This window comes from Phoenix dactylifera, chromosome 3, assembly GCF_051530095.1.
Source record: "Phoenix dactylifera cultivar Ajwa chromosome 3, Ajwa_hap1_PhDact_Kaust_v1.1, whole genome shotgun sequence".
Classification (NCBI taxonomy): domain Eukaryota; kingdom Viridiplantae; phylum Streptophyta; class Magnoliopsida; order Arecales; family Arecaceae; genus Phoenix; species Phoenix dactylifera.
The window spans coordinates 15,328,440-15,400,528 of record NC_143192.1 but is presented as its reverse complement, the minus strand read 5'-3'; the positions used below and the strand labels follow the sequence as shown (position 1 = coordinate 15,400,528).

Here is a 72,089-nt window from a genome sequence, read left to right as displayed (position 1 = left end):
ACTAACTTCTTCCATAGATCCACTGGTATAGGAAGAAGATGCAATCAGATCTCTTTGATTTTGGGTACCAATGGTAGAATGCTAGAAATAGAGGAGATTAAGGAAGAGATTAGTAATTGCTTCAATAGATGATGGACCCAGTCTTCTAGGGTTGAGCCACCAAATCTTCATCCTCGAGTAACTATTCTAAATGAAAGTGACATGAATATCCTTACAAACAAGGTTACAATTAAAGGGATCATTACTACCCAGCAATTGATGGCAACCAACAAGACTCTTGGTCCTAATGGATTTCCACCTAGTTTCTTCAAAAGATATTGGAATATAATTGGAGATGATATTTGTGAGGCGACCAGAGTATTTTTTCTCTATAGGTTACATGCTAGATATTTGGAAATCTACTTTTATTATTGTGATCCCAAAATGCTAGAGCCCTACCCTTTTTGGAGAGTTGGCAAACTGTGTCAGAGGAAGGAACATATCAGAGAAATTTATCTTTGCGCAAGAGATCATCCACTCCTTTCATAGGGCTCCAATGATGAATCTTTTGATGGCCATTAAGCTTGATATAGAATGAGCTTACAGTATGATGGATTGGAACTATATGCATGCTATTCTTTATCACTTCGAATTTCCAGCTCAAGTAGTAGGGTGGATCGAAGCTTGCATTAGAAACTCCTTATTTGTAGTGCTAGGGAATGGAACCCTAACAAGCTTATTCAAATCTAGTATAGGCATTCATTTGGGGTGATAGTTATCCCCTTATCTCTTTATAGTATGTGCTAAGATGCTTACTAGAGCAATTCACGTAGAGGCCCAACAAGGCTCAATCTATGGTTATCGACCAAATAGTATAAGTCCACCTATTAGCCACCTATTGTTTGTGGATGATTGCATATTGATTTCAAGGCCAGGCACAGAGATTGTAGAGCCGTTAAAAAAGTGGCTACTGCATATTGTGTATTGTCGGGTTTGGCCGTTAACCTTGAGAAATCTACAGTTCTTTTCATGCCAAAAACCCCATTACTCTTAGTAATGAATATACTGCATGTTTGGGTATTAGGGGGTTTGAAAGGATGGACCATTTTCCTGAAGTGCCACTAAGATGAACAAGATAGACTATGGAACACATGTAGGAAACTATAGATAGGATTAGCTGTTGGTTGCAGGCTTAGTTTTGAAAGGCTTTGACTATGGCTAGGGGAGTGACATTAGTAAGGTTAGTTTTATGCTCTTTACTTATTCATATCCTCTTCAAGTGGTTTAACAAAACCTTGAGGAATTTTATTTAGGGGCACAATGATACCTATAATCCTATATATTCACATAGTTGCATGGGAGATGTTACGTAGCATCCCAGTAACAAAAATTCTTGAAGGTCAAGGAAATGGAATCTACTACTATCTCTTTTTTTTCTAAATACTGCACTAGTGAATCCTCAAGGTCTAGGGATCGAGATGATGATGTTCTACTAGTAAAGATGAGTCCTCTATGTCAGGTTAAGCAAGTTAGCATTGAAGGTTTAGTTAATGTCAAGTAGACTTTGGAGCCTAGGATGAATTTTAGACACTGTAAACCATGACTAAGTGTGAGAAGGAACAATGTCAATGAGCGAGTTTTCTCAGAATAAGCTCCCATACTAGAGGTTAGTCGTACTTTTGTTGCGATGACTGGAAGGCAACTTGTAAAAATTCAACTCCATCTTCTATCTCCTCCAGTCATTGCCGATAATAATGTCTCCTTCTTTAAGTTATTTTTAACTTCTCGTTTCTCTTTTTAGAGCCACCTTGCTCTCGAATAGCCCTTCGTGGTTGTCTACCTCATTGGATTTTGTGGCTCTAATATCAAATTATTGGCTCTAGATACATGGTGGGCACACATACTTGAGCTCTAGACTGTTATATTAGGGGCAACGAAAGTATCAAAATTCTAATATCATCCTAATTGATGTGTTGGGGGAAAATAGGAAAGAGTAGATGGAGTGTAACACTCTAATATTATTTCATTCTATTAGTTCTTTTGACTTACTTGCAAGATGAACCATTATTACATGGCTTTGTATAATTATATAGTGACCCTTGATATACCCGATACATAAATATACTAGAATATCTACGAGACATGCATGGGCACTCACTTTATTAAAGGACTCAATTCATACGACTTTTTATTTGCTATGATACTTGACCCAGACTACTGACTTATTGACTCTTTGGCCATGCTCACTCGAGGGCGATGGCCATTAAATTTCGTTTAATGCCCAACATAAAACAAAAGAAATAGAAACACTAATCAGTGCCAACAAAAACACCTTCACGGCTTCTTCAGCATAATCCCACCACCAGCTGATCATAATGCTTGTCCCTCCCAGTAGAACAGCCGAGGCGCCACCCAAGTTCGCCATGAAGAGCTCCTGCAGCAGCAAAGCACCTCCCCTTCGCGTGTTCTCAGGTCATAAATCCCCGTAGAATGAGGACCTATCGTGTAAATCCGCCCACCGGCAACTCCGTGCTCTCTCGCAGCCACCGAGATGGAGCTGCTCAGGCCCAAGAAAAGAAGCCGGTCCCCGATGCTCTCAATCGCCTCCCAGAACGATGTCTCGACGTCCCACCTCAAGAAGCTGAACGAAGGAGTAGACCTACGGAGGTTCGGGCAGCTCATGACGACGGCTAGCAAGTCTCCGTCGGACTCGACCAGGAAAACATGAGTTCTACCTTGGGGGTTCCCCAGGATACTTCCAACTTGATTCATGACAACCACTTGCGGAGATCGGTCAGGGTCGATGTCGACCAGCCGACGCCCGTGAGTGATGCCGTAGAACTTCCTTCCGACCGCCGCGACTTGACAGACTCTCCGGTCTTCCCCAGTCAGATGAAACCAGAGCCAGTGCCTGTCGCCAGGACGCTTGCAGATAAGTGAGACCGTCCACAGGTTCGCCAGCACGACCGCACCGTAGGGAGCGCCGGGATGCGACGAGACGGCGATGGCGAAGTCCTGGTTCGGCTCGCGCTCCGCTATAATCCTCGGCAATCTTAGCTCTACTCCGGTGAAGGGGTTGACGAGAAAAATATCGCGACCTGCATCGGTTATAAGCCAGTTGGCGCAGGAGCCGGGGACCCAGTACTGCCTCGGAGTTCTTTTTGGTATGCTGATGGTGTAACGGCGGCCGTCCGAGGGGCTGAAGAACTTCAAGCGGTAGCCTTTGGAGAGGAACGATGTTGGGCCGGACAGGAGCCACGGAAGCTGCGGGGTGGGGAGGTCGAGGCGTGTCCGGTGGAGGGATCGGGCGGACCTCCACGACCGGCACGTCTCCCCGAACCGGAGGTGGTCGACGGGGCCGAGCCGCCGGAGGATTAGCTCGAGGACGTCGACGGAAAGGTCGGACCATCTGGAGCTATTTTCTTCTACAGCTGCGGCTTCTTGATGGAGCAATGGATTTGTGAAGCCATCTGGTATGGTTACGATGGTTTCTCGGTGGTTATCCATGGTTGAGATCTGAGAGCAAGAAAACAAGGAGAGAGTTTATGACGGGAGGGAACCTTTATCTTTGGGAAGACTTCGTAGATACAGTTTAAATAAACTGATTTATTATTTTTTTTATATAGCCCAGATTGCGCAGGAAACGAATCCTGGAGTCGGCAACGATCGCTCGATTCCCTGATATCTAACCGACTCTTTTGACCTCCAAGATTACGTGGCCCGATAGAGTACAAGTGGGAGAAGGAGATGTGATGGAATAGAATTCAGTAAAAATTCTATAAAAATCATAGAAATATCGAGCATATCATGAATTTCAAATTAAGTAACGGGACTCCTATTCGTAGATTGTTTTCTTACTAAAAATGGTTTTCCTTCGTCAAAGCCAACCTCCTTGCCTCCTTTCCCTAATCTCTAATCATTTTTTTTTTTTATCTCCAAGATTAACTGAATGGGTAGAAGATGTGATGGATTAGAGTACGTTTTTATCACTTTTGGAGCCGTTGGAGCGGGATTAGGAGTCCCAGTTCGGCTCTTTATTGGATGCGTGGGAAGGAGGGTCCGAGAATGTTGAATTCGGCAAATGGTCTGATGGCTTTAGTATGAGCCATCCAATCAGGTGCAGTTATTGCTGAATTGTGATGGGATCCATACATCGGTCGGAATATTGCGGCCCCATGGTGGGCCCTAGACTTGCATTCGCTTGGAAATTAAATTTTGGAAGGGTATCCAACCAGGCGGGGGATGATGGAGGTGCAAAGGAGACTGGAATTTTGAACACATATTGGGGTGAGTATAAAATTAATAAACAATAAGGATAAATCTTAAGCATCCTTTGGATCTAATTGATTGCTATGATAGAACTTTAACTAAAGAATTTAATAGTATTCCCACTGTCATAGGCTAAATTAGATAGGTTGATTTCCTCTGTGTATTTATTTATTTTATCTCCCTTGCATTGCGGGGCATTTTGCTTGTATGTACACGTATGTATCAAGTTTATTTCAAGTTTGGATTGACTTATTGTTTAATAGATCTAGACTCAGACATGAAAAATTATATAGATATATTTTTTTGGACCTCCACATGACCAGAAGGTAAGAATTCATAGCTTCTAGAGATACTTTTGCACTTGAATAGGGATTAGAATTTCTTTTATTCATTTATTTGGTTCATGGAATGTATGTTAAGGACGTTATTAAGGTGCCAAAAACTATACTTTCATGAATATTAAATATGTCCAAGACACTATGCTTGACCATAATACCAGAATATTAGAGCCTGTTTTTTCTTCACAATTTTTGTCCATCTCTCTCCCCCTTGTTTTGCATGGCTTCAGCTTATATCTTTCGTGCGAAAGAATAACTCACTTTCTTTTGCGATGTCAACCATTAGAATGCGAAATTGGTGCCTTGAAATCTATGTAGATGGATGAAAAAAAAGAGTGGAATGCTTTGAGATCGATACGAGGGGTGATCCAAGGGTTTATTGCTAAAGAAGGTGAATCATTTTTTTGTGCGAAAGATACAACCCGAATCCATTTTGTGTGCATGGGAGCCCACATACATGTTCCAAATATTTTAAGAAAAGGTGCGAGAAATGAGTCAAGGCCTAAGCCAAAGTACCTCGAGCTCCAGCTCTTCAAACCTATAAAAGCAAAGAATTAAGGACAAGATTTTTAGATAGTGACTAATCAATTATTGTTGCCCAGCTATGCAGCCCAAGAAAGGGTAAATTGGGCTTTTCAAAAACTTAAGTGTAATGCAGTGGAATAAAAAGCTTGACTGAAGAATATTATTTTCTGCAAGTGAGTAACAAGTAAATATGCAAAAAATTAATGCAATCAAATTAAGCAAAGCAAACGCACAAAATTTATAGTAGTTCAGTACCAACCCTGCACCTATGTCTCCTCTCCGTGACTTTTTTCTTAAAAATTTTACTCTAATTTTTCTGAAATTTCAATCTGATTGTTTTATATGGGCTCATAATCAACCCACTTAATTTTTCAAGCAGTCAACGAAAATATATATATCGATTGTTTTACTCGGGTTCACAATCAACCCAGTTGATTTTTTTGGTTAATCAACCAAAATCTTTTCTCAGCCTATCCTAAGGTCAACACATCTAATTTAAAGTTTGGATTGATCTTTCTCCATGTTTCAATCCCTAAAACTTGATATAGCAAAATATAGACAGAATTAAGTGCTGATGCAGTAAAGTACAACTCCTAAACAATAAATACAAAAAATAAATAAACCTTGACTTTGTTGGTTGTTTTGATTGACCTTGAATGCAGTTCACCAACTCTTAGATGTAGAAGATGTGATCATTTAGCTCACTATAAATACTCTTGAATGATTTTTTTCTTTAAAGCTCTCTTCTTTTTCTCTCTTTCTTTCTCTAATAGATCTTTCTTTGTACTACTTAAGCTCTCTTTAATCTTTAGTGTTTCTATAAATTTATACCATTTAGAAAATGTTGGAACACACTATTTGCCATTAGATAGATAAAAGAGCCATTGTGAGATGAAAAATAGCCATTCTGACCCACAGAAAATCTAGCTATTACTATTGTCAGACATAGAGGAGTTGACTCAACATCTTTAGGGGTCGACTCGTAATCTTCAAGAGTCCACTTGTGATCTTTAGAGGTCGACTCGAGCTTGCTTCTGCTTTTGCTGCTCTCTATCTTTTTTCTATGTATATTGCGGAGATGGCTCTCTCAATTTAGAGGTTGGCTCGTTTGGTGACAAGAGTCGACTCATGATTTTCAGGGATCTACTCTTCAACGAACTAAGTTTTACTGCTTTTTAGCTTTCCACTTTTGTCGTTCAGAGGTCGACTCATTATTTTATAGGATCGACTCTTGTTGGACGAGAGTACGGCTCATGATTCTCATGGGTCTACTCGTCAATGCGATGAATTTTTTATCTCTCTATCTTTTCTCTATGACCATTCAGGTGTTGACTCATTTGTTTCTATGGTCGACTTTTGTTAGATCGAAGTCGGCTCATGTATTTCATAGGTCGACTCGCCACTGTGTTAAATTTCCTGGCTTTCTGTCTATCTTCTCAGACTATTCTAGGGTCAACTCGCAATCTGTCGGAGTTGGCTTATGAAGGCGTATCAGTCAGCGATAGTGTGGAGTGATTGATTAAAACCCTATTTGATTTTGATGAGCTCAAAGCATTTGAGTATATTTCTTGTTTACTAATGAATTCAATTAAGTGTTTCAGTGAAAATTTTGTCTAAGTGTCTCAAGACTTGGTTCATAATTTTTGGATAAGTTAAGAAGTCAGCTTGAACCAAAGTCTGAGACTCGAGTCGACTCCAGAGTATCACGAGTCGACTCCAAGCGTATCAAGTTTACTGGCACGAGCTCGAGTCGACTCCGGATCAGTACGAGTCGACTCCGACTGAGAACAGACAGACGAACAGAAAGCTTCAACTCAGAACCTGTCAACGAGTCGACTCCCGAAGTGTGCGAGTCGACTCCGATGTTCACCGAGTCGACTCCAGGGTAGTAAGAGTCGACTCCAAGAGGAATACAAAGAAAAAGTCAGAGAGCAGTTTTCGGGTCTGAGATTCGAGTCGACTCCAGTGGAACGCGAGTCGACTCCGATGGTTGGCAGGTCGACTCCAAAGACAGCAAGAGTCGACTCTCAGCAGTACACAAAGAAAAAGTCAGAGGGCAGATTCTGGACTCTGAGATTCGAGTCGACTCCCGCATTACGCGAGTCGACTCCGAAACTCCGCGACCACAAAGAAGACAGAAGACCAAGTTACTGCCTCTGAGATTCGAGTCGACTCCCAGACAGCTAGAGTCGACTCCAAAGCAGCTTCACATCAAAAGGGCAGAGACCAAGTTTCGGAAACTGAGAGCCGAGTCGACTCCGAGGAAGCTCGAGTCGACTCCAAGACTGGACGAGCCAAAAGACAGAAGATAGGGAGTTCGGGCTCTGAGCGCCGAGTCGACTCCCAGGACAGTCGAGTCGACTCGAGTGGACCAAATTCAAAAATACGTCCACGGACTTCATGGGATGAGCCGACTCCGAGAAAGCCAAGTCAGCTCCAGAAGTTGGCGAGTCGACTCTGGGTCAAGACGAGTCGACTCCCAGTCGCGAAGGCAACTTTAATTCAAATCTGGAACAGTTGCAGAGTCGACTTCGGAAAAGTATGAGTCGACTCCCGCTACAGACGAGTCGACTCCTGATCGCGCGAGTCGACTCCAACCCACCAACGGACACATTGTCAGACTGTACAGAGTATGCAGAACGGGCAGAAAAAGCTCTCTAATGGCTAGTTTCCGTGGGGGTTGGTTTAAATAGCCACAGAGGACTGTAGCAAGGCAGAGAACAACCATTCCACTCCAAGTATTCAAGCATTCAACTCTGCAACTTGTTCTTCAACGAGAAAAAGAGAAGATCTGCATTTACAGCATCCACCTACATCTTCCCAGCAATTAAAGAAGCTCCTCCTGCATTCAAGTCGACTACACATTCAAGAGGAGACCGAAGTTTAAGAAGCCATTCCTCTTCTCCAACTTAAAAGCGTTTGAGGGCTTCTAAACTCCTTTTAGATTATATTGTCTTTCATCTGCTTTTGAGAAGCTTGTTTTTCTGTTTGTCTATTTTATTTACAACTTGTATTTGCTTGATTCAATCGGGGGATTGAATCAAGGGTATAGAGGTTAGTTGGTGAGCCTAGTTATTAAAACCAACGTGTGTAAGGGTTTGATTGTGATCCCGAGAAAACAATCGGGGTGGTTCTAGTCGGTGAGCCTGGGAAAACCGACTGAGTTCGTTGTGAGCTCGTAAAACAACAAGTTTGGTTGTGAGCTTGGAAAACAACCGGCTGTAATCCAAGGGGGTTATAGTGAATTCCCAAGTGAGACTTGGGGAGTGGACGTAGGAGCAAGGGTTAGCTCCGAACCACTATAAAACTTGGTGTTTGTGTTTGATTGTCTCTCTTCTTCTTCCTCTCTTATCACTCACAGCACATAGCATTTAATTAAACAACTTGCAATAGTTTTAATTAGTCATCCACAACGTTTTAAATATCTAAATTATTTTAAAACCCAATTCACCCCCCCTCTTGGGTTGTCTATATGGGCAACAAGTGGTATCAGAGCCTAAACTCTTCCACCCAAGAGTAAAAGATCAAAATGACAACCCTATTTGGATCTTCCCACATTGAGGGTCAGTCCACCCAAAGACCCCCATTCTTTAATGGATCCGACTACTCATATTGGAAGGCTAGGATGAGAATATTCATCCAAGCCCAAGACTATGAGATGTGGACCATTGTAGTAAATGGGCCATATATCCCATCCATATATGTAGAGGGTGTCACGGTACCCAAACTAGAAAAGGATTGGGATGAACATGACATGAGAAAGGCACAACTAAACTCTAAAGCTATGAATGTGCTTTATTGTGCCTTAGATAGAAATGAATTCAATAGGGTCTCTACTTGCAATTCTGCAAAAGAGATTTGGGACAGACTTGAAGTGACCCATGAGGGCACGAATCAAGTCAAAGAATCCAAAATAAATATTTTGGTTCATAAATATGAACTATTTAAAATGGATTCTAATGAAACAATTACATGCATGTTTACTAGGTTTACTGACATTGTCAATGGCCTAAAAAGCCTTGGCAAGAACTATACTAACAGTGAGCTTGTCAGGAAAATCCTTCGGTGTCTACCAAGGTCATGGGAAGCTAAAGTGACCGCAATCCAAGAAGCCAAGGACCTGAACAAATTACCACTTGAGGAGCTTCTTTGATCCCTAATGACGCACGAGCTAACCATGAAACAACACAACGAGGAAGAGTCCTCCCATAAGAAAAAGGTAATAGCTCTAAAATCTACTTCATCTAACAAGGACTTATCTTGCAGTAGCAGCAGTGAAGAAGAAGAACATGAGGAAGATGATGGTGAGGCACTTCTTGTGCGCAAATTCAGAAAATTCATCAACCACAAGAAGTCCTATCATCAAAGGAGAGGCCCCTCTAATTCCTACCGCAAGGACAAAGGTAAGAAAAGGGAAAATGAGGGGATTGGGTGTTACGAGTGCAAGAAGCCGGGTCACATAAGAGCTGAGGGCCCTTTACTGAAAAAGGAGAGCAAGTACAAGAAGAAGAAGGCTCTTGTCACAACACTATCCGACTCCGATTCATCATCCTCTTCATCGGATGATGAACAAGAAGAGAAGGCCAATTTCTGCTTCATGGCCAATGAAAATGAGGTAACTTCCGACACGCATCTTGATTTTTCTTTTGATGAACTTTATGATGCATTTAATGAATTAATGATAGAATATAAGGCAATAAATCTTAAGAATAAAGAACTAAAAATAGCTTATCAATCATACCTACGTAAATACGATAAATTAGTTAAGGATAAGGATTTAATCACCAAAGAAAATATAGAACTTAAGACAAGCAACCAACTTTTAACTCAAAAGACTAATACCTTAACTAAAGATAATGAAAAACTAACTAAGGAATTTTCAGAACTTAAAAAACATAAACAAATCTTAAATAAGGATCTCACAAAAGAACTTAATGATCTAAAAGCAGAAAATCAAACACTAACTAAAGAACTTAACAAATACAAACCCTTAGTTGAAAAATTTACATATAGCTCTGAAAAGTTAAATATGATACTCAATAGTCAACGAGCAGTATTTAATAAAGCGGGTTTAGGGTATAAACCAAGAAATAAACAAAAACTTCTTAGTAACTTCTTTGTTAAAGCTGGGGAAACTAAAACTAAGAAAATAACCTGCTTTTGTTGTGGGACTATAGGACATAAGGCAAATGTATGTGACTATAGAAAAAAAGTAAAACAAAAAGGAAAATTAAAAGGGTATGGGTTCCAAAAGGAACCAACTTGACTAACCATGAAGGACCCAAGAAAACTTGGGTACCTAAGATTATATGATCTACTTGTGTAGGAGTGTCTTGCAGCCAAGGTCAACAAAAACTGCTGGTACTTGGACAGTGGCTGCTCAAGACACATGACGGGTGACAAGGATCAATTTTTCACCCTTGAAGCTAAGAAGGGAGGTGCTGTGACTTTTGGAGACAACAACCAAGGTCACATCATTGGTATTGGTAAAGTTCAAATCACCCCTTCTACTTATATTGATAATGTTAGATATGTTGATGGTCTTAAGCATAACTTATTAAGCATTAGTCAATTATGTGATAAAGGGTATGATGTTATGTTTAGACCATCACTATGCATTATAACAAACCCTAATGATAATAGTTTAGTTTTTAAAGGAATTAGACGAGGAAATGTATATGTTGTAGACCTTGAAGATCTTGCAAAACATAACCAATGTCTAGTTGTTAATGAAACTAAGGATAATGATGCTAGTTGGTTGTGGCACCGTAAGTTAGGTCATGCAAGCATGGACACAATAACTAAACTAGTTAAAAGAGATTCCGTGATAGGTTTGCCAAAATTAAAATTTGAAAAGAACAAAATATGTGAAGCATGTCAATTTGGCAAACAATCTAGGAACTCATTTAAATCCATAAAATGTGTCTCTACCTCTAGGCCTCTAGAATTATTACACATGGACCTATTCGGACCAACTAGAACAACAAGCCTAGGTGGAAATAAATATGGTCTAGTTATTGTAGATGATTATTCTAGGTACACATGGGTCATGTTCCTAGCACATAAGGATCAAGCATTTTCTGTTTTTAAGAAATTCCATAAAGAAGTAACCAATGCTAGAGATACCTCAGTAATAGCTATTAGAAGTGACCATGGTACCGAATTCGAAAATCAGTCATTTGAGAAATTTTGTAGTAAAAAGGGGATAACCCATAATTTTTCTGCACCTAGGACACCACAACAAAATGGAGTTGTGGAGAGGAAAAATAGAACTCTAGAGGAAATGGCTAGAACTATGTTATGTGAAAGTAACCTCCCTAAGTACTTTTGGGGAGAAGCCATTAATACTTCTTGTCATATATTAAATAGAGTTCTATTGAGACCCATCATAAAGAAAACACCTTATGAACTTTGAAAAAACAGAAAACCAAAAGTTAATTACTTTCATGTTTTTGGATGTAGGTGTTTTGTTCATAATAATGGGAAAGATAATCTAGGTAAATTTGACTCTAAATCTGATGACGAAATTTTCTTAGGCTACTCTACAACTAGCAAAGCCTATAGAGTCTTTAACAAAAGAACCTTAGTTATATAAGAATCTATACATGTTGTATTTGATGATTCTAGTGACATCTCCTCTAGTAAGAAAGATAATTTTGATGATGATGTTGAAATTCTTGAAGAAAAGATAGATGAGATGGCATTACAAGATGATAATCAAAAGTTGAGTGAAGGAGCATCATCAAGCCAAGAGGCTATTGTGGATCATGGGCTAACTAAAGCTTGGAGGTATGCTCACGGGCATCCTAAGGAACTAATTCTAGATGATCCATCTCAACCGGTTAGGACTAGAGCATCCCTTAGGAATTTGAATAACCATCTAGCTTTTGTCTCACACTTTGAGCCCAAACATATAGAAGAAGCCGAAAATGATGTAAATTGGATAAATGCAATGCAAGAAGAACTAAACCAATTTACTAGAAACAAAGTGTGGAATCTAGTTGAGAGACCTTCTGAATATCCAATTATAGGTACTAAATGGATTTATAAAAATAAACTTGATGAAAATGGAACTGTTATAAGGAATAAGGCTAGACTAGTAGCAAAGGGTTATAATCAAGAAGAAGGTATAGATTTTGATGAAACCTTTGCTCCTGTAACTAGACTTGAGGCTATTAGACTATTATTAGCATATGCATGCTCTAAGGACTTCAAACTATTTCAAATGGATGTAAAAAGTGCATTTTTAAATGGGTATATTAATGAGGAGGTATATGTAGAACAACCTCCTGGTTTTGAAAATCATCAATACCCTAATCATGTTTATAAATTGAACAAAGCACTTTATGGTTTGAAACAAGCACCTAGAGCATGGTATGAGAGACTTAGCAAATTTCTATTAGAACATGAGTTCTCTAGGGGTAATGTAGATACAACTCTATTTCTGAAAAAGAAAAACCAAGATATGCTGTTAGTACAGATTTATGTTGATGATATTATTTTCGGTGCTACTAACAATCGTCTCTGCGAAGAATTTGCTAACTTGATGCAGAGTGAATTTGAGATGAGCATGATGGGAGAGCTGACTTACTTCCTGGACTCCAAATCAAACAATCTGAAGGAGGCATCTTCATCAATCAAGCCAAATATATCAAGGAGATGCTCAAGAAGTTTGATATGGAGGGAAACAAATCAATCAGCACCCCCGTGAGTTCATCATGCAAATTAGACCAAGATGAATCAGGTAAATCTGTAGATCAGAAACTGTATCGAGGTATGATAGGATCCTTATTGTATCTTACTGCAAGTAGACCTGATATTATGTTTAGTGTTTGCATGTGTGCTAGATATCAGGCTAATCCTAAAGAATCACATCTAGTTGCAGTTAAGAGAATTTTTAAATATTTAATAGGAACTAAGAATATAGGACTATGGTACTCTAAAGAATCTAGCCTAAACTTAATAGGATACACAGATTCAGACTTCGCTGGATGTAAGCTTGATAGAAAAAGTACCAGCGGGTCGTGTCAATTTCTAGGAGAAAACCTTATCTCATGGTTTAGCAAGAAACAAAACTCGGTTGCATTATCTACTGCTGAAGCTGAATATGTTGCAGCCGGGAGTTGTTGTGCTCAAATCTTGTGGATTAAACAACAACTAGAAGATTATGGCATTAAACAAGATAAAATTTTCATTAATTGTGATAATACAAGTGCCATTCATCTAACTAAAAATCCAATTCAGCATTCAAGAACTAAACATATTGAGATACGACATCACTTCATAAGAGATCATGTATTGAATGGTGATGTGACACTCCAATTTGTTTGTACTGATGATCAATTAGCAGATATTTTTACAAAACCCCTAAGTGAAGAGAGGTTTAGTGTGCTTAGGAGGGGATTAGGAGTGATTGATCCATCCTAGTGGTAGTTTCCACTAGATTCATTGATTTTGATGATTAGTTTGTGGTTAAAATAGAGTTTCTCTTCAATGATCATCAAATCAGATCTTAATTAGTGATTTTCCCTCGTTTGGCACAAACGAAGCATGATTTTTAGGTGCGTGCCAAAGTTAGAGACGACTCGAGTAAGTTTCAGAGTCGGCTCCTAAGGGGGATTCGACTCGCGCATTTGCGGGAGTCGACTCGCATAGATGGCAGCAGAGGGGGAGTCGACTCACATATAGTCGGGAGTCGACTCGAGGTCTACAGGCGCATAAGGAGAGTCGACTCGCGCATATTCTAGAGTCGACTCGAGGTCGAGTCGACTCGCGACTCAGTGGAGTCGACTCGCAGTCGGGATCCGACTTTTTAACCCTCGATTTGTCGTTTCGAAAACACTTCTTTCTCAAGCCGCCACTGTTCACAAGCCCTAGAGCCGACTCCTAGGTCGTCCCCAATCCTTCCCAAGGCTTTTTCCAATCGATTCTTCACCGGTCTTTGGGTTTTCATCCCTTCCTAGGTCGTCCCCGGTCGGTCCCAAGCCTTCTCCGTCGACCTTTCTCCGTCCTTTAGTTTTTTTTATCCCGTCTAGGTCATTATGTCGCGTAAGACCGTAGTCCGGAAGAGGTCCCGACCCGAGGCCGGTCCCGAGCGGCGCTCCAAGGCGCGGCACGATCCCGCGAGGCCACCACCTCCGGCTCGTTCCCCGCCTAGGGCGGTTCCCGTGAGGCCATTGGCCAGGAAGGCCGTCACCACCGGAAGATATGTCGACTTCGACTATCTCTCCCGGGAAGGGTTCACCATAGGTGATAGGCTTAGGGTCCAGGGCTTAGAGTTTCTCCTTACATTAGACCTCCCCACTTACCCTGGCCTTGTTAGAAAGTTTTACGGTACCGTCCATCGGGGAGATGGGGGTATCGAGGACACAGTAGCCGGTGTCCCTCTGTTCGTTACGGAGGATCTCATTGCCCACATCCTCCACCTTCCACAAGTAGGGGTGGCTCCCACACACCCTGAGGACAGGGTTGAGGCCCTTACGGCCGTTCTAGGGCATCCACCCCAGTCACCTCTAGACGAGGTATCCACTAGCTCACTACCGATTGAGGTGCGGATCCTCTTGAGTATATTGTCTAGGTCCATCTTCCCTAAGACAGGGAGATTTGATTTTGTAAATGAGAGAGACCTAGCTCTGATGTTTTATATTCTTCAGGACACTCCAATCAACTTCCCCAAACTCATCTATAGGTATCTGTGTGAGCCCCTAGATAGACCTAGGCTCACCCTCCCATACGGCATGATATTCACTCTTCTGTTTAGGGAGTACGAGATTCCCATTTCTGAGGGGGAACCCTTTCGTGCATTGCGATGGACTGATCGCACGCGTGCAGGGACCCTACACAGGATGGGGTTTCGGAAGAGAGAGGGGATCTGGGTTAGGAAGTCTTTCCTCACCACACAGACCACCAGACCTTCCCCCAGTCCTGAGCCAGACTCTGACTTACCAGATCTTCCATCCACTCCTGCTCCTACCACCTCCGCCGGACCCTCCTCCTCGGCTCCACCATCCATGGAGGTCCGCATTGATTCTGAGCAGCTCCGGGAGCTGCGGCAGGAGATAGTCCGAGATCTGAGGGATGAGTTGCTTCGGGAGCTCCGAGGTTCGGTGCCTACTCCCTCTCCTGCGCCCACATCTTCCGCATTGGTCCCTTCCCTGACAGCCGTGACAGACATGACGGCTGAGGTGCGGCAAGAGATATACAACATGAGGACCTTGATACAGGCCCAGTTCCACAGCATGAGTGAGGTCACGAGCACCACTCGACGGATGCGGGATGACATCGGCCGTGACATGTCCACCACCACCGCAGGGGCCGAGCGCTTGTCGAATGTGCTCATCGACAAGCTGGACGGACTGCAGAAGTCAGTACTCGAGCTGGATACGACACAGAGCAGGGCCATCCAGGCCATCATTCGCCAGCTAGAGAACGTGACCAATGCGGTCCAATCACTCGTGGAGCGCATGCCTCGAGGAGATACATCCTCGAGAGGAGGAGCCACATCCTCGAGAGGAGGAGTCACATCCTCGAGAGGAGGAGATACATCCTCGAGAGGAGGACCTACATCCTCGAGGAGACCGTAGCTACTTTTTGTATTTTGCTTTGACATGTATTGCTTTACGTTACTTATTGTATTCTGAAATGTACTTACATACAAATTAATACAATGAGTAGCCGCATTTTTCTTCAATAATGTGCCTTTTGATCTATGTTTGATTGTGTGTTCTGTTTACCTCCTTTTTGATATGATGACAAAAAGGGGGAGAAATATGTATAAAATATGTAAAAGGGAGAAAAATATGTATAAAATATGTAAAAGGAATCAATGGAAATCAATAAAAAGATAAACTCTTAAAACACACAAATTTGTTCTAAGTGGATTCGGTACCTCGAGGCTCATTATCTCTCTTTTGGGGCTCCTAATGGAGTAATCTCCAGAATCTATTCAAGGGATATTCGGAGATTAGCTGAATCCTACTTGTTACGGGGGAACTAAGCCGCCATGCCCCACGTGACCGGCACGCGCGCCCAGGAAGACTACGGCTGCCCTTTGATCCAGCGCTCCGACCCCGAGTCGGACGTCCTCGGCTCCGCAGCCCGACCCCGAGTCGGCTGCCCTTTGATCCAGCAATCCGACCCCGAGTCGGATATCCTCGGCTCCGCAGCCCGACTCCGAGTCGGCTGCCCTTTGATCCAGCAATCCGACCCCGAGTCGGATATCCTCGGCTCCGCAGCCCGACCCCGAGTCGGCTGCCCCTTGATCCAGCGCTCCGACCCCGAGTCGGAGATCTCTTGATAACGACAGGCTATTCCCCAGAGGCACGCCGCGGCCTCCTGCTCCACTACTCCCTGCAACGGCTGTATCCGATGCTGCTCCACGATCTCCTGCATCAGCCGTACAAAGCGGAGCCCCACTATGCCCTGACGTGGCCGTACCCGGTGCTGCTCCACGACGCCCTGTAACGGCCATGTCAGTGGCCACACCATCGTGCCCCACGATAACGAACCCCCCTGAGAGACCCCCCAGCCAGGTATATATGCGGCTGGGGGGAGAAAGGGGGGGAGTGAGCAATATCTCCCAGAGCACTCTCTTACTTGCGATTATCACCTCTCCTCCTCCTCCAATCTCCTCTGACTTGACCGTCGGAGGGCCATCACCACCCTGGTGGTGGTGCAAGGCTTGTTTGCAGGTTTCTTGGCGGAAGGTGGAGCGCAACCAACACCAACCAAGACAACTCAGACGGAACCCCGTTCACACCGCAGTGCCAATCGTTCTCGGTTTGGACCACCAGCAACAGTTGGCGCTAGAAGGAGGGCACGAATCTTAGAACGATCGTAATGGCACGGCGAGGTGGTCGTGGAGCTTCCAATGCTTCCGGTCGCGGAGCCTCTCGCGCCTCCGGCCGGGAGGCTGCTGCGTCCCCAACGCACTCTCAGCAGCACTCCACCGCCCCTTCTCCCATTCAGACGGTCGAAGCTGCTCAGTTCGACCAGCTAGCCCAGCAGGTTCGCACCCTCGCGGAGGCAGTGCAGAATCTGCAGGGTGTGATCTCTCGGGTGCCGCAACGGGCTCAGGAGCCGCTGCCCCCCGAGCACTCGCCTCTTCCTCACAACCCGCGCTCCTTCCTCTCCCATGGAGAGGAGCGCCGGCGCGAGGAGGATTCTCGAGTGCGGTCCATTCTGCCAGGACCTTCTCATCGGAGCTGTGCGGGGTACGAGAGGCGGACCCGGGCGCGTTCTCGGACACCCCAGTCCTCGAGGGGCCCGCACTCCAGTCGGTCCCCCTCGCGCCGCTCCTTGTCCCCCACCCACCGGTCGCGCTCCCTGGACCGGCGGGTGGACGATCTCCACAGACAGCTCCAGGTCCTGAAGGGCCACTCCAAAGATCCCTTCGCTGACTTGGAGATCTCCTCCCAGCCGGCGCTTGCCTCGAGGATCCTGCGGACCCCGAACCCGCCGGGGTTCAAAATGCCGGCGATCGAACCCTACGACGGGGCGGCGGACCCGCGGGACCACGTGGAGAGTTTCAGGACTCTTATGCTCCTCCATGGAGCATCGGATCCGCTCCTCTGCAAGGCCTTCCCGGCGACCCTCCGTGGCCCGGCAAGGGCATGGTTCGCCGGCCTGGAGGCTAACTCCATCCAGTCCTTCGACCAGTTCACCCGCTTCTTCATCAGCCATTTCGCCGTCAGTAGCAGGCGGCGACTGGTCTCTGACTCCCTCTTTGATGTCCGGCAAAACGAGGGAGAAAGCCTGCGGGATTATCTCACCCGCTTCAACAAGGCTACACTGGACGTCCGGAACTTGAGCCAGGAAGTGGCACTCTCAGCCCTGAAGCGTGGCTTCCGGAAGGGCAGACTAACCTTCTCCATGGACAAACGCCTGCCGCGGAGCTTCCCGGAGCTGTTATCTCGGGCAAACCAGTATGCAGACGCCGAGGAGGCAGCCTCCCACCGGAACAAGGAGGCCGCCGAGGCCCCTCTAAAGCCCGGGAAGAAAAGGCGAAAAGAGGCACCCCAGAGGAGGAGCCCGACGCCTCAACGCCGGCGCAGAAGCCCGTCACCAGCAAGGAACCACGGCGCCACACGCCCTCGTTCTCCGCACCGACGCTTCAACCGGTACACCCCACTCCTGGCCCCCCGGGCCCAGATCCTCATGGAGGTCAAGGGGCGGGAGGACCTCCCGGTCCCGAGGCAGATGAAGAAGATCCCTGGGAGGAGGCCTTCTCGGGCATACTGTGAGTACCACCGAGACCACGGCCACGATACCGAAGACTGCTTCCAGCTTCGGGACGAGATCGAGGCTCTCATTCGCCGAGGGCGTCTCGGTCGATATGTAAACGACCGACGTCCCCCGGCAGACCCGCGTCCGGCCGACCCGGCCCCTCAGGAGCCTCGGGAGCAGAATCGACCCGTTGCGGGAGTGATCCACACCATCACTGGGGGCTGCTCTCGGTCCGTGAGGAACGCAGGGGGCTCGGCGGAAGCATCAGGAGTGGCCGTCGCGAAGAGGCAGCGGGTCGGAAATGTAATCGCTTTTTGTGATGAAGATGTAAAGGGGGTTCAGACTCCCCACGATGACGCCATGGTGATCTCTCTCACTATGGCGAACTATGATGTAAGGCGTGTTCTTGTGGATAGTGGAAGCTCAGCTGATATTTTGTATTACGAGGCCTTCCAAAAGATGAGCTTGTCCCGACAATTGTTGCACAAAACATCCACCCCCCTCATAGGATTCACTGGAGACGCTATCTCGGCCGAAGGTGTCATTGAGCTGCCTGTGACTGCGGGCGTTGCACCCGCAGAAGCCACGGTGCGACTCGGGTTCTTGGTCGTCCGTGTCCCCTCGGCCTACAACGCTATCCTCGGACGACCCGGACTGAACGCCCTTCGCGCGGTGGTTTCTACCTACCATTTGCTCATGCGGTTCCCCACGGCGGCCGGGATTGGAGAGGTCCGAGGTGACCAACCAACCGCACGGCAGTGTTTCCTAGCAACTCTCAAAGGGAAGAAGCCCATGGAGGCCCTAAGCGTCGAGTCCCTTGACGCCAGAGACGAAGTGGTCTTGCGGCACGGGGAGCCGGCCGAGGGCGTAATCGAAGTTCCCCTCGAAGAAGGCCGCCCGGACCGCACGGTCCGGGTCGGTGCCAACCTCGACTTGGAAGCTCAGCTCCGGTTAGTGGAATTCCTCCGAGCCAATGCTGATGTGTTTGCCTGGTCGGCGGCCGATGTACCTGGGATCGACCCGGAGGTCATTTCTCACGCCCTCAACGTCGACCCGACCCACCGACCAGTAAAGCAAAAGAAGAGACACTGTGCCCCGGATCGGATCCGGGTGGTCGACCAGGAGGTAGACAAACTCTTGGAGGCAGGTTTCATAAGGGAAGTGAGCTACCCCGAGTGGCTGGCAAACGTCGTACTTGTCCGGAAGGCGAGCGGGAAGTGGATGATGTGCGTCGACTACACCGACCTGAACAAGGCGTGCCCCAAGGATAGCTTTCCGCTTCCGCGAATAGACCAACTGGTCGACGCGACTTCCGGATATCAGCTGCTGTCTTTCATGGGCGCCTTCTCCGGCTACAACCAAATAATGATGGCTCCACAGGACGAGGAGAAAACGGCCTTCATAACAGACAGGGGGCTGTACTGTTACAAGGTAATGCCCTTCGGTCTGAAGAACGCTGGCGCTACTTACCAGCGCCTCGTCAATAAAATCTTCAAGGAGCAGATCGGCCGGAACATGGAGGTGTACGTGGACGATATGCTGGTAAAGAGCCGCCATGCGGATCAGCACATTGCGGATCTGGAGGAGACCTTCGCCACCTTGCGGAAGTTTCGTATGAAGCTAAACCCAGCGAAGTGCGCCTTTGGTGCTTCGGCCGGGAGGTTCCTCGGCTTCATTGTCAACCAGCGGGGGATCGAGGCCAACCCGGACAAAATCAAGGCCATCCAAGATATGTCCCCTCCGACCAAAGTGAAGGAGGTTCAGGAGCTCGCTGGAAGGGTCGCCGCGCTCGGACGATTTGTGGCAAAATCGGCCGAACGCTGCCAACCGTTCTTCAAGGTGTTGAAGCGCCCGAAAGACTTCCTCTGGACGGCTGAATGTCAAGTGGCGTTCGACCAGCTCAAGGAGTACATGGCGTCTCCTCCCCTGCTGTCCAAGCCGCAAGAGGGGGAGATGCTCTACCTTTACCTGGCGGTCTCCCCAACCGCAGTCAGCGCAGTACTGGTTCGGGAAGAGGCAAAACTTCAGAAGCCCGTGTACTACACCAGCCGAGTCCTCCGGGATGCCGAGACGCGGTACACGAAGGCTGAAAAGATCGCCTTCGCGCTGCTGACTGCGACCAGGAGGCTTCGCCCCTATTTCCAGGCTCATTCTGTCACCTTTTTGACCGATCAACCACTGCGGCAGATCCTCAGCAATCCTGAGAATGCGGGACGGCTGGTGAAGTGGGCAGTAGAACTTGGTGAGTTCGACATCCGCTACCAGCCCCGGCCCGCCATCAAGGCCCAGGTGCTCGCGGACTTTCTCGCTGAGTGCACTGTGTAGGAGGCGGAACCTAGGCCGCCGGAAACACCCAGCCTCGATCTCCCGATCTGGACGCTCCACATTGACGGGTCGTCGAACCCTGAAGGTGGAGGGGCTGGGCTGGTCCTTACCAATCCCGATGGAGTGATAGCCGAGTATGCCTTGAGGTTCGGATTTCCAGTGACCAACAATGAGGCGGAGTACGAGGCCCTAGTCACGGGACTCAAACTCGCCAAGGAGCTCGGCATCCGACGTCTGAAGGTCTTCACCGACTCCCAGCTGGTGGTCGGGCAGGTTCGAGGGGAGTTCGAGGCACGGAGCCCGACCATGCAGAGCTACGTCCGGAAGGTGCAAGCACTCATTCCCGACCTCGGCAGTATTGACATTCAGCAGGTCCCAAGGAGCGAAAATGCTAGGGCCGACAGGTTGTCCCGCTTGGTGGGCGCTGAGGCACACAACTTGTCAAGGGCGATATACCTGGAGACCCTAGATGCCCCGAGCATCGGCGAGGCTGAAGCGGTAATGGCAATTGATCCGGAACCATCTTGGATGGACCCGCTTGTAGCTTACCTCACCGAAGGGATCCTCCCCGAAGATGAAGATCAAGCTCGGCGACTTGTTATGAAGTCCGCCCACTACGTACTCTACGAAGGGAGGCTGTCTCGGACCTCGTTCACCGCCCCCCTCTTAAGGTGCCTCCGCCCTTCGGAAGCGGCTTACGCCCTCAGCGAAGTCCACGAAGGCATCTGCGGATCGCACCTGGGGGCTAGGTCCCTGGCACATAAGATCATGAGGCAAGGCTACTATTGGCCGACCTTATTGGAAGACTCAAAGGATCACGTACGGAAATGCGACGCCTGCCAGCGCCACGCCAACATCCAGAGAGTCCCCTCTGTTCCCTTGGCGCCAATCACCGCCCCCTGGCCCTTTGCACAGTGGGGAATGGATATCCTCGGACCATTCCCCATCGCTTCGGCCCAGCGGAAATTTTTGATTGTCGCCATCGACTACTTCACCAAGTGGGTGGAGGCAGAGCCACTGGCCACCATCACGGAGGCGCAAGTCCGGAAGTTCGTAAAGAAGAACATCATTGTCCGATTTGGGGTACCTCGGGTCCTCATCTCGGATAACGGTCGACAGTTTGATAACAAGCATTTCCGAGACTTCTGCGAGGAGTTCGGGATCGAACATCGGTTCACGTCCGTGTCGCATCCCCAAACCAACGGCGAGGCCGAGGTCACAAATCGGACAATCCTCCAAGGTATCAAAGCGCGGATCGGACGGACGGGGCAAGCTTGGGTCGAGGAACTCGAGAATGTCCTTTGGGCGTATCGGACCACGCATCGGACTCCTACCGGGGAGACGCCTTTCAGCCTAACCTATGGCACGGAAGCCGTTGTCCCCGTAGAGCTCGGACTTCCCTCACCTCGGGTAGCCGCACACCGACCCGAGGCCAACTCGGAGCAACTCCGAGGGAACCTGGATCTCTTGGAAGAAGCAAGGGAAATGGCGCAGGTTCGGATGGCAATGTATCAGCGGAGGGTGGCCCGATATTACAACTCCAAAGTCCGACCGAAGCTTTTCAGAATTGGAGATCTGGTGCTGAGGCGAGCTAAGGCATCTCAACCTACGGAAGGTGGGAAGCTAGCGCCGAATTGGGAAGGCCCGTATAAAGTTCGTTGGGTAAACCGACCTGGCTCCTACCAGTTGGAAGCCCTAGATGGCCGAGAAATTCCAAGGGGCTGGAATTCCGCTAACCTGCGGATGTATTACCAGTAGAACAACAAGGCCAGAAAGACAATTTGAAAAGGTGCAACACTTTTCATTTCAATAATTTCTGGTTACAATGGCGTGCTCGTGTGATTACAAGGAATTCCCAGAGGAGAATTAGGGAGTAAAGAAAGCAAAGAAGAGGTGGAGAATCCGTGGAGCTGAGGACCGAGGATCCCAAACCCTCAACCCAAAGCAGCTGCAATCCCACCGGAAGTGGGTGCTTCTAACCGGAGGCGCCATCCAGCACCTCACCAAAAAGACGAGGAGCCGCCGCAGAAGAAGCTCCCGCTGCCCCCAGGGGAACGCCGCCTCCAAAGGATATTCCCATCCTCCCCAGTGGTAGGAAAGAGAAGGAATTCGAGGGGGAAGAGCATATGGAGGCGCGGTCCCGGACTGAGCGTCTGGTGCAGAGCTCAATCGGGAGGCTGAACTTCAAGGAGGGGAGATGTGATCCCGGATGAAACGCCTAGAGCGGAGTTCCGCCGGGAAGACCCTCCTTGTTGATCCCAGATGAAACGGCTAGTTGGCTGAAGTCGCAAGGGGAGCGCCTCCCCTTTCCTTCAACAGGAGTCTCTCAGTCATATGCCAAGGAGGAGGTCCGCGATCCATGGCAACCTGAACAGCTCCGGCTTGGCAAACTCCATCGTACCTGCACCTGTATTTATAGCCAAACTGCGGCCCCCTGGTCGTTCCGATGCGGGTGGCTCCAATAAATGCAGGCGCATTGAAACCGGAGCCGTTCCGGCTCCCGAGGCGTATCTCCCCGCGATTTCCTAAGCGTCATTCTCCTTAAACCGCATTCTTTGTGCAGGACAATCCGGGTGTCATGTACCCCTAGGTCCACATATCTCCGCTCGCGCCCAGGCCGTATCCTCCTCGAAGAACCCGCGTATCGCGGCCGCTCAACTAACACTCCTCGCAAGCAGCAGCTGGCGATCCGATTTCCCAGGTAACGCATTAATTAGCGTTTAATGCCCTTCTCGTGTTCCCCCAGGCAACGCTTAGAGAAAAGGAGAAACATGATCGCGGCTGGCCACGGAGAAACCCCGTCGGGCAGCGAGCGACAAGCGCACGACCAGCGAGCGGAATTTCCCGAGGCTCGGCCCTCGGATGCCTGGCTAGCCCGATGATCATCCCGGGAGCAGACTAGCCGGAAGCCCCGACCGGTCGCCTCGGCTTGCGCCAGCCTTGGCCGACCAACGAGTGGAATGTCCCGAGGCTCGGCCCTCGGATGCCAGGCTAACCCGATGATCATCCCGGGAGCAGACTAGCCTGAAGCCCCGACCGGTCGCCTCGGCTTGCGCCAGCCTTGGCCGACCAACGAGCGGAATGTTCCGAGGCTCGGCCCTCGGATGCCAGGCTAACCCGATGATCATCCCGGGAGCAGACTAGCCTGAAGCCCCGACCGGTCGCCTCGGCTCGCGCCAGCCTTGGCCGACCAACGAGTGGAATTTCCTGAGGCTTGACAACCCTCGGATGCCAGGCTAACCCGACGATCATCCCGGGAGCAGACTAGCCTGAAGCCCCGACCGGTCGCCTCGGCTTGCGCCAGCCTTGGCCGACCAACGAGCGGAATTTCCTGAGGCTTGACGGCCCTCGGATGCCTGGCTAGCCCGATGATCATCCCGGGAGCAGACTAGCCGGAAGCCCCGACCGGTCGCCTCGGCTTGCGCCAGCCTTGGCCGACCAACGAGTGGAAGGTCCCGAGGCTCGGCCCTCGGATGCCAGGCTAACCCGACGATCATCCCGGGAGCAGACTAGCCTGAAGCCCCGACCGGTCGCCTCGGCTTGCGCCAGCCTTGGCCGACCAACGAGCGGAATTTCCTGAGGCTTGACGGCCCTCGGATGCCTGGCTAGCCCGATGATCATCCCGGGAGCAGACTAGCCGGAAGCCCCGACCGGTCGCCTCGGCTTGCGCCAGCCTTGGCCGACCAACGAGTGGAAGGTCCCGAGGCTCGGCCCTCGGATGCCAGGCTAACCCGATGACCATCCCGGGAGCAGACTAGCCTGAAGCCCCGACCGGTCGCCTCGGCTTGCGCCAGCCTTGGCCGACCAACGAGTGGAAGGTCCCGAGGCTCGGCCCTCGGATGCCAGGCTAACCCGATGACCATCCCGGGAGCAGACTAGCCTGAAGCCCCGACCAGTTGCCTCGGCTTGCGCCAGCCTTGGCCGACCAACGAGTGGAATTTTCTGAGGCCTAACCCTCGGATGCCTGGCTTAGCGCCGGAAGAGTTTCCTGAGGCCTAACCCTCGGATGCCTGGCTTAGCGCCGGAAGAGTTTCCTGAGGCCTAACCCTCGGATGCCTGGCTTAGCGCCGGAAGAATTTCCTGAGGCCTAACCCTCGGATGCCTGGCTTAGCGCCGGAAGAATTTCCTGGGGCCTAACCCTCGGATGCCTGGCTTAGCGCCGGAAGAATTTCCTGGGGCCTAACCCTCGGATGCCTGGCTTAGCGCCGGAAGAATTTCCTGAGGCCTAACCCTCGGATGCCTGGCTTAGCGCCGGAAGAATTTCCTGAGGCCCAACCCTCGGATGCCTGGCTTAGCGCCGGAAGAGTTTCCTGAGGCCTAACCCTCGGATGCCTGGCCTAGCGCCGGAAGAATTTCGGGAGCCAGGAGTCAGCAAGACGCTACCGAGAGTTAAAAGAAAAAGAAGGACGAAGGCGAGATGAAGAAACATTCAACTTGCATTAATTTTCATTGTTTCAGGGCCGAGGCCCATACAATTTGGCAAAACCCCGGTATACAAAAAAAAAAAGAAGACAACGAAAGGTACAAGAGGTCAGCTTGGAGGAACTCCCGGGTCGGGAACGTCGGGCTCGTCCGCAGGAGGTAGGGAAGCAGCAGGAGAACCAGCAGGCAATGGCGCCGGAGAGGAGTCGAGAAGGGAAATCTCGCTCAGGTCAACTTCGGGGTACTTAGCCGACACCCTTGCCAGGCCCTCCTCGAAGCCTAAGATAAAGGCTTCGGCCCCCGCGTCCGACGCGTCACGGACAAACTCGTCGGACTGACGATAGGTCTGTACTGCCTCCGACATATCATGAGCGAACTCGGCGGACTGGCGATAAGCCTCTACCGCCTGACGCCCGATTTCCGCACTCCTCTCGGCCAGCGCCGCCTCTGCCCGCTCCATAATCTGGGCTTTCGCCTCCAAGACCTTCGCCACAATCCGGCCTTCCGCCTCGGTGGAGACCCTCAGCAGCTCAGCCCGAGCCTCCTTGTGCTTCGCTTCGGCAGCAATGCGAGCAGCCTCAGCCTCCGTCAGGCGCGAATGAAGCTCCTGATCGCTCGCACGGGACTTCTCCAAGGCCGACTCCAATTCGCCCAGCTTAGCTTCAAGAGACCGGATTCGGTTGCGGGCGTTGTCGGCTGACCGCTGGGCCTTCTCCCACCTCTCCCGGTAGTCGGCAGCCTTCCGGGACTGCTTCTCGGCCCGCTCATCCGCCTTCTTGACCTCGCCCTCGAGACCCGAGGCAACCTTGAGCTGCTCCTGAGCCTCCAACAGTTGCTTCTCGAGGGCAGCAAAGCCGAGTGCCCGCTCTTCGGCCTCCCGGAGCCTCGCCTCGAAGTCCCCGGTCGTCCTGCCTGCCACAGCCTGGCCTCCCTTTTCCACTGCTTTCAGCCGGTCCTCGGCCTTCGCCAGAAGCCCCGCCTGTTCCTTGTAGCACTCCTCCAGACGGATCATGTACTGGGCGAGCTAAGAAATAGGAAAAATAAGGGAGTCAGGCGGAGAACAACAGAGCCAATAAATGGTGAAAAGCGGCCAGAAGAACACTCACCGACATGAGACAGACACAGCTGGCAGCCCCAACGTCAGAGACCTCCAACTCCCGGACCCGCCGACGGTCCTTCTCCAGCAGCACTGTTTCGATGAGATTTCGGGCGCCATCGGTAGTGAAGGCAGACCCCGATTTCTCCCCAGAGCCGGACGGTGGTTCTGCAGCCTTACCCCTATCCATCGCCTGGGGAAGAGTCCGGCCGATCGCGCTCGGGGCGGGGGTCACCCCAGGAATTGATAGGGTCCCGCTCGGTCGGGGCCTCGGCGCGTCCCTCCTCGAGTCATCAGGAGCCGACCGAGTCGAAGGCCGGGTCGGGGACCGATCACGTCCGACCCGTCCGTCTCGGGCAGGCTCGGATGATACCTCCGGAGTAGCGGCAATCTTACCACCGGAGGGCTGATACAGCGTCAGCTGCCGGTCCGTGCCCACGACGTCTCCCTGATCAGTGGGCCCGGACTCGTCGGTCGGCGTCGGAGGCACCTCCTTACGGGACTTCTTCGCCGGTGGGGCCCCGCTCGGAAGAGCTCGTTTCCTCCTCTGGGCTGCTTCCAGCAGGGACGCCCTACCAACAGCCTTTGTCTTCACCGACCGCATGACGTCGTCGATCTCTGCAAAAAGGACGGGATAGTCGGAGACGGAGAAACCAAAGGAAAGAATGGGACGAAAGAAGGGAAAAAGTCAAGAAAGAATCGGTGGCGGACTCACGGTCGGTGGGGACCGAGCTCAGACCGACATTCACCAAAGTATCCTCGGAAATAAGGCGGGCCACCGGGGGGAGCTGGCCCTCGGCAACCAACCCCTTCAAGGCGGCCAAGCCATCGGACTCCTCCCTTGACAGTCTCGATAGGCCGATCGGAGACTTCATCGGGGTCTCCCAGGTCGCCCTGATTTCCCAAGAGGGATCTGCATCAACAAAAAAGAAGCGCTCCTTCCATTTGTGAATGGAGGTAGGAGCCTCCTTGACAAGGCCGCATCCTCGCCGCGCTGCGAAGCACCACCACCCTTTGTCCTGGGGGTGGCCGCTCAGGCTGTAGAACTCCCAAAAAACATTCAGGGTGGCGGGGATCTCGTGCATACGGCAGAGAACCTGGAAGACCGTCAGGGCCCGCCACGAGTTCGGCACCAGTTGCGTCGGTGCCACTCTTAAACCCCGTAGCACCTGCATGACCAAGTCCGAAGGGGGAAAGCGGAACCCGGCCTGGAGAATGCCCTCATTGATGGCGATCTTCCCTGGAGGAGGATGGGACATCCTCTCCTCAGGCCCCGGGAGCGTGGCGTTGCAGGCCTCGGGAAGGTGGTACCGAGCCACGAGTCTGTCTAAGTCTGTGGCGACCAGCTCCGACTTAATTTGGTCTGCTCTCACTTCGCCCATTCCTAATGGCCAATAAACCTACGGTCAGGACGGGGACAGGAAGGGGGGAAAGACCGGAGCGACTGGAGTACACTAGTATAAGAGGGGAAAGTATGGAGAGCCCTAAGTAGAAGAATGGGAAAAACTCACCGGAAAAGAGGTAAGAACGGCTCCGAGAGCGCCAAAGGAGAAACAAGTGAACAGTCCGACGGCAGCAACAGCTGCGCAAAGGGGAAACTTGAAAATATCTGTAAAGAAGAAGACGGACGGGGAAAGGCCCCCGATTAAATAGGCGGAAAGGCAAGTGACACCTCGATGACGCCAGAGGACGCCTGGCTGCCGAAGGGTCGCTCGCGCCCCAAAGGCGAATCGACACCATTAAGGAAGGATGTCCGCCGAAATCCTCAGACTGCCAGGTTAGCAATAACCGCCATACGCCATAAAAAGGGCGGGGAGCTCGAAGCGCGCGCGCCTCTCCGAGGAACGGCGGCAATCCCGAAACATCACTCCCTTCACCTGTTCCCCTTCTGGTTCCAGGCTCGGAAGTGGGGGGCTACTGTTACGGGGGAACTAAGCCGCCATGCCCCACGTGACCGGCACGCGCGCCCAGGAAGACTACGGCTGCCCTTTGATCCAGCGCTCCGACCCCGAGTCGGACGTCCTCGGCTCCGCAGCCCGACCCCGAGTCGGCTGCCCTTTGATCCAGCAATCCGACCCGAGTCGGATATCCTCGGCTCCGCAGCCCGACCCCGAGTCGGCTGCCCCTTGATCCAGCGCTCCGACCCCGAGTCGGAGATCTCTTGATAACGACAGGCTATTCCCCAGAGGCACGCCGCGGCCTCCTGCTCCACTACTCCCTGCAACGGCTGTATCCGATGCTGCTCCACGATCTCCTGCATCAGCCGTACAAAGCGGAGCCCCACTATGCCCTGACGTGGCCGTACCCGGTGCTGCTCCACGACGCCCTGTAACGGCCATGTCAGTGGCCACACCATCGTGCCCCACGATAACGAACCCCCCTGAGAGACCCCCCAGCCAGGTATATATGCGGCTGGGGGGAGAAAGGGGGGGGTGAGCAATATCTCCCAGAGCACTCTCTTACTTGCGATTATCACCTCTCCTCCTCCTCCAATCTCCTCTGACTTGACCGTCGGAGGGCCATCACCACCCTGGTGGTGGTGCAAGGCTTGTTTGCAGGTTTCTTGGCGGAAGGTGGAGCGCAACCAACACCAACCAAGACAACTCAGACGGAACCCCGTTCACACCGCAGTGCCAATCGTTCTCGGTTTGGACCACCAGCAACACTACTCAAGAACAATTGACAGATTTTTCCTCTAAAAACCAAAATTTCAGTTCAAAAACTTCAAAGCAGTAAAAGGAAATTCAAAGAATCAAAACAAAGTAGAATGCATATGTTGAGGAGGAGAATCTGAAATTTTAAGAAAGCTAAATCATTAATTATATATAAGCCAAACAATTGAATGCATGATATGAAGGCTTATATAATTCCAAATGAAAGGGGGAGCTTTAACTCCGAAATTTATTGTTTCACTCCTTTCAAGCTTGGATAAATTGAATTACCAGACATTTGAATTCATTTATGGATTTTATTTGATTGTTTATTGTGCAATTCACTTTACATATACTCAATGTTTTGTCATCATCAAAAAGGGGGAGATTGTGGAGTGATTGATTAAAACCCTATTTGATTTTGATGAGCTCAAAGCATTTGAGTATATTTCTTGTTTACTAATGAATTCAATTAAGTGTTTCAGTAAAAATCTTGTCTAAGTGTCTCAAGACTTGGTTCATAATTTTTGGATAAGTTAAGAAGTCAGCTTGAACCAAAGTCTGAGACTCGAGTCGACTCCAGAGTATCACGAGTCGACTCCAAGCGTATCAAGTTCACTGGCACGAGCTCGAGTCGACTCCGGATCAGTACGAGTCGACTCCGACTGAGAACAGACAGACGAACAGAAAGCTTCAACTCAGAACCTGTCAACGAGTCGACTACCGAAGTGTGCGAGTCGACTCCGATGTTCACCGAGTCGACTCCAAGAGGAATACAAAGAAAAAGTCAGAGAGCAGTTTTCGGGTCTGAGATTCGAGTCGACTCCAGTGGAACGCGAGTCGACTCCGATGGTTGGCAGGTCGACTCCAAAGACAGCAAGAGTCGACTCTCAGCAGTACACAAAGAAAAAGTCAGAGGGCAGATTCTGGACTCTGAGATTCGAGTCGACTCCCGCATTACGCGAGTCAACTCCGAGACTCCGCGACCACAAAGAAGACAGAAGACCAAGTTACTGCCTCTGAGATTCGAGTCGACTCCCAGACAGCTAGAGTCGACTCCAAGGCAGCTTCACATCAAAAGGGCAGAAGACCAAGTTTCGGAAACTGAGAGCCGAGTCGACTCCGAGGAAGCTCGAGTCGACTCCAAGACTGGACGAGCCAAAAGACAGAAGATAGGGAGTTCGGGCTCTGAACGCCGAGTCGACTCCCAGGACAGTCGAGTCGACTCGAGTGGACCAAATTCAAAAATACGTCCACGGACTTCATGGGATGAGCCGACTCCGAGAAAGCCAAGTCAGCTCCAGAAGTTGGCGAGTCGACTCTGGGTCAAGACGAGTCGACTCTGGGTCGCGAAGGCAACTTTAATTCAAATCTGGAACAGTTGCAGAGTCGACTCCGGAAAAGTATGAGTCGACTCCCGCTACAGACGAGTCGACTCCTGATCGCGCGAGTCGACTCCAACCCACCAACGGACACATTGTCAGACTGTACAGAGTGTGCAGAACGGGCAGAAAAAGCTCTCTAACGGCTAGTTTCCGTGGGGGTTGGTTTAAATAGCCACAGAGGACTGTATCAAGGCAGAGAACAACCATTCCACTCCAAGTATTCAAGCATTCAACTCTGCAACTTGTTCTTCAACGAGAAAAAGGGAAGATCTGCATTTACAGCATCCACCTACATCTTTCCAGTAATTAAAGAAGCTCCTCCTGCATTCAAGTCGACTACACATTCAAGAGGAGACCGAAGTTTAAGAAGCCATTCCTCTTCTCCAACTTAAAAGCGTTTGAGGGCTTCTAAACTCCTTTTAGATTATATTGTCTTTCATCTGCTTTTGAGAAGCTTGTTTTTCTGTTTGTCTATTTTATTTACAACTTGTATTTGCTTGATTCAATCGGGGGATTGAATCAAGGGTATAGAGGTTAGTTGGTGAGCCTAGTTATTAAAACCAACGTGTGTAAGGGTTTGATTGTGATCCCGGGAAAACAATCGGGGTGGTTCTAGTCGGTGAGCCTGGGAAAACCGACTGAGTTTGTTGTGAGCTCGTAAAACAACAAGTTTGGTTGTGAGCTTGGAAAACAACCGGCTGTAATCCAAGGGGATTATAGTGAATTCCCAAGTGAGACTTGGGGAGTGGACGTAGGAGCAAGGGTTAGCTCCGAACCACTATAAAACTTGGTGTTTGTGTTTGATTGTCTCTCTTCTTCTTCCTCTCTTATCACTCACAGCACATAGCATTTAATTAAACAACTTGCAATAGTTTTAATTAGTCATTCACAACGTTTTAAATATCTAAATTATTTTAAAACCCAATTCACCCCCCCTCTTAGGTTGTCTATCTGGGCAACAGATAGTGTACCAGGGTCGACTTGTTGTAAGCTTAGGGTCAACTCTTGAGGCAGTTTAGCATAAAATTTTCTGTATTTGCATGTGAGCTTCCAAGAATTATTTTTATGGTCTTTTTGAAGTTATGCTTCTTGATGTGGAGCTTCAGATAGATGATCTTTGTTTGAGAGTAACTGAAGACTTTTTTCTTTACTTTCTAAAATCAATCAATTAAACACAAGACAATCGATTAATTATCTTTTTACTTAATTATTTTGTAACATCAAAATAAACTCTTAGTTCAACTCTAATCCAAATGGAAGATGGAGAAATTTTCAGACAAAATGAGATATCTTAAATCTTGGCCGATGTAGGAAGTGAGATACTTGTAAGTAATATTATAGAGATCAACTACTATATTGAAGCATAAACATTGACTTTTGATAATTTATTTATTAGATATTCATAAAATGTAAGAAAGAATAGTGTTGTCCTTCCTGTATTTGCAAGCCATTCTACCAAAGCATTAGCTTCACAGTATATGTCAGTTAAAGTGTGCTCCTGAAGCCGATGGGGTAGTATCCTTGTATCCTGCATGATAGGTTTTAGCAACCTAAGGGATTCCCTTAACTAAGTGTGAGATGGAACAATGTCAATGAGCGAGTTTTCTCAGAATAAGCTCCCATACTAGAGGTTAGTCGTACTTTTGTTGCGATGACTGGAAGGCAACTTGTAAAAATTCAACTCCATCTTCTATCTCCTCCCGTCATTGCCGATAATAATGTCTCCTTCTTTAAGTTATTTTTAACTTCTCGCTTCTCTTTTTAGAGCCACCTTGCTCTCGAATAGCCTTTCTTGATTGTCTACCTCATTGGATTTTGTGGCTCTAATATCAAATTATTGGCTCTAGATACATGGTGGGCACACATACTTGAGCTCTAGACTATTATATTAGGGGCAACGAAAGTATCAAAATTCTAATATCATCCTAATTGATGTGTTGCGGGAAAATAGGAAAGAGTAGATGGAGTGTAACACTCTAATATTATTTCATTCTATTAGTTCTTTTGACTTACTTGCAAGATGAACCATTATTACATGGCTTTGTATAATTACATAGTGACCCTTGATATACCCGATACATAAATATAGTAGAATATCTACGAGACATGCATGGGCACTCACTTTATTAAAGGACTCAATTCATACGACTTTTGATTTGCTATGATACTTGACTCAGACTACTGACTTATTGACTCTTTGGCCATGCTGCATGCAATGGGCCTTGACTCGAGGGCGATGACTATTAAATGTCGTTTAATGCCCAACATAAAACAAAAAAAATAGAAACAGTAATCAGTGCCCACAAAAACACCTTCACGGCTTCTTCAGCATAATACCGCCACCAGCTGATCTCGTCTGCTTGTCCCTTCCAGTAGAACAGCCGAGGCGCCACCCAAGTTCGCCATGAAGAGCTCCTGCAGCAGCAAAGCACCTCCCCTTCGCGTGTTCTCAGGTCATAAATCCCCGTAGAATGAGGACCTATCGTGTAAATCCGCCCACCGGCAACTCCGTGCTCTCTCGCAGCCACCGAGATGGAGCTGCTCAGGCCCAAGAAAAGAAGCCGGTCCCCGATGCTCTCAATCGCCTCCCAGAACGATGTCTCGACGTCCCACCTCAAGAAGCTGAACGAAGGAGTAGACCTACGGAGGTTCGGGCAGCTCATGACGACGGCTAGCAAGTCTCCGTCGGACTCGACCAGGAAAACATGAGTTCTACCTTGGGGGTTCCCCAGGATACTTCCAACTTGATTCATGACAACCACTTGCGGAGATCGGTCAGGGTCGATGTCGACCAGCCGACGCCCGTGAGTGATGCCGTAGAACTTCCTTCCGACCGCCGCGACTTGACAGACTCTCCGGTCTTCCCCAGTCAGATGAAACCAGAGCCAGTGCCTGTCGCCAGGACGCTTGCAGATAAGTGAGACCGTCCACAGGTTCGCCAGCACGACCGCACCGTAGGGAGCGCCGGGATGCGACGAGACGGCGATGGCGAAGTCCTGGTTCGGCTCGCGCTCCGCTATAATCCTCGGCAATCTTAGCTCTACTCCGGTGAAGGGGTTGACGAGAAAAATATCGCGACCTGCATCGGTTATAAGCCAGTTGGCGCAGGAGCCGGGGACCCAGTACTGCCTCGGAGTTCTTTTTGGTATGCTGATGGTGTAACGGCGGCCGTCCGAGGGGCTGAAGAACTTCAAGCGGTAGCCTTTGGAGAGGAACGATGTTGGGCCGGACAGGAGCCACGGAAGCTGCGGGGTGGGGAGGTCGAGGCGTGTCCGGTGGAGGGATCGGGCGGACCTCCACGACCGGCACGTCTCCCCGAACCGGAGGTGGTCGACGGGGCCGAGCCGCCGGAGGATTAGCTCGAGGACGTCGACGGAAAGGTCGGACCATCTGGAGCTATTTTCTTCTACAGCTGCGGCTTCTTGATGGAGCAATGGATTTGTGAAGCCATCTGGTATGGTTACGATGGTTTCTCGGTGGTTATCCATGGTTGAGATCTGAGAGCAAGAAAACAAGGAGAGAGTTTATGACGGGAGGGAACCTTTATCTTTGGGAAGACTTCGTAGATACAGTTTAAATAAACTGATTTATTATTTTTTTTATATAGCCCAGATTGCGCAGGAAACGAATCCTGGAGTCGGCAACGATCGCTCGATTCCCTGATATCTAACCGACTCTTTTGACCTCCAAGATTACGTGGCCCGATAGAGTACAAGTGGGAGAAGGAGATGTGATGGAATAGAATTCAGTAAAAATTCTATAAAAATCATAGAAATATCGAGCATATCATGAATTTCAAATTAAGTAACCGGACTCTTATTCGTAGATTGTTTTCTTACTAAAAATGGTTTTCCTTTGTCAAAGCCAACCTCCTTGCCTCCTTTCCCTAATCTCTAATCAATATTTTTTTATCTCCAAGATTAACCGATTAGGTAGAAGATGTGATGGATTAGAGTACGTTTTTACCACTTTTGGAGCCGTTGGAGCGTAGGGCTGGAAGTGGTCCGGGCCGGGTCGGGCCAAACCCCTTCCAAAGCCCGGCCCGAATTTTTTTTTCGGGCTTCGGGCCGGGCCGGGCCCGAAAAATTTTTAAGGAACAAGGCCCGAGCCCGGCCCGAGCCCATTTGGGCCGGCCCAGTTGGGCCCTAACCTGGGCCGGCCCGTTTGGGCCAGCCCGATCCCGAGCCCGGCCCGATCCCCAGTCCGGTGGTCGCCCAAATAAGTAGGCAAAGATCTGCCTTATGAATGGCCATGAGCACAACAAACTTGACGAATAGCTGATGGATCGCAACTGTGATGCAACTTTTGATTGCATAGAAAGCTATTTGCTTTATGATCAAGATGATGATCGGCACCAGGTGGAAACGCCAGGTGAAAATTGAGGGGAGTTGGACCTCCTCCCTCTAGGGAGGATATCTGTGGATGTCCTACAGATCTTAATATCAGCCAAAGATTAGTGCTGATACGCATATACATGCAATTCATTTCCCATAATTGGCGTGATGTTATAAACCTTGCTAGTATTCTGGCTTGTGAGAATAAAAACCTATCTTACTTTCTCAATGTCTCGTGAGAGAAGCGCCAACCCATTGATGAGGACTGCAGATCTTCCTTTATTTGGCCTGAAGATCCTCCAAAGACAATGCACTGATGGATCAGCACTTTCTGCTCGAAACCCGCCCAGCGGACGCCTGGAAAAAAATTGGGAAAAAAAAATGACTTTTATGTAGCCCAGGCTGTATCAATGCCCTTTTCAATGACTTCCAGTAGTTGATCAAGAATACAAGAATCTTTGTTATGAAAATTGTATATACAAGAAATCAGAAAGATGTTCTATATATTAATTACTAAAGATTAGACCATGCTCTAACCAGTTGTTACATAAGTAGCCTACCAATTTCTTGGTAATTATACAACCTTACATCTCTATGTCAGACTTAGAGAGCCATCTTCCGAATTGACATTTCCTTCAGTGTGCTCACGAGTCTCTGGAACGACTTCAGACCATGACCAATTTTCTCCTGTTGAAACAAGTACCCATGAACAAAAAACAGCTTGAGTTCACATACATACGAAGAAAAAATAAACAAAGCAACATAATGCACAAAGGAACTATCAGTGAACAGTGATACGGGCTCGGGCTTGGACGGGCCGCGTTCGGGCTGAGTATGGGCGCGGGCTTGGGTCGGGCCCGGGCCGGGCCAATGAGATACCCGAGCCCGGCCCGAAATAGAAATGGGCTTAATTATTCAGCCCGAGCCCGGCCCGAAATGCATTGGCCCTAGCCCATAGCCCGGCCCGCGGGCGGCCCGACCCGATGGGCTTCGGGCCGGCCCGAGCCCACTTCCAGCCCTATTGGAGCGGGATTAGGAGTCCCAGATCGGCTCCTTATTGGACGCGTGGGAAGGAGGGTCTGAGAATGTTGAATTCGGCAAATGGTCTGCTGGCTTTAGTATCAGCCATCCGATCAGGTGCAGTTATTGCAGGATTGTGATGGGATCCATACATCGGTCGGAATATTGCGGCCCCATGGTGGGCCCTAGACTTGCATTCGCTTGGAAATTAAATTTTGGAAGGGTATCCAACGAGGCAGGGGATGATGGAGGTGCAAAGGAGACTGGAATTTTGAACACATGTTGGGGTGAGTATAAAATTAATAAACAATAAGGATAAATCTTAAGCATCCTTTGGATCTAATTGATTGCTATGATAGAACTTTAACTAAAGAATTTAATAGTATTCCCACTGTCATAGGCTAAATTAGATAGGTTGATTTCCTCTGTGTATTTATTTATTTTATCTCCCTTGCATTGCGGGGCATTTTGCTTGTATGTACACGTATGTATCAAGTTTATTTCAAGTTTGGATTGACTTATTGTTTAATAGATCTAGACTCAGACATGAAAAATTATATAGATATATTTTTTTGGACCTCCACATGACCAGAAGGTAAGAATTCATAGCTTCTAGATATACTTTTGCACTTGAATAGGGATTAGAATTTCTTTTATTCATTTATTTGGTGCATGGAATGTATGTTAAGGACGTTATTAAGGTGCCAAAAACTATACTTTCATGAATATTAAATATGTCCAAGACACTATGCTTGACCATAATACCAGAATATTAGAGCCTGTTTTTTCTTCACAATTTTTGTCCATCTCTCTCCCCCTTGTTTTGCATGGCTTCAGGTTATATCTTTCGTGCGAAAGAATAACTCACTTTCTTTTGCGATGTCAACCATTAGAATGCGAAATTGGTGCCTTGAAATCTATGTAGATGGATGAAAAAAAAGAGTGGAATGCTTTGAGATCGATACGAGGGGTGATCCAAGGGTTTATTGCTAAAGAAGGTGAATAATTTTTTTGTGCGAAAGATACAACCCGAATCCATTTTGTGTGCATGGGAGCCCACATACATGTTCCAAATATTTTAAGAAAAGGTGCGAGAAATGAGTCAAGGCCTAAGCCAAAGTCCCTCGAGCTCCAGCTCTTCAAACCTATAAAAGCAAAGAATTAAGGACAAGATTTTTAGATAGTGACTAATCAATTATTGTTGCCCAGCTATGCAGCCCAAGAAAGGGTAAATTGGGCTTTTCAAAAACTTAAGTGTAATGCAGTGGAATAAAAAGCTTGACAGAAGAATATTATTTTCTGCAAGTGAGTAACAAGTAAATATGCAAAAAATTAATGCAATCAAATTAAGCAAAGCAAACACACAAAATTTATAGTAGTTCGGTACCAACCCTGCACCTATGTCTCCTTTCCATGACTTTTTTCTTAAAAATTTTACTCTAATTTTTCTGAAATTTCAATCTGATTGTTTTATATGGGCTCATAATCAACCCACTTACACTACAGTAAAAGTGTGAAAAGCCGACGCTTAAATGCCGACGCTAAGGGAAAGCGTCGGCATTTCCTGCTCCCGCGCCAACCTTTCCCGACGCTCTGGGTGAGCGTGGGAAATTTGAAGCATTGGACGACGCTTAAACGCGTCGTTGTAGACTTGAGGCTACAACGACGCTTATAAGCGTCGCTAAGGCCCCCTTAAAACACAGCGCCCGACCCCAAGCCCGCATTCTTGCCCTAGCTACTCCCGATACCCCTTATTTTTCTCTCCGGCGCTGCCCTTGCCTTCGTCTCCGGCGCTGCCCCCATATCCCTCCTCTTCGGCGGCTGAAAGCCACGAATCGGACTTCCTTGACGCCAACGGCCACGTTCCAGAAGGCCTACCTCCTCTCCGGCGTCCCGAGGTAGTTTCTCCTACTCCATTCTCTCCCTCCGTCTCGCTTGTTCTCCTCCTTCTCCTCCTTCCTCAACACGCTCCTTCTCCTCTTCTTTGGTATAAGCCTTGATCGAGCTTCGTCCTCGAGAATCACACCAACTATGGCAAAAATATGTTTTACCAAGATCGGAGCAGCTCAAACTAGGTTAGTGCCTCCTTTGTAATGGAGATGAGCAACATTTGATATTAGAGACATCAATATGTGCTGTAAACGATAAGCCACCTACTAAATTTTTTCTCTGCGGAGAAGATGGATTAGGATCGACAAGATCGTGCCTACTGTCTAGACTTTTTTCAGCACTTCTGGGTTACTAATAGATTTTATTATCATGATTCTGCATCATCGACTGCTGTAGTCTCAGGTTAACTTTGGCTGCTCCATTATATTTGAGCATATGAATGAACACCAATGGCTGCAATTTGCTTAGGTTAACTTTACTGAACTAGTTTTTTTCTATGCAAGTAAATTGGCTAAACTTTTTCAGTATCAATGGCACCAGTCTATTCAGTTGGAATGATCTTGAAATGCTGATCATCATTGCTAACATCAAATCTTGTCATTTTTTCCTTTGTATAATGGAGGAAACTTGCTCTGCAGTGTATGAGGTGTTGGCTAATGCTTTTCTTGGCATACCATTCATATGTTAAAATGTACTAGCATTTTGCAAGATTTAACAGGTGGAATTATCCATGCATGAGGTGTGCCAGGTGCAATTTGAGCTTGTATCATCAAGTAGTGATGTCTCTCTAATTTTAGTTCATCATCTGATGTGTATTCGTGCGACCATGCATTCTCTCAGGTGTCTCGATTTGGTTCTCGCACAAATAATGGTTATATGGTACATTTAGAATCCAGGTAGAAAATCCTTGGTGGAATTATAAGTCTGTAGTGGACGGGTTGAGTAACGTCCATATAGTTGTGCACAAGTGTTGCTGTACTACCTCTGATTAGTTGGTCGCGCTACTAGTAGTATTATGGCTACTAGTAGGGTTACAACTTCAATTCATTTGTTGTCAAGATGTGAACCTTGGGTACCGTTATTTACTTTCAATTTAAACTAAGCTATGTTGGTCTTATTATTTTTCTCTGTTAAATGGGAGTTCTGGAACTTTTAATGGTTCTGTCAATTTTGTGGATGATGTATTATTGACCTGTAAAGATCTGAATTTGGGCCTGTTACTGGGCCCAAAGTAACTGAAGTCGGCAATGGATGCCGACTTCAGTTAGCTCTTCATGGTCTCCCCACGAAGACCACGCCGGCCGAACGGCCAGCGGGATCTCCGCCCCACCCCCCTCTTCCCTCTTCCCTCTCCCTCTCCCTCTCTCTCTCCCTCTTTCTCTCCTCTGAGAGCCTCATCCGAGCCCCATCCCTTTCCCATCCCTTCCTCTTCGTTTTCCCTCTTTGTCAAAATCGTCGGAGCCGTAGTCGTTACCGGAGCCGCCAACGCCGTCGGGGTTCATCGTCGACGACCGGAGGTGAGGAAGACAATCATCTATTTGTTTCTTTTTTTGATTTAAGGGGGGGAGGATTGAGTGATGTTACCGCTTGCACTTCCCCTGTTTCGGGGAAGATTTGTGAGATGCAGCCGGCCGACGGTGGCCGGCCGGGGTCAATCCGGCCGAAATGAGTTCGGCCGGAGGTGGGCGAACAGGGGGGACGAGTTTTGCAGCCCCGACCTCCCTCCTTCCTCTTTTTCTTCTTTTCCTCTTCCTCTTCTCATCCGGCGCCGCCTGTGAAGGGGGATGGCCGACGGCGGCTGGCCGAGCGCCGCCGCCGAGGGCCACGGTCGACCGCCGAGGGCCGACCGGAACCACCGGCCGCCACCCCCCCCCCCCCCCCTTTTTTCTTCCTTTCCCTCTTCTTCTTCTTCTTCTTCTTCTCTTCCTTCTTCTTCTCTTTCTTCTTCTTCTTCTTCATTCGGCCTGGGTTTTTCCTGGCTTTGAGATCCGTGCCTCAAGTGGGGATCAGACCATGAACCGGTTTAGATTATGAACCGGTTCCACCTAATCCTTGTATTTGGTTTGATCTGGATTTGAGTGAATGGGTTTGGGTTATGGTTTGGATCTGAGTCAGAAATTTAGGTTAGTCTGACTTGAGTCTCATCTGGTCTGATCAGACCTGGTTTGGGTTGGGCTAGGGACCTGTTTGTGGGCTGAGTTGGGCCTGATTGGATCTGTGGGCTGGTTTGGGTTGGGCCCGAAATCTGATCTGAACCTGTTATCTGGTTTGGTTCAATTGGGCCTAATCTGTGTTGGGCCACAATTGACTTGGGTTTAAAGGGTTCTGATTTTAGGGTCTATGTTTGATCCTAGGGGCCCATTCTTGGATCCATGAACTTAGGAGTTTAAGGGTTTGAAAAATTGTTTAAATTATGTTTCTTAGTTAATTAAATAATTAATATTTATGTTTAACCAGGGGTTCGTGATATCTGTGGCAGGAATTTTTAAGCGATCCCAGGTAGGTAACCTTGCTTAAAGTATGATTTACATGTACTATGCATATGTGTGATTATTTCCAGCATATTGATATGTTTATATTCTTGGCAGTATTATCATTTAGAAGCATGTTTTTGACTGTAAATCGATCATCTGAAAATCTATTATGCATATATATTGGTTTTGAAAACTTATGTTTATATTAAGTTTGATTGTTGGAATTTGTGGATGTGATTTTGGAGACCGCGTGACTATTGTCTAGGATTCCCGCCAATGGGGTGGAAACGTTGGCCCTGTCGACTTGTATGAGGAGCTAGTTCCGGCACTATGGGGTGTTTTGGCTCTGCGGAGCATGCTCTGAGGAGCAGAGATTGGGGCACCCTGGGGTGCAGCACTGCGGTGCAGGGCTCCATTTGGAGCAGAGTGTTGACACTTCGGTGTGACCATGCCACTGGGTGATGTGGCCGTAGTCATGCGGTAGATATGTGGATTATGTTATGCGTGATATGATAGACTAAGATGGTATATATATATATTACTTGAGTATCGGATTGATTTGCGGATCATCATATTTATTTGTGCACATGACCTGTAGTTATATTGCATATGCTTTAATACATGTTATCGTGACTTTATGCATGTTGTTACCTACTGAGCTGTTGTAGCTCATACCTGTTTTTTTTACATAATTGCAGGAGATGATTGATAGGGGATTCGGGAGGAGAGGACTTATGACATTGGACATAGATAGATTTAGATTCATTTTGTCATAAGTAATTGATCTTGTAAATAAATGTTACCAACTTTATTTGAGACATTTGAAATTGAATTATTGATTTAATTATCATAAATGATAGATTTTTAGTATTGATATTGTGATCTGATGTTGTGACTTGAGTGTCTGATTATTCAGCCTTGCACGCCCGTGCGGTCCGCCGTGCGGGTGTGCGGCGTCTGGCGCGTCCCGGGCCTAAGTTCGGGTTCGGGGCGTGACAGATTTATTGGTATCAGAGCTTAAGGTTAAGGTATCCTAGGGTTTATGTTCAGGTGAGTATCAGTGGAGAATTATGATAGAAAAACTATCAGAGATTTGGTTTATAATCACTTGAGATTGTAATAAGAATGATATTATAATCTAAGGTTTAAGACCACTAGGGACTGTGGCCTTAGTGGCATTAAAGTTTGAGGTTTAAGCTTATTGGAAAATGTGACCAGTTGGAATCTGAGCATATGTTTAAGATCACTAGGGATCGTGACAGAAATATATCATAGCTTAAGGTTATGATCATTTGGGACATGATAATTAAATTCAGTGCTTAAGGTGTGAGATCACTGGGCATTGTGATAAAATGTATGCATCGGATTTGGTTTTCGATGAGTGTGGAAGGAAAGTATAAATTGTCTTTGATCATGATAAGAGAGGGTAGACCTAAGGCATGTATAGGAAGGTTAGCCTTGGCATATTAGTTATATCATGTTTAGATATTGTGTAAGTGATCTGAAAGTTCAAACATGATATGGGTGCAGATGTAATAGTACTTTTGGTTTTGTTGGTAATTATTAGAGTAGAGTTTGTGCATGGATCTATTATAGCATTGGAGTGAGCTAAGAACGATTTTTCATAATATTAAAGCAAATTGTTCTTCGAGGTTAAATCTGTATATGAAATTATATTTGGTATTGACATGTTTGTATTTTAAATAGATGTATTTCTATTGGTGGGTTAAATTTTTAGGGCTAGTAAGCAAATTGGTGGAGAATTCTAATTACTTGAATTTGTATATTTAGATTGGGCTACTGAATTTTTCTTATAATTGTTGGAGACTATTGGATGTGTTAATTTGAACTCAAGTCTCGGTTTATGATCTAACTAGAAATTTTTGTCATTGTAAAATACAAAATTGAGTAGAAATTTCGATTTTGAGATTGCTTATGTGAGTTATTATGTGTAGCATTGATCATAGACATTAAGAATTTTGGTAAAAAAGAATTTGGAGGTTGATAGGGTTAATTCCTACTCATAGTGATATTGGCTCAACAGTTCTAACCCATTGAATTTGAAGTAAATTCTGTTGGAAGGAAAATCAATGTAGATTTTCTGATTAAATTGCTAAAGGAATACAAGAATTACCCCTTTAAATTAAACCTAGATATTTTTGGATTCTAAGAAGGTTGTGGAGATCACGTAGTGACCTTAAACTTGACTAAAGGATTGGGGGTTAGTTATGGTAAGTATACTCTATATAAATTGAGGACAAAAAGATCTAGAGGTTTTGCTCTAGTTCTACTTGGAAATTTGAAATTTGGAGTTTTTTTTTTGTCTTAATGCAAAGTGATACTTTAGTCAGAAATCATTTGTGACTTTAGAGAATTAAATGAATTAAATCAGAGTGTGCAGCGGAAGTCTGGTGGTTTGACTTATTTTGAAACTGGTTAAGATCATTAATATTTGATCTAAAAGGCATTATGATGAAATACTTGGGTTAGTTTCAGGAGAATGTTGTTGATTCTATGGATGATCTAAAGGTAGCTATGTAATTTTCACCAGTGGATCTTCTATTGTTGACAACTTTTGGGAGAATCTTGGGCATGTTAAATTTAGCATTTACGATTGATGATTCCTTGGTTGGTCTTAGACTTGGAATGTTTTAACATGGATCTCTTATTTGTTGGAATGGTGTGGGAGAAAGAAAAAAAAAATGATTATAGAATATTAAGAGGATTTGATACTAAAGATTTCTCCTATTTCTATTAAGCCAATTATGATCTCTATGTAGAATCAAGAGAAATTAATTTCTTTGGGATATAATTATGGCATTTTAATCCAAGGTTGGGAGTTTGGAATTCTTTTGAAGGAGATCAAAAGAACTTACTACGTGTGGTAAATAGGAAGGACCAAGTTTTGAGGAGGCGCACGATTCCTTATGTAAAGGTGCAGTGGAGCAATCACAGTAAGAGAGAAGCTACTTGGGAGCTGGAGGAGGAGATGAGAGAGAAGTTTCCTGCCTTGTTCTTGTTCTCGGATTGAGGTATGTTTTAATTTCGAGGACGAAATTTTTTTTTAGTTGGTTAGAGTGTAAAGATCTGAATTTGGGCCTGTTACTGGGCCCAAAGTAACTGAAGTCGGCAATGGATGCCGACTTCAGTTAGCTCTTCATGGTCTCCCCACGAAGACCACGCCGGCCGAACGGCCAGCGGGATCTCCGCCCCACCCCCCTCTTCCCTCTTCCCTCTCCCTCTCCCTCTCTCTCTCCCTCTTTCTCTCCTCTGAGAGCCTCATCCGAGCCCCATCCCTTTCCCATCTCTTCCTCTTCGTTTTCCCTCTTTGTCAAAATCGTCGGAGCCGTAGTCGTCACCGGAGCCGCCAACGCCGTCGGGGTTCATCGTCGACGACCGGAGGTGAGGAAGACAATCATCTATTTGTTTCTTTTTTTGATTTAAGGGGGGGAGGATTGAGTGATGTTACCGCTTGCACTTCCCCTGTTTCGGGGAAGATTTGTGAGATGCAGCCGGCCGACGGTGGCCGGCCGGGGTCAATCCGGCCGAAATGAGTTCGGCCGGAGGTGGGCGAACAGGGGGGACGAGTTTTGCAGCCCCGACCTCCCTCCTTCCTCTTTTTCTTCTTTTCCTCTTCCTCTTCTCGTCCGGCGCCGCCTGTGAAGGGGGATGGCCGACGGCGGCTGGCCGAGCGCCGCCGCCGAGGGCCACGGTCGACCGCCGAGGGCCGACCGGAACCACCGGCCGCCACCCCCCCCTTTTTTCTTCCTTTCCCTCTTCTTCTTCTTCTTCTTCTTCTCTTCCTTCTTCTTCTTCTCTTTCTTCTTCTTCTTCTTCATTCGGCCTGGGTTTTTCCTGGCTTTGAGATCCGTGCCTCAAGTGGGGATCAGACCATGAACCGGTTTAGATTATGAACCGGTTCCACCTAATCCTTGTATTTGGTTTGATCTGGATTTGAGTGAATGGGTTTGGGTTATGGTTTGGATCTGAGTCAGAAATTTAGGTTAGTCTGACTTGAGTCTCATCTAGTCTGATCAGACCTGGTTTGGGTTGGGCTAGGGACCTGTTTGTGGGCTGAGTTGGGCCTGATTGGATCTGTGGGCTGGTTTGGGTTGGGCCCGAAATCTGATCTGAACCTGTTATCTGGTTTGGTTCAATTGGGCCACAATTGACTTGGGTTTAAAGGGTTCTGATTTTAGGGTCTATGTTTGATCCTAGGGGCCCATTCTTGGATCCATGAACTTAGGAGTTTAAGGGTTTGAAAAATTGTTTAAATTATATTTTTTAGTTAATTAAATAATTAATATTTATGTTTAACCAGGGGTTCGTGATATCTGTGGCAGGGATTTTTAAGCGATCCCAGGTAGGTAACCTTGCTTAAAGTATGATTTACATGTACTATGCATATGTGTGATTATTTCCAGCATATTGATATGTTTATATTCTTGGCAGTATTATCATTTAGAAGCATGTTTTTGACTGTAAATCGATCATCTGAAAATCTATTATGCATATATATTGGTTTTGAAAACTTATGTTTATATTAAGTTTGATTGTTGGAATTTGTGGATGTGATTTTGGAGACCGCGTGACTATTGTCTAGGATTCCCGCCAATGGGGTGGAAACGTTGGCCCTGTCGACTTATATGAGGAGCTAGTTCCGGCACTATGGGGTGTTTTGGCTCTGCGGAGCATGCTCTGAGGAGCAGAGATTGGGGCACCCTGGGGTGCAGCACTGCGGTGCAGGGCTCCATTTGGAGCAGAGTGTTGACACTTCGGTGTGACCATGCCACTGGGTGATGTGGCCGTAGTCATGCGGTAGATATGTGGATTATGTTATGCGTGATATCACTACAGGAAATATAATTTTTAACGACGCTTTTTTGCCGACGCTTGTTCCAAGCGTCGGCAATTTCCGAACTACCGCCCAAAATAGCCGACGCTTGTAAAAAGCGCCGGCTAATTACGACGCTTGTTAGTGTGGCGATAGAGTTGGAATATGACGACGCTTATACGCGTCGTTGAAAACTAAATATCATCACAACCCGTCCCCCTTCTCCCTCTATCCTCGATCGACCAAGCCCTAATAGAGCTAGCCGACCCTTGTCCCGTCCTTCACCTTCCTCTCCGGCGCCGAGCGACCTCCTCCCTCCTCCCTCCTTTTCCTCCCCCCAAAAGCTCGGGTCCGAGTCTTGGCCATGGCCGGCGATCGAAGAGTTTTTCCAGTTCGTTGCCTCTTCTTCTTCTGGATCTCGTCTCTGCTCTCGATCTCGCTCGCTTACAGGCCGGGAGACATCGTGCCAATGAGCAAGGCGGGCCAGTACCACGGGGTACTCACTGCCTCTCCGTGCCTTATATATACTTGGGACGTCAGTCGTTCCTCCTCGCCTGATCCTTCTCCCTCTCTGGCTCAAACTCTCGTGCGATCTTTTGCTCCTCAATCCTCTGATTTTCGTCTGAGAATCTTGAGAGTCCAAGAAAGGTTGCTGGGACGACAATGCTGCCGCCGGGCTACTTGTTCAGACCGACCGACGAGATTCTCCTCGTCGCCTACCTCAAGAACAAGCTACTTCGATGGCCTCTTCCCTGCGACGTTATCGTGGAGGGTGACGTCTATGGAAGCCGCCCCCAGGACCTGGCCTGTAATTTTCTTGCGCTTCCCCATTGTCTTCTTTCTTGATTTAGGGTTTCTAATCCTTTCTTTGGGTTTTCTTGGTTTCTTTCAGTAGAATATCCCATGGCAAACAAGGACTATGAGTGGTTCTTCTTCACTTCTAACCCTCGGAAGCGTTCCGGCGCAAGCGAAACCAGCCGTGCATCTCGGCGCGCAGGCCTGGGACGATGGAAGGCCACGAAAGGCGTCAAGAAAGTGCTCGATTCCAAGAATAACACCATTGGGTCGAAGCAGAGTTTCTGTTACATGGAACAGAACTGGGACGGTGGCGAAGACAAAAGTATCTGGTTGATGGAGGAGTTCTCTATGCAAAACCTTGAAGGGAGAGGCAGTGCTGGTTGATGGAGGAGTTCTCTATGCTTAATCATGTTTTTCTTTTCTGTAATTAGAAGTTTTAAGATTTGGGGATTTATATCAGCGCTGTTTTCTTGAAGCTCCGATCTGAAATCTCAACTTTACCTTCCTTTTTGAGACTAAGCCTTACTGAGTCCACTATTAACATTATCATACAATATCCATACGTCATTTCCTGGTATGAGGTCCTGCTATTCAATTTTTTATAATGGTTGCATGTAGTGTTAGAACAATAAAAGTTGGGCCTATGGACCAGGCATGTGGTGGGTTATGCAGATTGCTCAAGATGTCAGCAATTTTAATATGTGTCACTTCTTTGAATTGTAGAATGGATTGAAGCTCTCCTATGTTAGACACTCAGGCCATCAATGAATTTGTTGGAGATAATAATGACCAGAAAAACATGTGGGAAATAATCATGAGGGTGGAAGTTATTACATTAGGTTTCATCTTTTAGTTTCTGTGCACATGTTTTTTTTCCTATGAAACATGTATTCTCAATATCATGACCTGAAAATGATTAGTTTCCTAGCATGGCATGCTCTAGCATTGTCGATTACCACCCTATTTTGCCACTTACTTCACATGGTTGTATATTAAGTATTATTAACATTTGTTGTTAATCAATAAATAGAGTTTATATTTATTCTGATTTCTGAATATTTCTTCCTCATGATGCAGCAAGGAGGTATATAAAAAGTCTTGTGGTCAGATTGTATGTAATAATCTGCTTTTCTAGTGCTTTTGGAAATCAGGAGCCAAGGATTTCTTATTATTGAATTTTCCCCCTTTAGGTGATGACTGGGAGCATGAAGAAAATTTCACTGACGATGATGAGGCTGTGGGCAATGATCCAGAGGAACGGGAAGATTTGGCTCCTGAAATTCCTGCTCCACCAGAAATTAAGCAGGTACATTGGACTTTAACGCGGCTCTTAGAAGCACAGCAAGCAATATTTATAGGTCAATATGTTGTAAAGTTTTGCACACGAGTTACTATTTTCTAGATTTTCACAGAAATCATTTTTCATTGAGAGACCTCCATTCTTGGTTTCTTGTTTAGGTTCCCTGTTTGATTGCCCATGTACCAAAATATCTGCCTGTCAAGCTGATTTTTTGGATTTGATTGCTTCCTAGCTTTTCTTGTGTCCTTGCAAAAAAATTGTTAAGGAGTTATTGAGCATTCTTTTTTTTTTCCAGTCATCCTTGCTTGTATGGTTAGCCATCCCCCGTATAATACCCATTGCCTTCTAAAATGTACCATTTTAATTTGAAGAACTTGGGTTTTTCGAAGAAAAGTAAAATATAAACATGAAAAATGTCTAAAACTAATTCATTGTTGTAATGTGGACTCAAAGGGAGAAGTTTAAAAAAGTGAAATTGATATGATAAAACCGTCGTATTTTGTATTTCTAGTCTATACATAGATATAGGGCATGTATAATTTGTACCATAACATATTGGGTGATTGTAGCTGAAAGCTTCAAATTATTTGATCTCCATCGTGCATCAATTTATGATGCTGGATGAAGACCTGTTTGCTTCGGATGTTGTGCGAGCTTTATATAGTTACAAGTAAACAAACTCTACTGAACAATGTGATATAATCCTATGACTTCTAACAATCCTGAAAATATGCGATCTAATCCTATGAGAGCTTTTCTTGTAATGGCTCTCTGCTTGATCGTGGACCTAGTATATCTTCTCATGATAAAGTGGTCTTTCTAGCTACACTCGATCGCTTCTATTTGATAGAGTAGCTAAAGGTTTAGGAATGGGCCAGGGCTTGCAATATTGATGCATAACTACCTTCTCTTTAGTTCTTTATTTATTTTTTCAAATGTGTGTGTGCATGTTTTTGTTGGGGGGACGAGGAGGGACTTGCACACATGTATTATAACTATCTAGATTTTGATTTTTGTATTCTTAATTTCTAAATTTTTTTTTTTCTTGTAGGTTGCTGATACTTCTACTTGTAGAGATGATGATGCCGTCGACCCTTGATACATCGTAGACTGTTTATTTAGGAGTTTGATATGTATGTTTTTAATATTTTTAAAGTACAATGTAATCAAATATGATAATATGATTAGTAATTAATAAAAAAATTTTGTTTGTGATGTGACTTTTGTGATGTGATAATAGGTTGTGTGTTTGCTGTGCTGGAAAACTTTGTTTTACAAATTTGTATACAGGTTTAACATTTGTTTCTATGAATTGGGAGTATTTCCCTTAAGTCAGATGTCTTTAGTTTTGGCGAGTCATGTTCTGCGAGGGAATGTTGTGTGGACTCATGGGGATGTTCTGGATCCTCCATTCGCGGCCATCCTTCAAGCTGATGGGTACAACCATCCTTATATTGGAAATGTATAAGGTCCTTTGTGATCATAGTATCAAGCCAGTTATGGCAGCAGGCTCTTGGAAATTAATTTTGCTTTACCTTCAGGTCTTCTTATTTGCTCTTTTGAAACAGGATGCCTCCATGAATGATGTGGACAAGCATTGGAACCTCTGTCTGATTTCTATCTTCATAAATTTATTATGCTCTGTTTCTCGAAAGGAGGGGGATGATCTTTCAATCTCTAGAATGTTTTATATAAATCTTATGTTTTATATAAATCTTTAAGGATTGTTTGCAATGATCTTGATAGCCTTGCAGGTATTCCAGGAAGTTTTTTAGCAAATACACAAGGCAATATGTTCCTTTGGGTCCTCTTATTTTGTCTTCAGGCTATCATGAGATTTGCTAGGAATTACAACTACCTAGAATCTATAGGTCTGAATTTCTGTCAGCCAGTTGGCTTCTCCATTGTTTTCCACATGGTGTCCTCTTTACCATATGCTATGCTTAGAGCCAGATATCCTTTACTGCTGATTGGGATGCAGAGCTTTATATATTTATAGGACTTGTTTATAACTTTCTTTATTTCTGTAAGGCGGAAGCTGAAATTAGTTGATCCAAGTATGGCTGAAAATTATTCAAGCCACAAAATCTTGGGATTTAAAGCACTGAAATTTGGGCTGTTATGCGTACAGGAAAATCCAAGTGACAGGCCAAACATGTTATCAGTTTTTTTGATGCTCAACAGGTACAAAATGAAACTCCAAACTCCCTCACAGCCTGCATTTTGACCTTTATAATTTACATTCGTATTTTTATTTTTTTTAAAAAAATAGCAATCCCGACGCTTTAAAGCGTCGGCCAAAATACAATTGCCGACGCTTTAAAGCGTCGGAGAAAACGCAAAACTGGATGGGTCTTTTCCGACGCTTTAAAGCGTCGGGAAATCTGCTTTTACCGACGCTTTAAAGCGTCGGCGAAAACGCAAAACTGGGTGGGTCTTTCCCGACGCTTTAAAGCGTCGGGAAATCCGTTTTTGCTAACGCTTTCATTAGCGTCGGCAAATCCCCGTTTTTGCCGACGCTTTCTCTTAGCGTCGGCAAAAACCGGACCCACGCCCACCTGCCCGACGTCTGACCCACGCTTTGGGTCGCGTGGGCTGGGAATTCGCCGACGCTTATAAGCGTCGGTAGAGACAAAAAAAAGCGTCGGGAGTGCTTCCTTCTTTTGTAGTGTATGATAGACTAAGATGGTATATATATATATATATTACTTGAGTATCGGATTGATTTGCGGATCATCATATTTATTTCTGCACATGACCTGTAGTTATATTGCATATGCTTTAATACATATTATCGTGACTTTATGCATGTTGTTACCTACTGAGCTGTTGTAGCTCATACCTGTTTTTTACATAATTGCAGGAGATGATTGATAGGGGATTCGGGAGGAGAGGACTTATGACATTGGACATAGATAGATTTAGATTCATTTTGTCATAAGTAATTGATCTTGTAAATAAATGTTACCAACTTTATTTGAGACATTTGAAATTGAATTATTGATTTAATTATCATAAATGATAGATTTTTAGTATTGATATTGTGATCTGATGTTGTGACTTGAGTGTCTGATTATTCAGCCTTGCACGCCCGTGCGGTCCGCCGTGCGGGTGTGCGGCGTCTGGCGCGTCCCGGGCCTAAGTTCGGGTTCGGGGCGTGACATGACCCAAATTCAGGTGCTGATAGCAACGTGCAACATGTTAGATGGTTCTGGCCGTCATGGTTGCTTTCATTTTGTGCATAACGTATTTTGTCTCATTCGAGTCATTACATCAAATGATCTGGTCTGAGTTTAGTTTAAGACCAAGGCATATTTGTGAACCTGTTGGTGTCAATGCCTGTCCTCCATACCAAATACATTCTTTCTTGAGAGTTTGGTATGACTGTTTTATTTATGGACAGGAGGTTGTTCGGATCGAAGCTTCCCTCGTGAGACAGTAAAACTGACCCTTTGATCGTGAATCCTTGTCTTATCAAGTTGGGCGAGGACTGATTGTATCAGATCTGGTAATGTTTGTGCCTGACCAAAGCCTGTACTGGTTGCAGGTTTTGGTTTTGCTTTAGGGTTGTCTGATTGTCTCTTGGTCTTATTAGGAGTACTCATGAAGTTCCGCTTTGGGGAAGTGGTTTAATGAAAACAGGGGAAAATTTGGTTGTGTATTACTATTTGGTAGGGTTTTAGAGCAATCAGTTTTCCAGAACAGGTTTTATGAAAATAACGAAGCATTTTAATAAAACTCAACTTCAAAATCACTAGGAAAAGGAGGTGCGTCCAGTTTCCTTATTTGATTTTCTAATTGTTTTTTTTTTATTTTCTGTTAAAAAAGACTTCCTTTCCTTTTTCATAGGTTTGCTTGTGAGCATAAAGCATCTGTTCCGTAAGTCCTTTTTTTGGTGGAGCTGGGTTAAAATTTCTTTAAAGCAATAATTTATCTGATGTTTTTAGTGTTGGGAGTTCCTAATGTTATGAAACTAGTTGTTTCTCTTTCTTTTGTCAATTTTGTTAAATGCATAGAGATGCATGGCCTCTTTGGTGCATGGAGTTCTTTGTGATCTTGTTAATTGAATTTACAGCATGGTTAATTTATCAAGGTTTCAGAAATAATCAAGTTCTGTTTACAGATGTTTGAAATGATATTGACATCAGTTAACAATACCTGAGTTGATGACCGATTTGAATGATTAATGAAAACTTGATAGGAGATATTCTAAAAATTTGCATGGAATGTTTAGATAGGATAGGTGTCAGACCCACTGCGCGTGTAGGTCCTCCTTCCTGTTGATGGACAGCATGGAAGTTCTAAGGGCAGCTTCTAACTTTCCCTTCTTGATTTTTTTTTTATTTATTTATACACCAAGAAACATTCTGCAAGGAGCCAAAATAGGGATAGTAATCAGCTGGTCCTAAGGATCTGACATAAATCTGACTTGATCTGACCCGAATCGACCCGTTAGAAAACCAGAAATATCCGACATGAACCGAACAACAGCCATATAAGGCCATACTTCGCTTTGCATCTAGAGGATATCATATCAGGTTAAAAGGTGTGTAACATGCAAACCCTGTACTTCTATGTTATGCCTTATTTGAGAGTTTTAGCAGTTAGACCTTTATTAATTTTCACAACCAAATATAATGAAAAACACGGTGTTTTTTTTTAAATTTTTGCATACTCAAATTTCAAACTGTGGTGCAGTGCGTTAGTGTAGCTGTTCATTATTATTTGGTTAGTGGAATTTGATCCTCCAGATTATCCTTGGTAATAAAGTAACAAGAATATTTAATTATTTGCCATTATCATAGATTTTATGATTTACTCATGAATTGCCCATGACTGATTCAAAAACTTTGATGCCTTACAAATTAATGATGCTATATGTTGTTACTGGTGGTCTTGTTTTTGCTACTATTTATGGTTAGTTCTCACCAATTCTATTTTTCTTGTGAAGAAATATAATAGATAGTTCAATAATCAAAGTTTCTTTATTTTTGTTGTTTTTCTAATCTTTGATCACCAGAAATCTTTCCAAACGTGAATTGTCCTCATTAGCTGAACTGTGCCCAAGAGCTCTAGAGTATAGAGATCAAATTGGTTTGGTATTAGAGTATCCATGTCATTCAATTGGAGCACATGTTAAACAACTGATGATCAAAAAGATTGACACAATAGAAGCTTATACATGTTAAACAACTGATAGTTCAAGCAAGCTATATGTCCTAATTAGAGTAGGATAAGTGCAAAGTTTAGACCAAAAAAGGAATCTTATATTCTAGTTGTTCATTAGATGCAGGGAGACATTCTTGTTGTATCAATATCATCGAATATACTTTATATTATATTTAATGTAGCTTTCTTCTTGAGAACATGATTTTGAATTAAATATTCTGGCAGAACTTTTCCTGCCTGTCTAGCTACTATCTATGCTTTAACTATCATAGCTGGTATCCCAGTAGTTTAGGATACCAGCTATGAGTTTTTTTTAAGAGCTACGACATTGGCATCTCAAATAGAGCATCATGAAATACGAAAATACATGCTCTTCTGAGAAGCATTATCTTCATTCCAGACAACATATTCGGACATTTAAACATATCAACAACTTGCAAGGATAAGAAATCAAACAGTAGGTGAGTTGATGTTTCTCGAACTGGTTGTTGTTGACATTCTTAAATAAATTTCATGTGTTCATGCTTGTGTTGGTACATCCACAGGGATTGTAGGTGAAGAGCCCTCTCTTTCACCCCTTTCACCGACACTGTTATCTGCAAACTTTAAGCTTGCTGAGTGGTAACCTTTCTCTTTCTCATTCTCATTCCATTCAGCTGCATAATATACTTCTTCTGTTGCATTTTACTTAATTTTGTTTATCTTTTTTTTAAAAACTGCAGTTCAATCGGTATTCTAATAGAATGGACAAAAGTTGGATAAATAAGTTAAGATCTAGTACTGAATATTTGGATGGAGTTCAGAATTTCATTAAGTTTGCTTTTGAGAAATCTAATATGAACGGGAAGATTTTATGTCCATGTCAAAAATGTGTAAACGGTTCTGCTCTTGATCCAAAAATTGTTGAAGAACATTTGGTTTGGAATGGTTTTCTAAAGGGTTATACTGAATGGGTACTCCATGGAGAGTTCATACCTTCATGTAACCAACCCTCCGATCTAGAAGACACCTTCAATTTTGGATGTAGTGACACGGAACAAAATTTTGCAGAAGAAGATGATATAAGGGGCCTACTTAGAGATGCTCTTGGACATAATATCAGAACTGTAGGAGAAGATGAGCGTGCAGTTATTGATCAGTCCATACATGTTGAGGAATCTATACATGCTGATGACACAGCTCATTATGATAACTTGGTGAAAGATTGTGATCAAGAACTGTATCCGGGTTGTAAGAATTTTACGAAGATTTCTTTTCTTCTGCATTTATTACATTTGAAATATTTGAATGGGTGGTCCAGCAAGTCTTTTACCATGCTTCTTCAATTATTAAAGGATGCATTTCCGGAAGGTGTTACTCTGCCATCATCTTCATATGAAGCCAAGAAACTGATAAAAGAGTTGGACCTTGGATATGAAAAGATACACAGTTGTCCGAATGACTGCATTTTATATCGTGGTGAAAATAGGAACCAAGAGTCGTGCCGAATATGTGGAACCCCACGATGGGGAAAACATAAAGATGACGAGAATGATTCGTTGACTGAAGTTTCTCTATTGCTGCTGCTGCTGTTGTTATTTCCCATGGAAAATACTGCTTCTGCTTGCATACATATCATGTGCGGTGCTTTGTGAATGTAGGTATTGGCTATAGAGGAGCTCTTCAGACATAGGGTGACAAATGTTGTCTTCATGGGCATGGGTGAACCAATGTTGAATCTGAAGTCAGTTTTGGAAGCACATAGGTGCTTGAATAAGATTCTAAATTATTTTCCATTAAATATCTCTGGCGAAAATACGATGTAATTAGAACCTGGATCTTGAATTAAAAGTATGATTTAGATTCTTTATCTGTTTGACATTGCGACAAAAAAAAATAATCTGATATATGTGTGATTATTGCTTGGTTTTACAAACAGTATCCCAATTGCCAACAAAAAAAGATGCTAATAATTTTTTTTCCCCTGATAACTTTGCTAGAGAAAATAATGACCTATAGTGTTGCATTTGCAATATATATTATTCTTATGCATTTTTATATTTTCTATTAGTTTTGTATAGCATATACACTGTAGTGCATCCCTTGACGTCCTTTTTTTAATGACTAAACTTGAATCCTGCCTTATTTAAATTTTCATGTCATAGCGGCATGACTTTCCCAGTGCATATAGTGGAATATTCATATTATACTGGTGCTTACAGTATCCAGGACAGTTGCATTCGATTCTCTTCTCTTGTTTGCTTTTATACTGGTGCGAACAACTCTTAGCTATCACATGAGGCTATTATCAAGTGCCATTAGGTAACTCTGTCTGTCAGGCAGGGCCTGCACCAATCTAAGTTACCTCAGTCTAGCATTATCTTGCCCAGTGAGCTTTATCTGGATTTCAGCTCTATCTTCACGAATTTAAGTTTTTGTGTTCCTCCTGCTGATGTGTAGTTTTTTTTGGCTTTTATGGGGCTCAAGCATACATGCTCCAAACCAGGAACTTCGAAAAATGTTTGTTCCCAGTGCAAAGTCTTACCCCTTAGATGCGTTAATGGATGACTGCAAGGACTATTTCCTCCAAACTGGACGCAGAGTAACCTTTGAGTATACACTTTTAGGTAGTTGACCAGAATTTAACTTGTACCTTGTTTGATATTTTGTTTAGTAGTATGAATTTTGATGTGCTAGCCATTTCTTTTCAAATCATGGATATGGGCAGCTGGTCTCAATGATAGAATAGAGCATGCAGTAGAACTTGCAGAAATGCTTCATTCGTGCGGTCGGGGTTATCATGTGAACCTGATACCTTTCAATCCTATAGAAGGTTCTGAATATCGAAGGCCATATAAGAAAGCGGTATCAACTTGATGGATTACACATTCAATTCTGTTTTTTGGTTCCTAATAGAGCAAGCAGCAGAGCTTGGTTGACTGGGCTCGCCCCAAGCTTAATGACAATATTGTAGAGATGATGATGCCGACCCTTGATACATATTGTAGATTGTGTACTTAGGAATTTGACTTGTATGTTTTTAGAATGTTTTTGAAGTACAATGTAATCAAATATGATAATATGAATGCAATCAAAGTTTTTGTTTGTGACTCATATTTTGTTATATATGTGATTCAGTGTATTTGTTTCTATTGTTTTGTAAGAATTTAATGTACATAGAGTATTTAAAAATTACTTTTTCAAAATTTTTTTTTAAAAAAAAATTTAATGCCGACGCTTATAAGCGTCGGGAAAAGCAACAGGAATTACACCTAATGGCACGCCTTTAACGACGCTTTTAAGCGTCGGCTTAAACCCGAAGTAACCAACCCTTCTCCCCGACGCTTATAAGCGTCGGAGTCTGATAGAAGAAACGACGCTTAAAAGCGTCGGGAAAATCGAGCCTTTAATGACGCTTTTAAGCGTCGGCCTAAGCCCGTAGTAACCAACCCTTCTCCCCGGAGTCTGATAGAAGAAACGACGCTTAAAAGCGTCGGGAAAAGCAACCCTTCTCGCCGACGCTTATAAGCGTCGGCGTATGATAAAAGGAACGACGCTTAAAAGCGTCGGCATAGACCAATGACGCTTTTTTAACGCGTCGGGCTAAACCCGGCCCACGCCCACCTGCCCGACGTCTGAGCCACGCTTTGCGAAGCGTGGGCTGGGAATTCGCCGACGCTTATAAGCGTCGGTAAAGACAAAAAAAAGCGCCGGGAGTTATTCCTTCTTTTGTAGTGTTAATTTTTCAAGCAGTCAACGAAAATATATATATCGATCGTTTTACTCGGGTTCACAATCAACCCAGTTGATTTTTTTGGTTAATCAACCAAAACCTTTTCTCAGCCTATCCTAAGATCAACACATCTAATTTAAAGTTTGGATTGATCTTTCTCCGTGTTTCAATCCCGAAAACTTGATATAGCAAAATATAGACAGAATTAAGTGCTGATACAGTAAAGTACAGCTCCTAAACAATAAATACAAAAAATAAATAAACCTTGACTTTGTTGGTTGTTTTGATTGACCTTGAATGCAGTTCACCAACTCTTAGATGTAGAAGATGTGATCGTTTAGCTCACTATAAATACTCTTGAATGATTTTTTTCTTTAAAGCTCTCTTCTTTTTCTCTCTTTCTTTCTCTAATAGATTTTTCTTTGTACTGCTTGAGCTCTCTTTAATCTTTAGTGTTTCTATAAATTTATACCATTTAGAAAATGTTGGAACACACTATTTGCCATTAGATAGATAAAAGAGCCATTGTGAGATGAAAAATAGCCATTCTGACCCACAGAAAATCTAGCTATTACTATTGTCAGACATAGAGGAGTTGACTCTACATCTTTAGGGGTCGACTCGTAATCTTCAAGAGTCCACTTGTGATCTTTAGAGGTCGACTCGAGCTTGCTTCTGCTTTTGCTGCTCTCTATCTTTTTTCTATGTATATTGCGAAGATGGCTCTCTCAGTTTAGAGGTTGGCTCGTTTGGTGACAAGAGTCGACTCATGATTTTCAGGGATCGACTCTTCAACGAACTAAGTTTTACTGCATTTTAGCTTTCCACTTTTGTCGTTCAGAGGTCGACTCATTATTTTATAGGATCGACTCTTGTTGGACGAGAGTACGGCTCATGATTCTCATGGGTCTACTCGTCAATGCGATGAATTTTTTAACTCTCTATCTTTTCTCTATGACCATTCAGGTGTTAACTCATTTGTTTCTATGGTCGACTTTTGTTAGATCGAAGTCGGCTCATGTATTTCATAGGTCGACTCGCCACTGTGTTAAATTCCCTGGCTTTCTGTCTATCTTCTCAGACTATTCTAGGGTCAACTCGCAATCTGCTGGAGTTGGCTTATGAAGGCGTATCAGTCAGCGACAGTGTACCAGGGTCGACTTGTTGTAAGCTTAGGGTCAACTCTTGAGGCAGTTTAGTATAAAATTTTCTGTATTTGCATGTGAGCTTCCAAGAATTATTTTTATGGTCTTTTTGAAGTTATGCTTCTTGATGTGGAGCTTCAGATAGATGATCTTTGTTTGAGAGTAACTGAAGACTTTTTTCTTTACTTTCTAAAATCAATCAATTAAACACAAGACAATCGATTAATTATCTTTTTACTTAATTATTTTGTAACATCAAAATAAACTCTTAGTTCAACTCTAATCCAAATGGAAGATGGAGAAATTTTCAGACAAAATGAGATACCTTAAATCTTGGCCGATGTAGGAAGTGACATACTTGTAAGTAATATTATAGAGATCAACTACTATATTGAAGCATAAACATTGACTTTTGATAATTTATTTATTAGATATTCATAAAATGTAAGAAAGAATAGTGTTGTCCTTTCTATATTTGCAATCCGTTCTACCAAAGCATTAGCTTCACGGTATATGTCAGTTAAAGTGTGCTCCTGAAGCCGATGGGGTAGTATCCTTGTATCCTGCATGATAGGTTTTAGCAACCTAAGGGATTCCCTTAACTAAGTGTGAGATGGAACAATGTCAATGAGCGAGTTTTCTCAGAATAAGCTCCCATACTAGAGGTTAGTCGTACTTTTGTTGCGATGACTGGAAGGCAACTTGTAAAAATTCAACTCCATCTTCTATCTCCTCCCGTCATTGCCGATAATAATGTCTCCTTCTTTAAGTTATTTTTAACTTCTCGCTTCTCTTTTTAGAGCCATGCACCTTGCTCTCGAATAGCCTTTCTTGATTGTCTACCTCATTGGATTTTGTGGCTCTAATATCAAATTATTGGCTCTAGATACATGGTGGGCACACATACTTGAGCTCTAGACTATTATATTAGGGGCAACGAAAGTATCAAAATTCTAATATCATCCTAATTGATGTGTTGGGGGAAAATAGGAAAGAGTAGACGGAGTGTAACACTCTAATATTATTTCATTCTATTAGTTCTTTTGACTTACTTGCAAGATGAACCATTATTACATGGCTTTGTATAATTACATAGTGACCCTTGATATACCCGATACATAAATATACTAGAATATCTACGAGACATGCATGGGCACTCACTTTATTAAAGGACTCAATTCATACGACTTTTGATTTGCTATGATACTTGACTCAGACTACTGACTTATTGACTCTTTGGCCATGCTGCATGCAATGGGCCTTGACTCGAGGGCGATGACTATTAAATGTCGTTTAATGCCCAACATAAAACAAAAAAAATAGAAACAGTAATCAGTGCCCACAAAAACACCTTCACGGCTTCTTCAGCATAATACCGCCACCAGCTGATCTCGTCTGCTTGTCCCTTCCAGTAGAACAGCCGAGGCGCCACCCAAGTTCGCCATGAAGAGCTCCTGCAGCAGCAAAGCACCTCCCCTTCGCGTGTTCTCAGGTCATAAATCCCCGTAGAATGAGGACCTATCGTGTAAATCCGCCCACCGGCAACTCCGTGCTCTCTCGCAGCCACCGAGATGGAGCTGCTCAGGCCCAAGAAAAGAAGCCGGTCCCCGATGCTCTCAATCGCCTCCCAGAACGATGTCTCGACGTCCCACCTCAAGAAGCTGAACGAAGGAGTAGACCTACGGAGGTTCGGGCAGCTCATGACGACGGCTAGCAAGTCTCCGTCGGACTCGACCAGGAAAACATGAGTTCTACCTTGGGGGTTCCCCAGGATACTTCCAACTTGATTCATGACAACCACTTGCGGAGATCGGTCAGGGTCGATGTCGACCAGCCGACGCCCGTGAGTGATGCCGTAGAACTTCCTTCCGACCGCCGCGACTTGACAGACTCTCCGGTCTTCCCCAGTCAGATGAAACCAGAGCCAGTGCCTGTCGCCAGGACGCTTGCAGATAAGTGAGACCGTCCACAGGTTCGCCAGCACGACCGCACCGTAGGGAGCGCCGGGATGCGACGAGACGGCGATGGCGAAGTCCTGGTTCGGCTCGCGCTCCGCTATAATCCTCGGCAATCTTAGCTCTACTCCGGTGAAGGGGTTGACGAGAAAAATATCGCGACCTGCATCGGTTATAAGCCAGTTGGCGCAGGAGCCGGGGACCCAGTACTGCCTCGGAGTTCTTTTTGGTATGCTGATGGTGTAACGGCGGCCGTCCGAGGGGCTGAAGAACTTCAAGCGGTAGCCTTTGGAGAGGAACGATGTTGGGCCGGACAGGAGCCACGGAAGCTGCGGGGTGGGGAGGTCGAGGCGTGTCCGGTGGAGGGATCGGGCGGACCTCCACGACCGGCACGTCTCCCCGAACCGGAGGTGGTCGACGGGGCCGAGCCGCCGGAGGATTAGCTCGAGGACGTCGACGGAAAGGTCGGACCATCTGGAGCTATTTTCTTCTACAGCTGCGGCTTCTTGATGGAGCAATGGATTTGTGAAGCCATCTGGTATGGTTACGATGGTTTCTCGGTGGTTATCCATGGTTGAGATCTGAGAGCAAGAAAACAAGGAGAGAGTTTATGACGGGAGGGAACCTTTATCTTTGGGAAGACTTCGTAGATGCAGTTTAAATAAACTGATTTATTATTTTTTTTATATAGCCCAGATTGCGTAGGAAACGAATCCTGGAGTCGGTAACGATCGCTCGATTCCCTGATATCTAACCAACTCTTTTGACCTCCAAGATTACGTGGCCCGATAGAGTACAAGTGGGAGAAGGAGATGTGATGGAATAGAATTCAGTAAAAATTCTATAAAAATCATAGAAATATCGAGCATATCATGAATTTCAAATTAAGTAACCGGACTCTTATTCGTAGATTGTTTTCTTACTAAAAATGGTTTTCCTTTGTCAAAGCCAACCTCCTTGCCTCCTTTCCCTAATCTCCAATCAATTTTTTTTTATCTCCAAGATTAACTGAGTGGGTAGAACATGTGATGGATTAGAGTACGTTTTTACCACTTTTGGAGCCGTTGGAGCGGGATAAGGAGTCCCAGTTCGGCTCCTTATTGGACACGTGGGAAGGAGGGTCCGAGAATGTTGAATTCGGCAAATGCATGGTCTGGTGGCTTTAGTATCAGCCATCCGATCAGGTGCAGTTATTGCAAGATTGTGATGGGATCCATACATCGGTCGGAATATTGCGGCCCCATGGTGGGCCTTAGACTTGCATTCGCTTGGAAATTAAATTTTGGAAGGGTATCCAACGAGGCAGGGGATGATGGAGGTGCAAAGGAGACTGGAATTTTGAACACATGTTGGGGTGAGTATAAAATTAATAAACAATAAGGATAAATCTTAAGCATCCTTTGGATCTAATTGATTGCTACGATAGAACTTTAACTAAAGAATTTAATAGTATTCCCACTGTCATAGGCTAAATTAGATAGGTTGATTTCCTCTGCATATTTATTTATTTTATCATCCTTGCATTGCGGGGCATTTTGCTTGTATATACACGTATGTATCAAATTTATTTCAAGTTTGGATTGAGTTATTGTTTAATAGATCTAGACTCAGACATGAAAAATTATATAGATCTTTTTTTTTGGACCTCCACATGACGAGAAGGTAAGAATTCGTAGCTTTTAGAGATACTTTTGCACTTGAATAGGGATTAGAATTTCTTTTATTCATTTATTTGGTGCGTGGAGATATGTCACGCTACAAAATGTATCACTACAACAATTAAGGGCTGTCGCGACTCTATATTGCCGACGCTAAATGAAAGCGTCGGCAATTTTTTTTTTCCCGACGGTAACCGCCGACGCTTGTAAAGAGAGTCGGGAAAAAAAACCATTACCGACGCTTATAAGCGTCGGCATAGAAAAAATACGACGACGCTTATAATCGTCGTCGGACTTCACTCCTCCCACCACAAGACCTAATCGATCCCCTCCCCCCACAGGCCATAGCCCTAAATCCTCAGCCCTTCCGTCCCCTTCCGGCGACCGACCCCTTCCGTCCTTAGCCCTTTTCACCGATCTCCGCCGCATCTCCTTCCCCTCCTCCCCTCTCCGTTGGCCTCCTCTTCGTGGACGACTTCCTCCTTCTCCGCCGCAGAGCACTCACACGGCGTTTGAAGTTTGGAGCCGGCAAGGATTATCTTCTTCTCTTGCTTCAATCATAGGATCATAGGATTATCTTCTTCTCTTTCAGAAGGAGAGAGCTCTGCCTGGAGATATTTATATATCTTTCTCTTCCTGTCTCCTTATTTTAGGAATGTTCATTCATTACTGTATTAGGTACTTGAGATCTACTGCTCTTCAGATCTAGATCTACTGCTCTTCAGATCTCTTCGTTGGCTTAGAAATTTGGGAAAGTTATCAAAGGAAGACTTGCTCTCTTATCAGGTACTTGAGAACTCATTTCCCTCTTTCCCTTTTTTAATCTCCGGTTTATGCTTTAGAATTCTCTGTAAATGTACAGATTCTGGCGTTTCCTTTACTTTGTTAGCTTATTTTCTAAGTTTTGAGGTGGTAGTCTTGGAAATATATGGTTTCGTTTGCTCTCTTACTTTTATTTCACTGAGTTTGTCCGATTAGATTATGCATTTGTTTTGCTATTTTGTAACTATTTATTAACTTTTATTAGGCACTATTTTATGCATACTGCTTGTTAATTTTGCTCTCTCATCTTGATAGCTATTTATTAAAAAGAACATAAATTCTCGGCTAATGGTGGTGATTTTGGGATGTGGGAAGAAGAAAAGCAAAGGAGAGGAAATTCTGGAAATATAAATGAATTTTTAATACGTTTTCCATAAATTCTGGAAATTCTGGTTTTCCACAATATTGCACATCATAATACGTTTTTAATGAATTTTTATTTGATCATGATATTGTAAGTCTGGGTAACAAATACTAAAAGAACTGAGTTATTGTGAATGGTTACTTTTCTTATATGTATGGTTTTATTAATCAATTGTGTTGGAGGAAAACCAACTAATTTTAATTTCATATTTATGGTTTATAAATGAATCAAGAAAGCGATATTTGGATATGGTATTTCTTTTCAATTACATGAGTGAAAAAAAAAACTTCAGATTTTTACTCTCCCTCTCTGCTGATGTTATGGTTGGACAAGAAACATATTTATTTTATTAAAAGCATTGACTACACAACTTCTTCACCGGCTACTTTTTTTTTTGACATTATTAATGCGTAGTATTTATTTGATGAAATGCCATAATTGCTGCAGCTATAGGGTGGCTGAATTTAGTTTTCGGATGTGAGTTGCCTCTTTTGTAGTGGAACATTTTGGAGACGTGCTTTGAATCGACTTGTTAGCCGTCCCGATTGCATTGCACAATATTTTATTTTTTTGATTTTATTAGATTTATTCATACTAAATATATATGATCCATTTGTCTAATCAAATAAATAAATAAAAACCTTAATTTTTGAATGGCTGGATTTGGCAAATGGGCTTGTAGGTTTTGGACTTATAAATTTATTGCATGTTCTGTTTGGGCTTCAATTATTATGTACTTTTTTTTGTTCGGGTGTTAAATTTGGGTTGTGTAAGATGTTAATTTGGTTCTGATTTGCCTGTTCAGAAGGTCCAAATAGTTTCTACAAGTGCTAGTTATAAGAAGCCCAGTTGCCTAGACTATCAGAACTGAAGACCACTCTATTGTGATATATTTATCTTCTTCTCTTTCAGAAGGAGAGAGCTCTGCCTGGAGATATTTATATATCTTTCTCTTTCTGTCTCCTTATTTTAGGAATGTTCATTCATTACTGTATTAGGTACTTGAGATCTACTGCTTTTCAAATCTAGATCTACTGCTTTTCAGATCTCTTCGTTGGCTTAGAAATTTGGGAAAGTTATCAAAGGAAGACTTGCTCTCTTATCAGGTACTTGAGAACTCGTTTCCCTCTTTCCCTTTTTTAAATGGATACAGTGTCATATGACTGTAAATGTGATACACAATGTAATAGGCATCACTTTATTTTGTGATAAACAAAGAATATGTGCATTGAATTGATTGTATTGGAACTGTATTTGTTTAGGCTAACAGATATGAGTCTGTTCATCCATGGAACTGAATTTGTTTAGTGAAAGCAGAAATAAAAGCATATTGGTTCTATTAGTAGATGTGTAAAGTGATTCTTATATGCAGCCGTTAGCTGGATTGATTTTCATGTATGGAACTGAGTAATGGTAGCTAGATTGAACAGCAAGCTATTTACAATCAGCAAACTGTAATGCCTTGAACTAATTAGTAGGTCTTGAAAGCTGTTTTTAATCAGCTGTGGCTTGTAATGATAGATATTCAGTTAACAGATTGCCTTTTAAGCATCAATCCAACAATGAGAGGGTTTTTATATGCCCTTTTAGCCTCAACATGGATTGTTGTTTTTGTCCTTTGTAACAGATTGTCTCAACATGGATTTATATGCTTTGTGTTATAGTTGACTTGTAAATAGATTGGCTTTGTAACAGACTGGCTTTGCAATAAATTGGCTTTGTAACAGACTGGCTTTGTAATAAATTGGCTTTGTAACAAGCTGACTTTATAAATAGACATCAGTCTAATTACAATATAGGAAGAACATGATTACAATTTAAACACCAGCAACAAATCCATTGTCATTAACAGGTTTCACAATAAGTCAATACATTCTCATGGTAAGTAAGGTTGAGAAACAGATGCATTAGGCTTATATGGTAAGAAAATCACAATAATAGTGATCATCCAAGATAAGGCTACAAATCCAAGATAAGGCTTATAAGTAAGGTTGGAGCGTACCGTACCATACCGATTCAATACCGGTATCTAATACGGATGACATATTGTAATACATATATATAGCTCTTAAATGTAGGCTATGCAATCATTGAATTAATTGATTAAGTGCTATTTGTTTAACTTAATTTTGCTTGAGTCAGTGTACGCATGCATATTTTTGACTGTATCATTTACCTTATTTTTTCTTAGAATGGACAAAAGTTGGATGAATAAGCCGAGATACAGTGACGAATATTTGAATGGAGTTCAGAATTTCATTAAATTTGCTTTTCAGAAATCTAATATGAATGGGAAGATTTTATGTCCATGTCGAAAATGTGTAAATGCTTCTTCTCTTGCTCCAAAAACTGTTGAAGAACATTTAGTGTGGAATGGTTTTACAAGAGGTTATACTGAATGGGTATTTCATGGAGAGTTGATATTGTCATCTCCATGTAACCAACCCTCGTATATAGAAGACACCTCTAGTTTTGCATCCAGTAATACAGAAAAAAAACCTGTAGGAGAAGATGATATAAGGGGCTTACTCAGAGATGCTCTTGGACATAGTATTAGAAATTTAACAGATATTAGTGGAGGACAAGAAGCAACTGAAATAGGTGATGAGCGTACAACAACTGATTTTATGCATGTTGAAGAACATATACACTCTGATGATGACACAGCTCGGTATCATAACTTGCTGAAATCTTGTGATGAAGAACTATATCCGGGTTGTAAGAATTTTACAAAGATTTCTTTTCTTGTGCATTTATTCCATTTGAAGTATTTGAATGGGTGGTCTAGCAAGTCTTTTACTATGCTTCTCCAATTATTAAATGATGCATTTCCGGAAGGCGTTACTTTGCCATCATCTTCTTATGAAGCCAAAAAATTAGTAAAAGAATTGGATCTTGGATACGAGAAGATACACAGTTGTCCGAATGACTGTATTTTATTCCGTGGTGGAAATATTAACGAAGAGTCGTGCCAAATATGTGGATCTTCACGATGGGAGAAATCTAAAGATGAGCATGATTTTTTGAATGAAGTGGATGCTGCACAGACTAAGAAAAGACCGGCTAAAGTGTTGAGATATTTTTCTCTCATACCTAGATTGAAAAGAATGTATGCATCATCGAAGACGGCTTCCTCTATGAGATGGCATGACGAAGGCCGTACAAAAGATGGAATGTTACGACACCCAGCAGATAGTTTAGCATGGAAAGCATTTGATGATAGGCATCACGAATTTGCTTCTGATGCTCGCAGTGTCAGACTGGGTTTGGCTACTGATGGGTTTAATCCCTTTCGAACTATGAGTTCTACATACAGCACTTGGCCGGTTGTTTTGGTTCCATATAATTTACCTCCATGGATGTGTATGAAACAGTCTTCACTCATTTTGTCAATGGTTATTCCAGGTGATAAGGGCCCAGGTAATGATATTGATGTTTTTTTGCAGCCTTTAATAGAGGAATTGAAACAGTTATGGGAGGGTATTGATGCATTTGATGCTTTTACTGGTCAAACATTCAAATTGCGTGCAGCTCTTATATGGACTATTAATGATTTTCCTGCATATGCTAATTTATCCGGTTGGAGCACTAAGGGGCGTATTGCATGTCCTTCTTGTGAAGATTCAACCCATTCATATTGGTTAAAAAATGGAGGAAAGTTCTGTTATATGGGCCATCGTCGATGGTTAGAACCAAACCATCCATTTCGATTTCAGAATGATCTGTTTGATAGTACCACAGAGTTGCGTTCTGCCCCTATTCCACCAACTGGTACCGAAGTTCTTAGACAAATGCATGGCACAAATTACATATCTGGTAAGGTCTCCAAATGCTTAAAGAAGAGGGGAAGGGAGGATGTTGGTAGCTCATTAAATGAAGGGTTAATATCAGAGATTTTAGAGGATGCTAACTTTTTTGAGAATGATGACAATGCATATGGACAGAAAAATGATGATGACACATTGGTTGCTTCTACACAGAAACAGTTATGGAAAAAAAGGAGTATTTTTTTTATTTACCTTATTGGGAGTATAATCTTCTTCGACATAATCTTGATGTCATGCACATAGAAAAGAATGTTTGTGATAACTTGATTGGAACATTGTTAAATCTTGATGGAAAGACCAAAGACAACTTGAAATCGCGTCTTGATTTGAAAGATATGGGCATACGACAAGAGCTTCATCCGAAAGAGCTTGGTAATGATAAATTTTTTATACCTCCTGCATGTTACACAATGTCTACTCAAAATAAGGATCTTTTCCTAATGGTTCTGAAAAATATGAAGGTTCCTGATGGGTATGCATCGAATATTTCATGGTGCGTAAATCTTAAAGAGCGAAGACTTTCAAATCTTAAAAGTCACGATTGTCATATTTTGATGCAAGATATACTTCCATTGGCTTTAAGATCGTCAATGCCGAATCAAGTTCTTGTAATTGTTTCTCAGTTGTCATCATTTTTTAAAGCATTGTGTTCAAAAGTTCTTGATCCTAGGGTGCTTGATCAATTGGAGTCTAATGTTGCCCTTACATTATGCCATATGGAAAAGATCTTTCCTCCTAGATTTTTTACTATTATGGTTCATCTACTCATTCACTTAGCGGCGGAAGCTAAACTTGGTGGACCGGTTCAATACCGATGGATGTATCCTATTGAGAGGTGATTTTGCTAAACTCTAATGTCTATATTTATAAATCATATCGAGAGATATAGTTGTATGTATTTATTAATAATTTCTGCAATGATTTTTTATATATTTTAATTTTTCAAAAATTAATTTGATTGTTTTTGAGAGATATAGGACAGAGCTACATCCCTTATTTCAGAGCGTATCGGAGAGTTATCTTCAATCGGCAACACCAGAGGTGTCGAAGCTCAGGTGTTTACCGAGTTGATGGGCTCGGAGCGTTATGGTCGAGTGAGGGGTTATGGCGTTGGAGTTACCCCCACTCAGTTGTTTGCAGTGGGTAGATATACTCAAGATATTAGACAGAGTAGTAGCACTGCAGAGGTTAATGATCTGAAGGCAGAGATAAAAGAGTTGAAGCAGAGCCACCAGACAGAGATGCAATCTTTGAGGGCTCAGATTAATCAGATTACATCTTTGTTGCATCAGTTTGTCCCTCCTCAAGTAAATTACTACATCTACTTGAGCATTTTGCATAAGTATCATATTTTTCTTAAAGAGTTTAATAATTTTCGTATTCTTAACTGCTTTAGTTTTTTTATTACAGGTTCCTGATAGTTCATCTGCACGTAGAGATGGTGATGCTAGCGACCCCTGAAGCATTTATTTTGGAGTTTATATGTATTTTTTTATGCTTTTTGAAGTACATTGTAAACGTAAATTGATAGTATGAATGTAATTTGACAATATGAATGTTTAGATAAATATGTTCGATTTTGTGTATATCTCGCTTAGTTGTGTGGCTTTGATTTTGTAAACAGGGTTTAGAAATTTGGTGCCTCCCTTTTCAGGAATGGCCTGAAGAAGATTATCCACCATATGCAAATGGTCCTGGCTATGTTGTGTCTTCTGATATTTCAAGCTTTATTGTATCAGAATTTGAGAAACAAAAATTGAGGGTACGCCTTTTTCTTTTTTTTTTAATCTTCTTATGCTTTGAACATTCTGGAACAGTTAATTTCTTTAGACAGGCTTAGGACTGCTTGAAACCAAATCTTACGTGCGTGCATGATGTTTTTCATCTTTGAAATGATCTTTGTGATGGCTGTCTGAAATCAAAAGACAGTCTCCCATGTTTTTGTGGATTTCTTTACTATTTAATCTGTTAAATAGTAGATTGGATCTAAAGGGTTGTGCTGTCTTGAATCTTTAAGAAATTATTTTGCTGATAAAATTTGTTTCAAGTGTAAATGATGATACTGTTTTTTTTATTCTATGACAGGTAAAATTTCCTCTTAACATTCTGTCACTATAATCTGTAAATGAAACTTAGTGGGAAATGGATTACTGTTGGCTCCCACCTTCAAACTAAACTCATGGTATATTAAAAGTTCTTCATGTGTCAGGAACCCAGGCTGCTGTCCATATGACGCTTTGATTTTCTAATATATGTTAAACAGAAACAAACCAGCCCACGTTCTTTGGAGGTTTGGTTTATGTCCACTTCGTTTTACTCGTTATGAAACTTGGAAACTAATGGCTACTTTCCTTACGACGAAGGAGAATAAAGGAAGATGAACTTTCACTATTCAACCAAATAGTGATAAAAATTCCAACATCTCAAGAAGTTGGCTGATGAATAACTTGATGGTCATATGCTCAAACTTATAAACCTGCTTCTATAGAAGCTTTTTTTTTAAGGTACATCTATATAGAAGCTTTCAGATCTGCAAATACTGCAAATAACTTTATCAGATTACCTGATTATAAGAGCATTGACATAAATCATCAGCCTGATTAGATCATTATCAGAAGAAAGAATCACAAATCGTGTTCCAAAGCTTTATCATGGCTGTCTGCTAGATTCTGCAGCAATAAATTCAGGTATTTGGTTCGTTCCAGGGTGAGAAATGCAGGCATTTGTTGCTTCTGTTGTTGTATCAGTTACTAGTCACTGACAAGAACCTACTACAAATGAAGACACTCAGGATATGGATGTTTACTGCTTTCTGTTTCTCCCTAGCTAACCAGAATAGAACTGCAATTGAAACACTGATGCTACGCGCTGAACCAGTAGATTGGCTTAGTTTGTACTCTTTGAAAGACCGGCTTTTTTCATTTGGTTAAAAAAACTGTAATGTGTAGTATTTTTAAACAGGGTTTAGTAATTTCAAAAATTATTTTTAAAAAAAATTATTTTCAATTAGCGACGCTTTAAAGCGTCGCTAAATTGTCGACCAGAAATCAATTAGCGACGCTTTAAAGCGTCGCTAAAATGTCGACTAGAAATCAATTAGCGACGCTTTAAAGCGTCGCTAGCTACCGACGCTTTAAAGCGTCGTTACATTACAGCTAGCGACGCTTTAAAGCGTCGCTAAGTTTGAAATTGCCGACGCTAAAAAGCGTCGGGAAAGCCTTCGACTCTTTTCGATGCGTCGAAAAAAATTTTCTCCACGGTAGCATAGGCGACGCTTTGCCGACGCTTACGAAAGCGTCGGGATGGTTTTTAGCGACGCTTAAAAGCATCGTTAAAGGCCAAAAATGCGTCGCTAATGACCATTATTCTTGTAGTGTATGTTAAGGACGTTATTAAGGTGCCAAAAACCATATTTTCATGAATATTAAATATGTCCAAGACACTATGCTTGACCATAATACCAAAATATAAGAGCCTGTTTTTTCTTCACAATTTTTGTCCATCTCTCTCCCCCTTGTTTTGCATGGCTTCAGCTTATATCTTTCGTGCGAAAGAATAACTCACTTTCTTTTGTGATGTCAACCATTAGAATGCGAAATTGGTGCCTTGAAATCTATGCAGATGGATGAAAAAAAAGAGCGGAATGCTTTGAGATCGATACGAGGTGTGATCCAAGGGTTTATTGCTAAAGAAGGTGAATCATTTTTTTGTGCGAAAGATACAACCCGAATCCATTTTGTGTGGATGGGAGCCCACATACATGTTCCAAATATTTTAAGAAAAGGTGCGAGAAATGAGTCAAGGCCTAAGCCAAAGTACCTCGAGCTCCAGCTCTTCAAACCTATAAAAGCAAAGAATTAAGGACAAGATTTTTAGATAGTGACTAATCAATTATTGTTGCCCAGCTATGCAGCCCAAGAAAGGGTAAATTGGGCTTTTCAAAAACTTAAGTGTAATGCAGTGGAATAAAAAGCTTGACAGAAGAATATTATTTTCTGCAAGTGAGTAACAAGTAAATATGCAAAAAATTAATGCAATCAAATTAAGCAAAGCAAACGCACAAAATTTATAGTAGTTCAGCACCAACCCTGCACCTATGTCTCCTCTCCGTGACTTTTTTCTTAAAAATTTTACTCTAATTTTTCTGAAATTTCAATCTGATTGTTTTATATGGGCTCATAATCAACCCACTTAATTTTTCAAGCAGTCAACGAAAATATATATATCGATTGTTTCACTCGGGTTCACAATCAACTCAGTTGATTTTTTTGGTTAATCAACCAAAACCTTTTCTCAGCCTATCCTAAGGTCAACACATCTAATTTAAAGTTTGGATTGATCTTTCTCCATGTTTCAATCCCTAAAACTTGATATAGCAAAATATAGACAGAATTAAGTGCTGATGCAGTAAAGTACAGCTCCTAAACAATAAATACAAAAAATAAATAAACCTTGACTTTGTTGGTTGTTTTGATTGACCTTGAATGCAGTTCACCAACTTTTAGATGTAGAAGATGTGATCATTTAGCTCACTATAAATACTCTTGAATGATTTTTTTCTTTAAAGCTCTCTTCTTTTTCTCTCTTTCTTTCTCTAATAGATTTTTCTTTGTACTGCTTAAGCTCTCTTTAATCTTTAGTGTTTCTATAAATTTATACCATTTAGAAAATGTTGGAACACACTATTTGCCATTAGATAGATAAAAGAGCCATTGTGAGATGAAAAATAGCCATTCTGACCCACAAAAAATCTAGCTATTACTATTGTCAGACATAGAGGAGTTGACTCAACATCTTTAGGGGTCGACTCGTAATCTTCAAGAGTCCACTTGTGATCTTTAGAGGTCGACTCGAGCTTGCTTCTGCTTTTGCTGCTCTCTATCTTTTTTCTATGTATATTGCGGAGATGGCTCTCTCAATTTAGAGGTTGGCTCGTTTGGTGACAAGAGTTGACTCATGATTTTCAGGGATCGACTCTTCAACGAACTAAGTTTTACTGCTTTTTAGCTTTCCACTTTTGTCGTTCAGAGGTCGACTCATTATTTCATAGGATCGACTCTTGTTGGACGAGAGTACGGCTCATGATTCTCATGGGTCTACTCGTCAATGCGATGAATTTTTTATCTCTCTATCTTTTCTCTATGACCATTCAGGTGTTGACTCATTTGTTTCTATGGTCGACTTTTGTTAGATCGAAGTCGGCTCATGTATTTCATAGGTCGACTCGCCACTGTGTTAAATTCTCTGGCTTTCTGTCTATCTTCTCAGACTATTCTAGGGTCAACTCGCAATCTGCCGGAGTTGGCTTATGAAGGCGTATCAGTCAGCGATAGTGTACCAGGGTCGACTTGTTGTAAGCTTAGGGTCAACTCTTGAGGCAGTTTAGCATAAAATTTTCTGTATTTGCATGTGAGCTTCCAAGAATTATTTTTATGGTCTTTTTGAAGTTATGCTTCTTGATGTGGAGCTTCAGATAGATGATCTTTGTTTGAGAGTAACTGAAGACTTTTTTCTTTACTTTCTAAAATCAATCAATTAAACACAAGACAATCGATTAATTATTTTTGTACTTAGTTATTTTGTAACATCAAAATAAACTCTCAGTTCAACTCTAATCCAAATGGAAGATGGAGAAATTTTCAGACAAAATGAGATACCTTAAATCTTGGCCGATGTAGGAAGTGAGATGCTTGTAGGTAAAATTATAGAGATCTACTACTATATTGAAGCATAAACATTGACTTTTGATATTTTATTTATTAGATATTCATAAAACGTAAAAAAGAATAGTGTTGTCCTTCATGTATTTGCAAGCGATTCTACCAAAGCATTAGCTTCACGGTATATGTTAGTTAAAGTGTGCTCCTGAAGCCGATGGGGTAGTATCCTTGTATCCTGCATGATAGGTTTTAGCAACCTAAGGAATTTCCTTAACTAAGTGTGAGATGGAACAATGTCAATGAGCGAGTTTTCTAGGAATAAGCTCCCATACTAGAGGTTAGTCGTACTTTTGTTGCGATGACTGGAAGGCAACTTGTAAAAATTCAACTCCATCTTCTATCTCCTCCAGTCATTGCCGATAATAATGTCTCCTTCTTTAAGTTATTTTTAACTTCTCGTTTCTCTTTTTAGAGCCACCTTGCTCTCGAATAGCCTTTCTTGATTGTCTACCTCATTGGATTTTGTGGCTCTAATATCAAATTATTGGCTCTAGATACATGGTGGGCACACATACTTGAGCTCTAGACTATTATATTAGGGGCAACGAAAGTATCAAAATTCTAATATCATCCTAATTGATGTGTTGGGGGAAAATAGGAAAGAGTAGACGGAGTGTAACACTCTAATATTATTTCATTCTATTAGTTCTTTTGACTTACTTGCAAGATGAACCATTATTACATGGCTTTGTATAATTACATAGTGACCCTTGATATACCCGATACATAAATATACTAGAATATCTACGAGACATGCATGGGCACTCACTTTATTAAAGGACTCAATTCATACGACTTTTTATTTGCTATGATACTTGACCCAGACTACTGACTTATTGACTCTTTGGCCATG

General features: G+C 43.9%; 3 protein-coding genes and 1 long non-coding RNA gene across 4 annotated transcripts; 2 read left to right on the top strand and 2 right to left on the bottom strand.

The window, feature by feature from the left end:
* Positions 1-2,349: 2,349 nt before the first annotated feature.
* On the bottom strand, positions 2,350-3,486 carry LOC149767924 (F-box/kelch-repeat protein KIB1-like). The gene has a single exon (XM_089929882.1). It carries the CDS (start codon positions 3,484-3,486, stop codon positions 2,350-2,352), a length of 1,137 nt encoding a protein of 378 aa, XP_089786008.1.
* A 28,971-nt stretch (positions 3,487-32,457) lies between these two features.
* Positions 32,458-33,702, bottom strand: LOC149767923 (putative F-box protein At2g33200). Its single transcript, XM_089929881.1, has one exon. The coding sequence runs from the start codon at positions 33,700-33,702 to the stop codon at positions 32,458-32,460; it is 1,245 nt and encodes a 414-aa protein (XP_089786007.1).
* Positions 33,703-44,985: 11,283 nt separating this feature from the next.
* Positions 44,986-48,079, top strand: LOC149767922 (uncharacterized). The gene is made up of 3 exons (XR_016399777.1): positions 44,986-45,574; positions 45,659-46,870; positions 47,916-48,079. It is a non-coding gene; the product is annotated as an uncharacterized LOC149767922 (long non-coding RNA).
* A 2,626-nt stretch (positions 48,080-50,705) lies between these two features.
* On the top strand, positions 50,706-65,836 carry LOC149767921 (uncharacterized). The gene is made up of 3 exons (XM_089929880.1): positions 50,706-53,656; positions 54,235-54,334; positions 63,881-65,836. Exons 1-3 carry the CDS (start codon positions 52,777-52,779, stop codon positions 65,757-65,759), a joined length of 2,859 nt encoding a protein of 952 aa, XP_089786006.1. The 5' UTR covers positions 50,706-52,776; the 3' UTR covers positions 65,760-65,836.
* Positions 65,837-72,089: the final 6,253 nt, after the last annotated feature.

What these genes read in the sequence shown, in the direction of transcription:
- LOC149767924 (XM_089929882.1), bottom strand. Translation starts at nt 3,486, where the DNA reads ATGGATAACCACCGAGAAACCATCGTAACCATACCAGATGGCTTCACA.
- LOC149767923 (XM_089929881.1), bottom strand. Translation starts at nt 33,702, where the DNA reads ATGGATAACCACCGAGAAACCATCGTAACCATACCAGATGGCTTCACA.
- LOC149767921 (XM_089929880.1), top strand. Translation starts at nt 52,777, where the DNA reads ATGGACAAAAGTTGGATAAATAAGTTAAGATCTAGTACTGAATATTTG. An exon ending in TTGCATACATATCATGTGCG is followed by an intron (nt 53,657 to 54,234) that starts GTGCTTTGTGAA and finishes TGGTGCTTACAG; the next exon opens with TATCCAGGACAGTTGCATTC. An exon ending in CTATTATCAAGTGCCATTAG is followed by an intron (nt 54,335 to 63,880) that starts GTAACTCTGTCT and finishes ATTTTTTCTTAG; the next exon opens with AATGGACAAAAGTTGGATGA.